A 69,612-nucleotide genomic window follows, 5' to 3' on the forward strand; every position below is an offset into this window, starting at 1 on the left:
GAACTTGGCAAGTCACATCAGCTTGATTTCCTATCTGTAAAGATGGTGATAATAATAGCACCTTCCTTATAGGGTTGTGATGAGGATCAGGTGATACATGTTAGGTGTCTGGAATAGCACCTGACATAGTAAACACTTCATAAACATTAGCTATTATCATTGTTATTGTTATTATGAGCCTGGCACTGTGCCAGGTGCAGAGGCACTGGCTCTAAAATGCTCCTCTCACATGGATCCCTGCATGTTTCAGCCTCTCACCTGCTGTCCTAGTCTTCCTGCCTCCAGCCCCTCAGCTAGGCCTCTGGTCCTGGGGACCCTGCTTGGACTCATGGAAGCTCAGGGGAGTAAGAAGGGGCAGAGCTTATGCGAGGAGCTGGAGCCTGTGGCTGGGCTCTTGGGTTTGAGCGCCAGGCCAGTGTATGACTTGCTGTGCAACCTGGGTGATCTCTTGCCCCTCTCTGAGCTGAGGGCGGCGGGTCAACTGGACTCTACCACCCTTCCATCCAAGGCCTGAGTCTAGAGCCTGTGGCCAGGTGAGGGATGTGGATTCAGGGGAGCTGGCATTAGAGGACGCGCCTCTCATGTCTGCTGAGGCTGGAGTGGACACTCTGCTGTCCACAGCGAAGATGTGCCCACGCAGACAGGTGTGCTGTGTCTGAGCTTGCAACCTCAGGGGCTGCGGGAGTCCCCAGAGTCACTGTGCAGCCACTGAGAGCAACGGGCAAGAGCACAGGGCCCAGCAGCTCCTCACGCCCTGCTCTATACTCACCATCCGTGTGACTCTGGATACGGAATTTACTTTTCCATGCCTCAGTTTCCCCACCTGTAGACAGCACTCACACACCTGCCCCACAGGGAGTGTTAGGTAACAGATTTGGCCTGTCACTAGCAGATGATCAGAAAGTGGCAGCTGCCATTATAGTTATGGGTCCTGATCCTCCCTGCCTCCACCTTGCCGCGGGCGCCCCAGCAGGGTAGGTGTTCCAGGTCTCAGGCCCACATGGGGCCGGTGCAGGTCCCCTGGCTGGGTTGGGAGTCCTCCTCCTTGGGAGGGAGACTTGAATTGAAGAGCCCCTGCCAACCCCTCCCTCCAGGCTTGGCAATAGGAAGACAACGCTGGCCAAAAATATTTGTGTGGGTGGTGGAAAGTTAACTTTTCCGCCTCTCTCTTCTTTCCTGGAAACCGTGGCCACCGTCAAATACAGCAAAACAGAAGCAGGGATGGAGCGTGGTGAGGCCCCTACGGGGCGTCAGAGGGAGCCCTGCCCCCCACACCCACTCCTGCCTCCTGCAATCTGTCCCTGTGGTGGTGTGGGTGGCAGGGTTGGGGCTCTGAGTGCTCAGAATCATGGCTGCCTGCCATGCCAGGGCCAGACAGAACTCCCCCCAACATCCTTTGTCTCCATCCCAGTATTGTGCCTTTGGGCAAACTGACTCCAAAGTGCAGAAGACACCTCCCAAGGTCACACAGCCAATTAGGGCTTTTCAGAATTCTACTGGTTCTTCATGAGCTTTTAAGATTCTAATGGCAGAAATCTGGCCGCAGCTGGTGAGTGAGAAAGAATTTGGAGAGGAAGGAGGCCTGGGGCTGTCTCTTCTATGTCTCTGTGCCGCCAACACGTCAAGGCATCACAGCTGGGGTCAGAGCCTGGCCCTGTCCCTTTGCAACTTAGGCCAGAAGTCATTTTGCCTACATGAGCCTCAATTTCCTCACCTGTAAGGTGGCATGATAACAACAGTACCTGTCTCGGGGTTGCTGTGAGGCTTTACTTCGATAACCTACATGAATAACCCAGCACGGAATAGGTGTTCGATCTTGTGAGTGCTCATTCTTCTCTAGGCAGAAGGTTGGCTTCTTTGCGCTGATTTCTCTGTCACCGAGGCTACAGTAACAGGTGCCAGTTATCTTTCTGATCCGGATACTTGTTTGCCTTCCCCTGGTTGGCATTGATTTTCCCCAGAGCCTGGTAATGCGCTTATCTTTCCTCTTGCCTACCAGACTCTTCCTGGCATAGCTCCCATCAGAGGCTGAGGCCTTGACCCAGCCGGCAGGGGTGGGGGCGGGGATGCCTGGGGATGGAGGCGTGGCCTCCAGGTCAAGTACCACAGCAGCTGAGGCCAGTCCAGGCCCTGAGGTCACCACTGTCCACAGAGGTTCACAATTCTCAAGATTCTTACATGGAGCAGTCAGGGCGTGCATGTGTGTGAGTTCTTCTCTCCCTATTTGCAATAGCGTGAGATTCAGAATGTTCACACTTGCCAGGGTTCACACAGCTAAGACCTGGTGGAATAAAGATCTGGTAAACAAGATCTGCAAATTCCAAAGTTTCCTCCCATTGGCCCTGTCTTCAGCTCTACCTGCCCATCTTGGGACATCTTGTCCACCTCCTGTGCCTCTGAAAATGATTTGCACACCATTGTTTCCAACCTGGGACTCTCCTCCACTCTCCAGGCCCCCATGTGGAGTTGACTGTGTTTATGCTCCCCTGGAAATCTCAAATTGAATTCATCTCCCTGCTCCCCTGAACACTTGACCCCCTGCTTCTTTCCATTTATTCCTGATTTCTATTGATGAAAATCGGAAAACCGCACTGTCACTGGAGCTGCATCCTAGACTCCTCCCCCTTCCTCCACACCCACTCTCCATCTGCCTCCCAGCCCAGCCAGTTCTTCCACCCAAGTTTCTCTCCCATCCATTCCCTCCTGACATCCCTATAGGAAGCCTCCCTCCTCTCTCTCCTGGATTATTACCATAGTCAACATTTCTAAATTATCATGCTCCCCACATAATTATTAAGACTTCATGAACCAGAGTATCGTAACTTCTTTATCCCTACTGTGCACCCCATACTTTTTATAGTGACTGAAATGTGATAGGAGCTCAAGAAATTTTGTGAAATGAAAAGATAGCCAACATATATTAAGTTGCATCTCAGAAACTGTGCTAAGTCCTCTGCATGCATTTTTCTCACTTAATTTTCAATGCTACACTACACTGGAGACATGATAGTTCCCATTTTACAGATGGGAAAGCTGAGGCTCAGAGAGGTCATATGACTAGCTGCCCATCATGTCAGTGGCAGATCTGGGATTCTAGCTGAGAGCCTGTCATGCAGGCACATCGCTGTACCATCTCACTTGGCGTCCAGCCTTCTCAGGGGTCCTTGTCCCCAGTCTTGCGCCCTCTGCTCCACCGTTCCTGTGATTCTTGTGGTGTGTGTACCTTTGGTGGCATGTGAGAGAATTCTTTCTAGGGGGTGCCCAGATAAGCATTTTTAAATAACTACCCATTTATTCAATGTGTATTGGGGAAAACGACTTAGCACAACATACTTGTGGTTTTTCTGTGATTATTGCTTAAGTCCAAAGTAATAGAAGTTATTTAAAGTGGATTTACAGAAAAATATTAAGCAAATAAAGTGTCAAATGGCATTAAGTATATGGCAAAACCTGGGGACATTGAGTGACTGAAGTTTGGGACTTTCCCATGGACATGTATGGGACCTGGACCCCAAGCCCCAGCCAGTTCTCGGGGCGACCCTAAGGTGAATGGCTAGGTCTCGGAAATTCAGCCCAGAACAACCAGTGAACTGTCTCATATGCTATTTCTTTTCTCTCTGAGCAGACAGATCATCTTGAAGAGGGGACCTCACTGACCAGAGGTGGGTTAGGAAGGAGGACTTGGGGGCCCACCCAGTCCAGGAAGGCCCGCTGTTGGACCTTGCCCAGCTCTGTGAGTCACCTGAGGAAGTCAGGCCGCAAAGAACCAGAGGAGGCCCGGACAAGAGAAGAGGCCAGGACTCACTCCCAGGCGCCCGCTTCTCTGCACCCCTGAGCAGAGGCAGCACCATGCTGGGCCCCCACCTCCCACCCCCACCCCTGGGACCCAGCGAAGGCAGGCCTACCCCCTGCGCTTTCCGGATCCCTGATGGGAGCTACAGGTGTCTGGCCTTGGAAGCAGAGGAAAGCGGTGGTGAGGAGGGCCTGCAGGGAGAGGCGGGGTCCACGGACATGGAGGAGGACAGGATGGCCAGCAGGAGTGAGGACAACTCCGCCTGCAGAGCCACCCAAGGGGATCCAGGGTTGCCCAAAGCCCTGGGCATCCAGCCACCCAGCTGCTCCGGGGAGGCACGAAGGGGACGCCAGCATGATGACAGGGCCGGCCAGGACTGGGACTTTGTGAAGGCCCGGCAGGTGACGACAGCCAGCCCCAGCTTCACTTCTGGACCCAGGATTCCTCAGAAACCAGGTAAGCTCATGTCCCTTTTCCCCTGGACGTCCAGAGTCACTGGGGACCCCGCAGGTCCTTAACTCACTGGCTCCTGACCATATTTTCCCGATGCACAGTCCCATGGCCACGTTGAGACTGACAGCTGTGGACATACAGGGCGGCTGTGAGCTACGTGCAACCCCCGCTACACCGCATCTCAGTCTACTGTCGTTCTGCCAAAGAGGGCATGTGAAAAGGCAGTGAGCGAAAGCTGTGTTATCCTGCCTCGTTGAAAACAAGTCCATCTCTCACTTTTGTCTGCCCTTTAATCATTGGTGTGAACAAATGACTGTGGAGTGTGAACAGCTGATGGGGCAGGACTGCCTCGCTGGACGTATTGAGCGCCAGCTACTTGAGGGTGCTGGGGACACAGCACTGGACCACGCAGGTGCAGTTGCTGCCTTTCTGGAGCTTAGGGGGTAGAGACTGAAGACTCACCTACTCTGACTTCCTAATTTTATAGGTGGGAAACTGGGACCCAGAGTGAGGAAGTTAAGGACCAGGTCACCCAGCCTGTTGGTAACTGAGCTGGACCCACATTCCTCACCCAGGCCTTGGTTTTTCACCTGTTAGAGATAATAGAGTTAGGACCCGTTTCACAGGGGCTACAGCGAGGACCCAACCACAGTGGCTAGGGGAGAGCTCCGTGTGAGCGGCCTGAAGGAAGGAAGGAAGGAAGAAAGGAAGTAGGGAAGGAAGGAAGGAAGGATGATAATAGGTGGCAGGAGTCGGAGAAGCAGGGCTGGTCAGGGAAATCACACTGAATCACCTCCACCGCCGGGCCCATGGAAATCCTGAAGTGGGTCCAGATGGGGAGGACGTGAGCCAGGCCATGCTCACTCGGGCCTGGGAGGGCTCGTGCGTCAGAAAACTGAAGGAACACTTCACTTCTCTGCAGCCGTTGCTGACGCCCTGGCTGGCATCTCACCAGCCATCCTGCCCACTCTTTTTTCTGAAATAATTCTTTCCAGGCTCTGATCTCCCCCCATGCCCGCCCCCACCACCTCCCACACTTGGGTCACACCGGGAGCTGGGCAAAAGCAAGGAGGGGCCTTCAATGCATCTGGGGCAGGAAGGAGGAGGGCCCCAGCAGGGCCCACCAGCCTTGAACTTGCAGGTGGGCCCTCACACCAGAGTCATCCCAAATTCAGTTTCCCCAGAGCCTGAAAGCCCAGGACTTGCTTCCTTCCCTCTCACAGACCATGGCTGGGAGCCAGGAGACGTAGGGAGCTGGTTCTGAAACTGATATCAACTAGCCAAACCCCAGAAAATCCCTTCTCCTTCGTGAGTTTCAGTTCCTTCATCTGTGAAAAGAAAATAAAAATATGAACCCTATCTATCCCATAAGGCTATTGTGATATGGGAGTGATCTTAGATGGGGCAATGTTTTGAAAGTTTTAGTGATCCAGAAAAGCATGTGAAGATGTTAATGACCATTAAAGTGCTCATCATCAGCTCAAGAATACAATAGCTATCATTTGTTAAGCCCGCATGTGCCAAGCCCACTGTGCTAAGAACTTTATACATGTCATTTCATTTAATCTCATAATGACCCCCATTAGGGACATACTATTATTATCTCCTATATACAGATGAGAAGACTGAGGATCAGAGAATGTGAGTGATTTGCCCAAGACTCATGGCTAGCAAGCTGCTAAGCTATGATTCAGCCACAGCTTTTTTGGAATAAGAGGCTTTGGCTTTAGCCACCACTTTATTCTGGGTTTATAAGGGAAGTGTGGTCTGCCGGCACCTGGAGTGAAAGAGACCGTGGATGGAGTGGGGAAAAGAAGGGACTATGTGGCGCTAGGTCATTTCTTAGTATCTTATTCTCATTCTCTCACTACAACCTCTCAAGGCAGAGATTCTCCCCATTGTACAGATGATGCAACTGAGGCTCAGAGATTGATGTCCCTTGTCCAAGGTCACACAGTTAGTGCTGGAGCTGAGGCTATGATCATGTTTTTCTTGCCTCACAGTCTGGTTCATTCCTCTCTTAACCATCCAGCCAGGTGGTTATTCAGTTCTGTCCTGAACATTTCTAGGGACAGAGGAGACAGAAGTGACCTCAGGAGGATGAACTGGGTAGGGAAGACTTCTCAGAGGTAGAAGCAGGAAGGAAGCTGGGCTTTACAGGAAAACAGAAATCGGGTGCTCTTGGGTCAGAGCCCACACTAGTCTTTCTGCTCCCTTGGGAAAGGGAGTGGCCAGAGTCCCTTCTCTCTGCCTGGAGATCCGGAGAGAAGAGGCTTACGGAGCTGCCAGGTTATTAGCGGATTAGGGCTTCCTTTTAAAGCTTCCTCCTATTACCGCCAGAGGATTATAAGCATCTTCAGACAATTACACCCGTCCTTCCACAATTATGAGTGCCTCTTTTCAGTGCTCCCTGGCAGCTTTAAGTATGGGTCATGACATCTTCTGCCTTGGACACCCACCACTTGGGTAGGTGGGTACCAGGGCCATTTCTCTAAAGCTTGAGTACCAGCTGAGCAGGGCAGAATGGGGTTCTTGGTAGGCTGGATAGTCAGGCGGTGCAGAGAGATGAGGTGGGCAGCAGCTCAAGTTCTCTGCCATCAGCAGCTGTCAACTTGGGAGAATATATATGGGGAGGAAAATGTCAGGTAGGGCTCATAATCAGGCTTCAGCCAGCATTACTTAGTCTATAGCTCACCAAGAGAGCCCCATGCTACAGCTGCCCTCTCTGCAAAGTCTCAGTGGGTCACACTGGGAGGGCTCATTGAGATTACTGTGTGGATAATCTTGTGGAGACTCGGAAGCCTAGAGATGGCAGGTAACTTGTCCAACATCACACAGTAAATTGGTGGCAAAGCTAAAGCTGCCACCCAGCTTAGCTGCCAGGCTCTGTGCTAAATGCCTTGTTTGGGTTACTTCATTTCATTCCCTAAATAACCCCAGGAAGTTCATACTTTTCTTATCTCTGTTTCACAGATGAGGAAACTAAGGCAAACCGAGTTTCAGTGACTTGTCAAAGTCTCAGGCCTGTGGGTGGAGGACCTGAGATTTCAACCCCAGAGGTCTGGCCCATGCTTTCTACCACCCTCTGTACTGCCTTGTCTCCATGGAGATGAGGCAGCAGGCTGTGTTCTTCCACCCACCTGGGGCTGGGAAAAGGTTGTTCAGGCTCTGGGGGATGGTGGGGAATTCTGTGAAGTCACCTTCCCTTCCCCTTGGACATACTCAGGGAGACCTAGCTCCTTCGTTCAGTTGTGACTGTGGAAAAGCTGGCTTTCTTCTTCTTCAGGCCTCTTGTTATTGAGGGCTTGGGGTATCTGGAAGATACTATCTAAGCCTCTGGGGTGGGGATGAGGGTGTGAATCTGGGTTGTCAGATGAGTCTTGCCCCTGGCCATAGCTATCTAGTTCAGGGAGAGGAATCTGTGCCCAAGATAAGAGCTGACGGTGGTCCCTGGGCCAAGGACATGGCCCCTGCTCCTCAGCCCTGTGGGAGAAAAGGCAGTCAGAGAAGCAGGGTGCCATCCACTTTTCCTCCCACTCCCCCACACTATAGTGACCATAATAGAAGGGTGACAGTGTAGGAGCAAGGCTCACAGGTTCATGTATATCTCACGTGTGCATGCACACACATGCACACCCCCATAAACATGCACAGAAACACATGATGCATGCATGTGGTTTGTGCAAACATCTGTGCATGTACACACATGTGCATGCCCTCGGACACTCATGCATCCAACCATGCATGAGGTATACATCACACACACCCTCCCACAGAGTGTCCTGACCCATGCATACCTAACTTTCACATGCATCAGATCTGCATACATAGCTACAGTCCACCTGAAACATACAAGCACACAGATTCCCTCCCTTAAATACAGGTTAAAAGCATGCTCTTTTCTCCATTTTTGCATGCTCACACACCTACACTTTGAAATCTCTCTTGCATATGCACACTTTTCTTTTACAGGCATATCCCCTCTTGCACGCCCACTGTGACACACCTACGTTCAGACCGAACTTTCTGTCCTCCTTCCTTTTCCCATCTCTTTCTCTTTCATACCCGCCCACATAGTAATCCTAGCCTTTCTCTCTTTCTCTCTCTCTCTCACCCACACAGTTTGTTTCCTGGTTTCCCACAGGCTAGGCTGTAGCCATTTTCTTAGCACATGCACGCACAGGGCAGGCAATACTCACCCTGATGCCAATTCCCAAGACCCGCTCTGTGCCTCCCAGCCCCTCCCGGGGCAGCCCCAGCACAAGAGCATCTACAGTGTCAGAGGGATTCTTAGTGACCCATGAGGCAGAGCATTGGGGGTAGGGAGGGGCTTGTCCCCTCTGTCACCTGACATCCTGCACTCTGAGCCTGCCCACTGGGGATAGGGGGTATCCCCAAAGCAGGTCACCTGCAGCTCTAGGTTTGGGTTCACATTAGCACATTTCTGACTTCCTTTAGCAGAAATTCAAACACAGAAAGAACCTTGACACAAAAGGCAGATGAAAGTGGAACCACCCTGGTTGAAAGGGTGGGGTACTTGGAACCCAGGGAAACTTCGGTGAAAACCCAGGCCAGCATTTTTTCAAGTGTAGTGTTGTTTCAAAATTGTAGGGAGTGTGAAGGGTGCTTGTTATCGGTCCTGTTTCCAAGCCCACCAAGCCTCCCCTATACTGGGAGGGGGCACCAGAAAATGGGAATCTCGACTTTCAACAGCATCCCGTTTGGTTCTGATGCACACTGACTGCCACCTGCCTCGGGCTCTGCTGAGCTCAGTCTGAATGGGGTTTAGTTCAATGAAAAGATGGGGAACTGCAGGCTGAGAGACACACAGCTTCGCTGCCCTTGTTGCTACTGGCCCACCCGTGACGTCAGGGCATGGCCCCAGGCTGCAGGGAGGTGACCACCCAACTTTGTCCCCATCTGCCTAAGTTCTACCAAGGTCCACTGTTATTCTAGTTAATGGGGCCAGAGAGGGTTCTGCACCTGAGGCTGAGACAGTGGGAGGTGGCGCTAGTTATGGGGAAAGAATCACAAAGATAGATTTCAAAGCGGGGAGGTGTGGGGTAGTGACGAGGATAGAGAAAAGAGGTGGCGATGAGACAGATGGGGAGACATGAAGAAACTGAGTGGAAGAGAAAGCAGAAGGATTTAGGGACCCACCTAGAGATATAAAAATGAGGAGGAAACAGCGAGGCAGACAACCAGGCAGCAGAGAGTGAGGCAAAGGAGGAGGAAAGAAGGAGAGAGGGGGTACCCTAAAAGGAGACCGGAGGCCGACCCGTGGGGGGCGGGAGAGCAAGGGGAGTCGCACCTCGGAGGGCTGGGCTGGGCTGGGCGGGGCATCCGCGAGGGGCGGCGCTAGGGCCCCGAAGAGCGGCCGGCGGGAGCAAGGCTTGTCGCCCGCCCAGCCCAGCCCTCCCGGCTCCTGGTCCCCGAGCAGCCCGCTAGGCGGTGGAGGTGGCTGCTGCGGCAGCGGCGCTGGCGCGGAGGGGGGACCGGTGCCGGCGGGAGTGGCGGGGGTCTCGGGGCGGGGCGCCCGGGCGGACGCGGCCAGGTGAGCAGAGGTGGTGGCGCCGGTGAGCTCGGGGACCTCGCGCGGCGGCTAGAGGTGAGTTAGGGGCGCCGGCTGGGCAGGGGTGCGGACGCCGATCGCTCCTCGACCCTCCCCACCTGTGCTGTTCCCGGCACCGCCAGGATGGAGGTGGCACCTCTTGGCTCCGGTCCCCGCATGCAGGGTGACCTTGGCCAAGTTGCTGCTACACTCTGGGCCTCAGTTTCCTCATCTGTATGGTGGGGTGGAGGGCGGGCAGGAGAAATCTTGAGGCTCGGGAGTGGCTCAGGAGCGGGAGGTCTCCCCGATGCCGGGAAGCTACTCCTCAGGGTTGCGTGGGCGCTCCTGAGCCCCAACCCGCAAGCCGATTTCGGACCAGGGCAGCCCCGGGCTAAGTGGTGGGCAGCAGCCCGAGGTCTGCGCCCCCCAAGTCGGCTCAGGGAAAGATAGGGCCAGCTGGACTCGGGAAAACGGCGGGGTGGACTCTGCCCGGGGTTGACCAACATGGGCGCCCGTGGGGCAGCGGGACAGCGCGTGCTGAGCCCGCGGCCCCCCTTCCCGCGGGCGGGGCGGCCGGCGCGGGGTTCAGGCTGTGCCGGCGAGGCACGCAGGACACAGAACCGTCCAACAGCGGGGACCGCTGGCCCAAGCCCCACCTGGGGAAAGCGAGGCCAGTCCTGAGCTTCTAGGGGAGAAGGGGAACTGTCCTAGGGCTTCACATCTTTACTCTTTCCCACTTGCCAGGTGAACACGGAGGTGACATGACTGGAGGGTGGGGCTCCTTTCTAACCACCACACTGTGGAATCAGGGGACCCCATTCAGGGCCCTGACAAGACACCCCCCACTCCCCTGCCCCTGACCATGTCTGAGTTGTCTACAAGGGACAGAGCAAGCAGGGAAGCAGCACCTGCCCACTCCCCACCCTATCCGGAGTGGCAGGTGGCACTGGAATAAACCAACTTGCTGTGTGATCTTGGGGCAAGACCCCTGCCCTCTCTGGCTCCTGGTGAGAAGGTGGGGAAGGGACTCCCAAAGGGGACAACTGCGTTGGAGACAACAGTGTTCGCAGTGGCTGTAGGAGATGTCAGAGTGTGTCCCGCCCCTGTCATGTTGCAAGGTGTGGAATGAGACAGGGTGCTGATCGGAGGTATTAGGGTATGCTGGAGTAAGGGACTGGGATCTTTGCGGGTGCCAGCCTGCCTGTCACCAGCCCAGGCCTGGCCCCCATCTTGTGCTGGGGCAGAGCCACAAACAAACCGATGACCTCTTCTTCCCACTACTTACCACAGACCTCAGGCAGCGGAAGGGGATGCCTCAAGGGGGTTGAAAATGCCCTGCTGCGTGCAGGCAGTCCCCTACCTCTGTCTTCATATGAAATCTCGGGTTGGTGCCTCCTCTGGTCCTCAGTGTCCCCATTGTACAATGAGGGGGATGGACTAGGATCCCTCTAGTTTGATGTTCAGAGAACGTCCCAAAAGCAAAGTGTTTGCTGCTGTGCCGCCCTGGATCTCTCACCATTTTTCAGGCTGGCCCCCACTTTGCAGACCATGGGCCAGCTCCCCCCACCTCCCAGACTAGTGCCTAATTAAGCTGTGGTTGGAATCAGCATCCACATGGTTAATATAGGCCTTTAACTCCTCCTCCCACCCCCACCCCTTGTTAGCTGTTGCCCTTCCCCTAAGGTAAAAAAAAGAAAAAGAAAAAGACCCTGTGGCAGTCAGGGGCCTGGTTCCCAACTGATCCTGAGCCTCTCCAGTCAACATTTGACCTAATCTCCCCATTTTAGAGTTGGGGAGACTGAGGCAGGAGAGGGGAAGAGATTTGTACAGGGTGTTTCTGTGAGTAGAAGGCCACAGCACTGTCTTTCCTTGAGACAGCTATTTCTTGATAAATGGGAGGGGGCGCATATAGCAGAAGAGCCTTCTCTCTATCTCCTCTTCACCACCCCCACCACCCCGTATCGTACCTGCTCCATGGTTACTGGCTCCATGGTTGACATGTGCACCCCCCACCTCCCCAAGCCCACTTTACAGCTCTGGGAAGTAGCTGGGCGGGAGTCAGCATGCTCTCTCCACCTGCCAGTGCTATCACCTCCAGGCCTAGGGGCCTGGCCTGGGAGGCACCTTTTCCTTCAGAGCAGCTCCCAGGCTTCCAGACATGAGCTCATCAGAGTTGCTGATGCCAGGAAGGGAGGGGCTGAGGGGGAAGCAGGCAGGGCCGTCCAGATTGGGGCATGTGGGCCCCTGGGGAAGTGGAGGGGTGCTGTTGTGAAGGACTTGCAGGCTCTGGCCCCCATTGTAGTGTGGCAGCCAGGACAAATAAGCCATCAGAGGGTCAAATGGGATGGGGATGGGGGCAGGCAGCAATGCAAAGACCTAGGTGCTGGGCCAACCTCTGCCACTTGCCAGCTGTATGACCTTGGGCAAATCCCTTGCTCTCTATGGGCCTCAGTGTCCCTAACTAGCAATGGGGTGGGTAACACTTTAGGAATTGGGATTACAGTCAGGTCCCTGCCCTCAAGGAGTTGCATTTTAATGGAGGAGATAGTCAAGAAAAAGGAAAGCAGAGAGATTGGCAAGGTAATTTCAGATAGATAAAAGTGGCCTGAAAAACAGTGGAGAGGGGCTGCTCTGTTTGTGGTTAGGAAAGGACTCTCTGGAAGTGACGCTGGAGCAGAGGACTGAATGTTTTTTGAAGGTGTGGTCAGGGCTGGCTCATGGAGGAGGCATGACCAGAACTGAGATCTAGAAGAGTGGGACAGATTTGGTTGGGAGGAAGGTGTTTGAGAGGATGGTAAAAGGTCTAAACTAGGAACTGGAGGTAAACAGTGGGGGACTTTGGCTGTGGTTGTGATGATGCCTTCATCCCTTAGTGCTTCAGACAGCAGACCCAAAGGAGTCTGGGGCCCATGGTCAGGTCAGGTGGGTGGCTGGGCTCTGCTGGGTTAGTCCAGTGTGTATGTGAGCTCAGAGCTCTTTTTGACTTGTCCCTGGACACTGGGGCTCAATCCCCACCCAGTGTGGCCAGAGGAAGAGTCAATGCCTCCCGGCCCTGTAATTCCAGAGGCTCACAAAAGCCCTCTCTCTCCAGTATGAAATCTTTACCAACTGGCCACTGCCTGAAATTCCATCATCCTCACTTCATCTTTTCCATTTGGTGAGGCAGTATTATATAGTACTGTGTGGCCCTACACTACCTTGCCCTGTCCCTCAGGTCTGCTACAGATGGACCAGATTCAATCTTTTCCTGGGCTACCTGCTTCCTGCGAGGCTAAGACACAGATGCTGTGGTTGGAGCCCTGGGTTCTCCTCCTGGCTATCTGGGAGATCTTGAGCACTTATATAACCTCTCTAGGTTTCTGTTTTCTCATCTGTAAGATAGAAACAATAATAGACCTTATCTTGTACTGTTGTTCTGAAAATTAAATGAGATAATAAATGCTAAAAAAACACCTATTACTCATTAAATAGTATTATCATGTTTTGATCTCTGTTAAAATAGCAAGCCCTTGAGGTTATGGACACTCATTCACTCAAGGCTCATGTCCCGGTATAAATTACTTGTTGATGTTTGGCCAGGAACAGGATTTGAGGGTGGGAGGATGGGCACAGCACAGTGGAAAAGGTCCTGGCCTGCACTTCAGGAATGGACACTTGAACCTCAAGTCTCAGCTAACTGGCTGGTGGTCTTGGACAAATTATTTGCTTCCTCTGAGACTCAAGCCTCTGTTCTGAGCTGCTATGAAATGGGTTAAGAAGGATATGTGGGGGTCATGGGTGTGAAAGAGCTTGACAGACTCCAAAAATTTGGGGTCAGCAGGAGCGGCTGAGCCCACTGACAGGAGAGCGGGCTGACCTGAGATTGGCTTTTATCCTCCAGAATAACATCTCCTGGAGACTAAGAATGTTCAAAAGATAAGAGTTGGTGTTCTGGAAAAATAGTTAATGTTCATGGTTATTTACTATGTACCAGGGGAGTTCAAATTTCTTTACATATCAACATGAAGTAAATACTATTATTCTCAGCATTTTGTGGATGGGAAACTGAGGCACAGAGAGGTCAAGTGAGCTTCCCAAGGTCACACAGCTGGTAAGTGGACAGATTCAAACCCAGGCAGTCTGGCCCAAAGCCCATATGCTACTACTGCACAACATAGGCTCTCCTGCTTTAGAGAGAGTGCCAGAGGCTCAGAGGAGCCAAGCCACCTGCTTAAGAACACACAGCGCTCCTCTTTGATCCTCATCATCTCTGTCCCTCAGGTTCTAGAAGAAGCCTTGCTGGGTTTGGGGTCTGGGGCTCTGAGGTTGGCCCTTGAGCCAGTTCAGCCTCTTTTCTTCCCCTTCCCTTGTCCCCTGGGAGTAGGTCAGGGAGGATCAACTGTGCCCTGGGAGTGTTGTGGGTGTGGAAGGTTCTGCCAGGGCCTGACGAATGGGTGTCATTAGTATTGTGGGGCTGGAGTGGATCCCAAGAGCCTGAGTTGTTATGAACTCCCATGGAGTCTGCCATGCGTCTCATCACTGTATGTACGGATGGGGGAAACTGAAGTCAGAAAATCCAGGGACAGGCCCAAGGTCACAAATAGGATGTGCCCTTTGCCCCTGTCCTGCCCCTGGGCTGCTTAGTACTGTGGACACTACGGGGACCCTACCACCCATCCCCAAGGTAGCTCTGGTCTCAGCCAAGACACAATTTCTGCTATGGGGCCCTTTGGGAGGGCACTTGGAGTTGGGGGATGGGAAGGGTGCTGATTAAAAAATAGAATGTCACGCGCATCAGGAGCAAGCCTGCTACCACCCAGCCGGTGCCAATTGGCTCCCCCATGCCCAGCTGCCAGGTCCCACTCAGGACTCCCGCCGGAGGCCCCGCCTACCCCACCCTGGCTCTGGGCCTGAGGCTGAATGCTCCCAGCCACCTTCTCTCCCTTCTCCACCCCTTCCCAGCCTCCAGGCAGATGGCACCCTCACTGAGCCTGGGTGGGCCTGAAGCTCAGCTGTTGGCTTTAAGCTGGGTGGGCGGAGGGGAGGCGTCTGGCATCACCACACACTGGTGTGGCTGAATGAGACCCTTTCCCTCTCTGAGCCTCAAACAAGGACAGAGTGGTGCTACCGGTTAAAGTCCTTTAGAGCTTTGAGAGGCTTCCTCAGAGTCCACCTCTCATGTAGACCTGACCAACAATGCAGGAGACCCCATTCAGAGATGACTTGTGACTGAAAGGCCACTCAGCTGGAGTGGAGCAGAGCAGAGGGCTACCTACCCAGGTAATCTTGCAGATCCCAGTCCCGGACTTCTCCAGGGTAAGCGACGTCACTTGGAAGCAGGGAGGTGAAAGCTTTGCAGTAGTCATGTGAGCAGTGTTTTTATTCATTTATTCCCTCATTCAGTCAACAAATATTTCTCGAGCCCCAGCTATGGCGTGGGGACAGACACAGCAGGGAAATGACAACCAAAGTCCCTGCCCTATGGGGGCTGCTTACCATCCAGCAGAGCAGACTGATGCTAAACAAATAATGATGGAATTACAAATCTGATGAGAATTTGGAGGAGAGGCAGAGCATGCTGTGGCACAGGAATGTGACCTCCGAGGGCAGACAAGCCCTCCCCAGGCCTGTAAACAGCCTCGAAGGATGAGAAGCATGGTCACAGAGGGACACCAGAGAGCTGAGGAGAGAAAGGCATCGAGGCGAGAGCAGCAGCCAGTACAAAGGCCCTGAGGCGAGAGGTGCTTGGCCCTGTCTGAGCACTTGAAGGTGGGCCAGCGTGCTTGGAGGGTGGAGGACCCTGAGGGGAGCTGCAGCGTGGGAGAGGGGGTGTCCTGCAGGACCTGGAACCTGAGAAGGGATTTGAGGCCAGGCCTAGGAAGGAGGAGCTGTTCCTACAGCTGGTTTGGGAAGCCGGTCTTGCCTCCTTTCTTTTCTTCTTTCCCTCGAATGTCCATCCTGATGGTGCCACCAATGGGCCCCTCTGCCCTCCCCTAGACATGTCACCACCTCACCAATGACTGAATGCAGAGTCCTCAGGTCTTCTTGCCCTCTCTATCTATCTTATTTGCGTTTTAATGCCCCCTCTTCCACCCTGCCTTCCAGGAGGGTTTCGGTCCATCAGTCCTCAAAGGCAAGCTGGTGAGGGCATGCCCCTGCCCAGGAGCCTGTCATCACTCAGGCTGAGTGCCTCCTGTGGACCCGGGAGGTTCAGCTTCTGGCTGAATAAAGACCTGCCCCTGGACCGACTCCCATTGCCGATAATTGCTGCCTGTCCCTTATTCCACTTCAGAAACCCTCATTCAACCCCAAAGCCCTGCTGGGACCAAGCCATTGGAGAAATCAGAAGGCCTGTGTTCTGAGCCCAGCTCCACTCTATGCTCTTGGCACATCCCTTTTCCTCTCCCGGCCTCAGTTTCTCCTCCTGTTTTGTAGAGAAGTGCTCTAGTTTTTCTATATTCAATGTATGGCCCATGGAGGCAATATCAGCATCACCCAGAAACTTCTTAGAAATGCAGACTCTTGGGCCCTACCCTAGACTTCTTGAATCAGAATGAGCAATTCAAGAACATCCCTGAGTAATTACTATGTCCATTACAATATGAGAGGCACTGTTCTAGATCAGTCATTTTTAAACTGAGAAAAAAATTAATATTAAAACTTTAGAATCTTCTCCCTCTAGAGTTTTACATATGAAACACATAAGAGAGGAAGCACCTACTCTGTATTTACTCATCACATGACGAGGGAGCGGGAAGGGAGTGGAGGGGTAGGTTAGAGGATTGTGTTTTATTCGAATGGGAATCAGAAGGGAGGAAGGAAAATGAAACAGCTCTGGTGGAAGAAGCGGGGTGCCCCATCTTCTCAGGCCTCTCCCTCACCCCTGAGAGCTCCTGACCAGGAGCCCTGTCGAGCCTTTCAGCGCTGATCTCCAGAGCCCTCTGCTGCTTCATAGGTTTGGAAAGACGTGCTGGGAGGGAGGGTGCTTGACGGTCCACAGCCTAGCGACGTCTTTCCCTGCTTGTCCCCATCTTGAGGTCCTGCTCGCTTCCCCGTGGAATCCCTGAAAGGGTAGCTGGTGCTATTCTTAGCATGACAGAGTGGCAAGAAGAGAACATGCTGGTGCATTATTTATGCCTCTGAGTCAACAGGATTACATTCAGGGCTCCGGGAATATGACCCTCCCTTCGTCCCTGTCTTGGCAGATAGCAGGCACTTCCCAGGAACCAAAACCCATCCCTTCCCGCCCTGACCATCCCTGCTCAGTGCCTCCAGCCCCCCAAGCTGGGAAATGGGTCATAAAATACAAGGGTAAGCTAGGACTAGCAGAGAGTTGCTTTGGCAATATCAATTCTTCATTCATCAGCTTGTTTTTATTGAGCATGTATTGCATGTAGTAGATGACTGACTGAAGCAGAATTCTTGCCTTCCAGGAGCTCATACCTTAGCCTGCGAGTTAGTAGTGGGCATGTGCCAGGCCTGATGCCTCACAATCCCCTGCAGGGTGGGAATTAGGAGACTCTTTTACAGAAGAGGAAACTGAGGCTCAGCATATACAAGGCTTGCTAAAGGTCATCATAGCTAATGATCAGCTCAGCTGGGACTTGAACTCAGGTTGACTAGAACAGAAGGACCATTTCAGATCAAATGGCAGATGGAATGTTAGGGCTTTGGAAATCCCCTGCTGTGCACAATGAGGAAGCCCTTTTAGGACTGAAAGGACATTCACTGGCTGAGGTTGTTCCCTTCTCTATGAACCTTGAGTTAGTGAAGATGTCATGCATGTCCAGGGTTTTTGTAAACCTGGAGTAAAAGGACCGTACACTGTGGGCGGGAAGGCAGAATCGCATGGGAGTAGGTGACAAGGCCCGAGGTGGCACATCTCGCGAGGCTGAGTCAAAGACCTGAGTTCTGAGACCCCCTTGGCCTTTCTGGCTTCAGTTTTCTGGTCTCTTAAGTAGTGTGACAATCCGTGCTCTGCTTCTGTCTCTGACAGATGTGACAAGGCTCAGAAAATAACATAGAAAGGTTGTGCACATTCTCGGGACGGTATTCAATTAGTATATATATATATATATATATATATATATGTGTGTGTATATATATGTGTATATAAATATATTTTAAGTGTATTTTTTGTTAACATTATGCATTTTCTATATGCTAATCTGCTTGTAAACACATTTATAAAGTCATGAGCTTGAAAGCCTTCAAAGGAGGCTGTTCACATGCATATTCTGTGATCCTGGGTCTGGGGCAGAGCCCAGGAATCTGCATGTTGGACATACTCCCCTGTGGATTCCAGAGCACTGCACGGTTTTGATCTGAGCTGGATCGGGGACAGAACTTGCCTGAGGCCTCACAATGGGTTGGAGATTAAAATCCAGGCCTACAGCTCCCAGTGCAGCCCTTTCTTCCTGCTCTTCAGCGCCTGGAGCATCCCAAAGAGATGAATCCAGGGGTGGAGAGGACTGCATTGAGCAATGATGCCGGTAGCAGCTGATAACCCTTATCATGCTCTGTTAAACATTTTACATGGCTTCTCCATTTAGTTGCAGTAGTGGTAGGAAAGGGGACATTCTCCACAGTCACAGGATTCCCTGGGACATTTGAACCTCGGGTTACAGATTTTATTGTACCCCTGGAAAAGAGAAATCATGACTGAGGTGCAGAGATGCTGAAGAATTGAATTCGAAACCACACCATGGAGCACTTAACCATTCCCTAGTAACACGTGCCCTCCAGGCAGGGGTTGCCCGATAACTCACTTACCTGGAGACAGGGCAGTCTGGCCGGAGACACCTCTGTCCACCTACAAGGTGTATACTTGCTGCACGTGCATCCATGCCAGTCTGCCAGCTGAGTACCTGTGCGTGTCCATGTGCATACCTGTGGGTGCTCAGCATGCACACCTTTGTGTGTGGGTTATGGCCTCCCTCTGTGCATGTATGCACTCTGCTACATCTAGTGCAGGGTGAAGCGGGCAGCACCTCTGTGCGTGGGTGTGTGTGCAGGGGAAGGTGTGCTGCTGCCAGCTAGGCTCTCACCAGCATTGAGAGGTTATAGAGAATTTGTATGTGTTGCAGGATGTGTGTGTGTGTGTGTGTGTGTGTGTACAAATGATGGCAATGCAGGGGGTTCCCTGAGATCCCAAAGGGCAGAGGTAGAAAGGCCATGAGAGGACCTATTTTCCTCATTGGTGTCCCACCTCCATATTACATGCACCATCCTCAAACCTGCCAGGTTCGAGCCTCCCTCAGGACCTTAGCACTAGCTGTGCCCTCTGCCTGGTGTCTTTCCCTAGACACGCACACGCTTCATTCACTCCCTCAGAGGTGACTTCTCAGGGATGCCTCCTTGGATTATCACACGTACCTTTTCATACCACTCCTCCATTTTTCTCCCATCCCTGCTTCATTTTTCTCTATAGCATTTACCACCTGACTTGCTTGTCTAGTTGCTCACACATTCAACTTGCCCCCCTACTAGAATGCAGGCAGGGATTGTTGTCTGATTTTCTTCGTGGCTGTGAACAGTGACTGGTCCTTGGCTGGTGTGCAATAAATACTGGCTGAATGAATGAGTCCATGCACCTCCTAACTCACTTATTTTCTTTAGGTTGTCTACCCTTTGTTATTAAAATATCCACTTTTACCTCTTCCTGAGCAGTAATATACCTTTCATAGGATTGGTGTGTTTATGATGCTCCTTTCCCAATATATTTGTGAAATTTACATAACTATTAAGGTTTTGATGACCAGGGTACCACCTAAATCCTTTTGCTTCCAAGAGAGGTGTGGGGGCACCATACTCTAGGAACCACTGGTCCAGGCCAGTCCCTTCTTAGAACACATGAACAAGCCTAAGCCCAAAGGGGGTCAGGAATCAGTCCAATGTCTCACCCAATCTGTGGCAGGACGCACACTGGGACCAAATCTCCTGACCTGCAGTCTTCTTTCGCAGTTTGAGGGACAAGGGGAAGGCGGGGTTGGATGATTCAGCCTCTCCGGTGGCACAGACTTCTCCTGCTGGAGGAGAGCCAGGCATGCCTGGTAATTAGCAAATAGCGTGGGGGGCACGGCAGGGTCAGCAGCTGCTGGCACACCCAGGCCCTCTGTGCCCTCCCGGCTGCAGGGCTGTGTACCCAGCGATGGCAGCCAACCTCGGCTGTACCTTCCCTCCCCAGAGTCTTAGACCTGGGCACTCGCATCGGGTAAGAGACAGACCTGGGATTCAAACCCTGTTCTCTGCTACAGCAGACTGACTAGACGTTGATGCTGCGGACCCCTTGCAGAGAGGATTCTGGGGGCGGTGAGGGTAGTTGGGGTGGGCCTGATTGGGCTGAGCCAGAGAGAGACCGGACCCAGAGAGGGCTGGAGAAGGGACAGAGACAGACAGAGCCCTAGCCTAGTAGAGTTAAACAGAGATGTGTTTGTGCAAAAGGCTGAAGTTAAATCCCCCTCAGGTGTGCACAGTGCTATATACTATAGAAATCACTTCTGCATCTTATTTGCTCAGCAGTGGCTCTGCCAAGCAGATATCATCCCATTTTACCGATGAGGAAGTTGGGACTCAGAGAGGGGGAGAGATTTGCTCAAGGTTGCACAGGATGCCTTGGAAACAGTCTGCACCCCTGGTTGGATTTGGTAAAGGATGGCTGTCTGGGGGAAGGCAGACTGGCTAAATGAACTTGGAAGTGAGAAGCAGGAGCAATGACCACACACCACTCAGTGGGCAAATAACCTTGGTGACTCACAAAACCTTACTGAGCCCGTTTCCTCATCTGTACAGTGGACCTAACAGTAGTCTCTGTTCACAGATTGTGAAATAAAACAAAATAATATTATAAAATAATGATGATACTGAAACTAAATGCTGGGAATGTAAGACACAAGCTGAGTAATAAAAGTGAAGTACATCTGACCTCTGACAAGTTTGCCTACCAAGGCCACCTGTCATGACCGAGGGTTGGATTGCCAGGCCTTCCCTGGAAGATGCCAGGGAGCCTGAAACCCCTAGAAAGTGAGCACAGCCTGGAGGAGCCTGGAGAGGTGGTGGGGGCGGAGCTGTCTGTCCCAGAGCCGCAGGGGTGAGGACATCCCCAGGCAGGGCAGAGGATGCAGCCTCAGCCCCGACAGGCTCCCTCCAGTGTTTGCCCTGCACTGTGCACTCTGACTCCAGCATGCCTGGGACGTCATTACCATTCCTCCCCCGTTTTTTCTCCCCAGTTATTTATTTTTCTATGGGGAAGGAATGTGGGGAATTTACCACAGGGCGCTGGCCTTCGCTTTCGGCTGCTGGGCGGCTCTTCTATAAGAGGGAAGCAGCCGAGACAGATGGCTGAGGCTGGGGAGGCTCCCGGCTGAACCTGTGGCCCCGCAGTGGAGCGGTTATGTAACCCTCCCGGAGGCTCAAGGCAGACAGCACAGTGCTCCTGGTCTCTGGGCTCAAGCCTGGCAATGTAAGAGAGTCCCTGGAACTCTATGGGGACCAACCCACTCACCCTCAGCTTCTGGGAAAGCCCACCAGGTGTGTCCCTCTGATAGGTGCTATTCTGTTCACCTGGTTTTGATTTGGGGTGTGGGTAGCGGGGTAGAGTGGAGTAGGGGATTGCCTTGAGCATCCAGCCTCTGCTGGGCTGTCCCATTATTTAGAATGCCTCCACATCTCTCTCCCCTCCCTCCCTCCCTCCCTCCTTCCTTCTTTTCCTTTCTTCCTTCCTTCTTTCCCTCCTTCCTTCCCTCCTTCCTTCCTTTCTTTTTCCCTTTCTTTTGTCCTTTCTTCCTTTCTTTCAATAGTTTATTTTCCATTGTATTTGTTCCATTACAAATTACCCCCTTATACCCTCTTCCACCTCCACCCCCCTTTCTGTAATCACCACACTGTTGTTGGTGCCCCTGAGTTCTTTTCTTTTCTTGCTCCATTCCTCCACCCACCAACAGCCTCCCACCCTGGAGCTATCTGCCTCCTCTCTATCTATGAGTCTATCTATGTTTTGCTTGTTAGTTCAGTTTATTCATTAGATTCCACATATTAGTAAAATCATGTGGTATTTGTCTTCCCTGACGGGCTTATTTCACTTAGCAAAATGTTCTACAGGTCCATCCATGCTGTCACTAAGGGTAAAATTTTCTTCTTTTTTATGGCCAAGTAGTATTCCATTGTGTGAATGTATCATAGTTGCTTTATCCACTCATCTACTGATGGACGCCTGGGCTGCTTCCAAACTTTGGTGATTGTAAGTAATGCTACAATGAACCTAGGGGTGCTTATGTTCTTTTGAATTAGTGTTTTGGATTTCTTCCACATCTCCATCTTTCAAGACCTAGGGCATATAGCACCCTCTAGGAATACTTCACAGATTTCCTCATCCTAATTCATCTCCCCTGAGGCTCTGTATTCTCCCAGTACTTAATGGAATACTCTCCCTCTTAGGTCTAACACTGTGATTTAAGGTTTCAGCTCCCTTTTCACCCACAGACTTGTGGCTCCCTCCTCCTCCCCCCACCCCTGTTCCCTACAAACAACCCTCTAGATTGCTGATGTAAAATCTAGACAGATCTGGGGTCCAGATGATCTAGAATTCACCTCCCTGGATGAAAGGGGATCTAGACCATGGGAGTGCTCATCCTTCAGTCATTTATTTAGTCAACACTTATGAAACCCCCACTGGGTGATGGCCTCAACTGAATCTGGGGCATTTAGAGAAGATGGGGACCAGCTGCCGTCCCAGGCTGCCAGAGGGCAGAGAGGAAGAGCTACTTCTTTGTAGAGGGCCCAGACTGTGCCACACCCTGGGCTGGGGGCTGGGGACCCAGAAATGGCCTAGGCCCAACCCTGCCCTTGGCAGAGGCCAGTTTAAGGGAAATCATCACTGCCCCACCCTGGTTTGCCACCTTTTTGTTGCCTGGATTAAGTGTTTCCTCTGGAAGGGAAGGTGTGGCAGCCTGTGTTCCCAAAGCTTCCAGGGCTGGAATGATAGAAGCTGAGGCAGCAGGGGGACGCTTAAGGGGCAGGCTTAGGGGGGCTGGACTGGGAGGTGGGAGCCCCGGTCTGAGCTTGGCTTTCAGTGAACCTGCCCTTTCCAATTTGCTATGTACCTGGGGCTGAGCCTGCCTCTGCATCACCATTTCCAAGTCCCTGAAAATACAGTTGTAGATTAATATTTAGGCCAGTAGAGAAGCCTGGAGGAGGGAGGTGGTAGCTCCTGGCCCTGGCAGAGGTGGACTCCACATCAGGGACCTGGTCAGCCAACAGTGAGCAGTGCTTGTGGCCTAGGGGAAGAGCTGCCAGCCAAGGCCCCAACCAACCTGGGAACTCTTAGGTGCCCCCCAACCCACCCATCCTGCTCTGCCTAATCTCAGCCCACTGTCAGCAGGGCAATACCAGGAGTTGGGCCAGGCCTGGCTTCCTTCCCCTCCAGCCGGGGTTTCTGAGCTTTCTCAACCTATTGTCTCGGCTATGGAGTCTTCCTGCTCTGAAGCCCCTAGGCCAGGTTGAGCAGGGGAGGAGCACTGATCTAGAGTCTGAATGGATTGATAAGGGCTTCCTGGAGGAAGTGGCAGTGGAGCTGGGACAGTGGGTGGGGAAATGAGTGTGCTTTGTGGGCAGAGCTCTTCAGGAGGAGGTGCCCCAGCTTGGGATCAGTCAGATTCACAGCTCCATCTCCACTCTGCCTGCTGCTTACTGGCTGTGGGACCTGGGGTGAGTTCTCTGATTCTCTGGATCTCATTTTCCTCATCTGTCAAATGAAGGTAAGAGAGCCTCCCTTATGAGTTGCTGTGAGGAATCAATGAGAAAATACACACTAAAACCCTTAGCTTGGCAGCGTCTGGTGCTCCTTACATTTGGCTGTTGTCATCCTCATTAACTTAATTCTTATTCTGTGAGCACCACAGAAGGTGTAGGGGGCAAGGGAGGAACACAGTGGCAGACCCTGCCCCCGAGGTTCCTGGAGGAAAATTAAATTCCATCCCGGATTGCTACAAAGCAAGACATTGGGAGGTGGCAGCCTGGCCCACGGGATAGGCACTGGACTTGACCTTCAGCCACCATGGGTTGGAATCCCAGCTCTGCCTCTGACCAGCTGTGCCACCTTGAGCAAGTCACTTTACCTCTGAGCCATTTCTTCTCTAGCACAGAGATGAGGGTCCTGCTGACCTCATGCCTTGTTGTAAATGAGGCAAGGGCCTGTGGCATGTGGTGAGCACAGCCTGAGGGTAGCTCTCAGTAAAGTGAATAATGTGCAAAGAGATGAGGTAATTGGATGTGACAGATAAAACCTTGGTGGGTCCGGGGAGGCTTTTTGGAAGGTCGGTGGCATTCAAGTTTGGTGGGTGGGCTGGGTCATGTAGGAAGGATGTGAGACAGAGACGGGTTCCAGGGGAGGTGTCTGCGCAACCCCACAGCAGAGGCAGCGGCATACAGTGCAGGTGTGGGAGCCACAGCCATGGGACTCCCTCTGGCCTTTGCTGAGTGAACTGGAAGCAGAGTAGCAAGCAAGCAAGCTCTTGGGCGGCCCTGACGTCAGGGCCTCTGAATGCCACCGTCAGGGCTTGCTGCTTGATCCTCCCCATCCTGGGCAGGCAGGAGAAAGGCACGAGGATGAATCTGGCCGAGTGGGGCGGGTAGATTGGCGGGGGAAGAGGCTGGGGGCGGAGAGGCCATTTAAAAGCCTGTTGCAAAACCAGCTTTCCTGATAAAGAGCTGGGCTGAGTCATCTGTGGAGGAGAGAAGTCACATCCAGCTCCTCCGCGTTGCTGTCGATGTAGGATTTTCCTCTCTGTCAGTGAAACGATTGGCTGCCTTTCCCAGAGGCTTTGAGAACCAAGGCCGGCTCAGCACCCAAGGGGAAACTGGGCTTCAGGGAAGACCCAGCCAGAGTGAGTAAGATGAGCACTCAGAGGTGCCTGTGTGGTTTGGAGGGTGTGTGTGGCTTAGGGTCTATAGCATCCCTCTCTGATCTCAGTTCCCCTCTGGGCATCAAGGGAGAGACCTATGGGGACTTCTGCTGGCCTCGTTAATGGCTTGGCTGGAACTAGGCCTGGGACTCCCCACTCTTGTTTGCATGCATCCTTCATGTCCTGGCAGTCCTTCCCACCCTAGTCTGAATTATTCTCCTCCTCAGAGGAGGTCTGGCAGTCTGCCGGGACTCAGTCAGGTTGCACTCAGCAGGACTTTGGCATGGATGGAGAACTCTCCAGAGAACGGAGGCTGTGTCATTTCCTCCTTTCAGCAGGGAGGATATGGGGCAGGGGCTGGCGAGGTAGCCAGACCATTACTCAGGCCAAGTTCATCTTCCTGCCCCCAGCTGAGCCAGAGGTTGTGCAGCGGCCAGCCATTGGTTTCTTCCTGACCCCACCAGGGGGGCAGTTTACCCAGCCTGTTTACCTGTCCCGTTGCCAAGGCTCCAAAGCAGCCAGAGTGGGCTGCCTCCAGCCAGTCTCTATTCCTACCTCTGGCTCCCTGTCCCACTCCACCCTACCAGGGCCTGGATACTCCCATTGATGGCAGCCATGTGAAGAAACATTTCCTTGCATTCTCTCCCTGTCCTGACCTTCTGCTCTGGCCTCCCTTCTCCTACCCCACCTCCCTCCTTCGGATCCTTCGTCCAGACAGGCCTGATAGGGGGCAGAACAGGCAGCTGCCTGCAGCGCTGATGGGGTAGGGGGAAGGGCACATCCCTGCCTGAACACAGGTCCTACTCAGGTCTCCTGATTCCCAGCACATGTTCTTTCCACCCCACTAGTCTTTTATGTCCTAGCAGTCACTTCTGCCTTAGTACGAATGAGTTTATCAGCTCTTCTCCTGAGACGAAGGGAGAGAAAGCATGAGTTGTTCTAGGCAGCTGAATGTGCAGGGGAGAGGGCACTGCTGGGCGCTGGTCACGAGATGAGGTAACGGAGGGTTCTGAAGACCATCGTCCAGAAGCACTAGAGCCTCTATCCGTGCCCCTCTCTCCAGAGTCAGGGTCTGGAAGGCCAAGTGGTTAGGAAATGACACTCAGCAGCCAGGCTTTGAGTTTTGAATCCCAGCTCTGCTACTTGCAAGTTATATGATCCTGGGCAGGTCTCTCTGAGAGGAATAACAGTATTATCTCTGGGAATCGTTGGGAGGATTGAAAAAGATGATGAGTATCAAGTGCATAGTGAGGGCTCAAGAATGACAGCAGCCATTGCAACCTCATTCTGAGGCGGTACTCAGGACTTCCTGTCCCTCTCCCCCTCTTCGGGATTGACCCCTGGTGGGCCCTGGTCTCCTGCACTCCCTCCCTGCCTCAGGCAGCTCTTCCTTATACCTGCCCCCACCCCTTCCTCTCCTGAAGGCCTGTCTTCAGAGCTCCTGATTCATTGTCTAGGCTGGGTCTTTCAAGGGCCAGCACCCCAACCTGGCCCTGCAGAGCCTCAGAGAAGAGGGGTATTGTGACTTGCACATGTACAGGCTGTAGCCAGACAGGTTGGGGGCTCAGCAAGGTGCCTGTCCCCTGTAGCCCTGGGCCACCTCCTGCCTTTCTGACACCAGGGAGCACAATCTTGGACCAACTGGCTGGGACATTGCTAAGGGTGGCAGTTCCCTAGCTGAGGAATTTTGGGTGGAACTGTCTCCCCCAGTGCAGGGCACTGGTGTGCCTGTAGCTGGCCCAGCCCCCCTCCCTCAGCTCTGTTCATGCAGGATGACAAAAATCATCTAGATTGCTAGCTGGGTCTGGTTCAAGCCTCCTGCTGAATTCCTTTTCCATGGAGTCACTGCGGGCTAGGGTAGAGGGCATGGGAGCTTCTTCAGAGGCAGGCTCTCTCACCTCCTGGCTTTTTCTGCCATGTTCTTGTTGTCCCAGAACAGCAGTGTGGGGGAGGCTCCAAGCCTAGCTGGGGGTCAGCAGACCAGGTCCTGGCCCCATGGCCTTCTCTGCAACCCTTTCCTTCTCTGAGCCTCCCAGGCGAGCTTATCCCTGAGGGCCTACATGCTCTGCCAGTTGAGAATTTTCTAAACACATGGCCTTTAGAACCAGCATGGGGATAGGATTGAAACAGAGAAGTGAGTGGGGGAAAGCCATAAAAGTGCCGGGCCATTCGGACGGAGTTCTGGATTACGAGCCTCGCATTGTGGGACCCTGCTAGCCAGAAAGTCTGGTGCTCTCTGGAATCATGCAGAGCCAGGCGTGAGCCAGTTCCACTCCTTTCTGGCTCTGTGACCTTGGGCAGCTGACTTTACCTCTCTGATCCTTGGTTTTCTCTTCACTGAAAAGTGGATAATAACAGTTTGTGCTTTGTAGACTTGTCATGGAAATTAAACCACATGCCTAGGTGCACAGTAAGAGCTCAGTAGTGTCAGCTACATGGCTGCGATTGTGTCCTAAGAAACGGGTGGGACCAGGGATGGTAATCCTGACCGTGCCACATGGGGGTGGGCTCTGCGTCTGGGAATCTCTGCATGGTCATCATGTTGGAAAGAGGAGGTTTTTTCTCTGCGTGGTATTTGGGGGCAGATGTTAATGTAAGGGACAATTTTACAGCTGAGGAATCTTCATGAGTGGGAAGCACCTCTTCAGGGCAGTGAGCTCCCTGTCAACTGAGTGTGTAAACAGCTGCTTGTACCCTCAGAGGCATGATTTTAAGGACACAGGAATTGGACCTGGTGACAGCCACGTCTGAGTCCCTGAGGTTCTGTAATTCGGGGCAATAATGCCTGTCGCCCACCTCCAGAATTCTGGAATGCCCTGCTATGTGACCTTAAGAGATACACCTCTTCTCTCAGGGCCCTGATCTGTGCTAGGAGAACGTCTGACCCCTTCCAGGGAGGAGAACTGGGGCTCACCAGTACCACTTCACCCCAGGACAGCACAAGCCCTCTGCCCTGGGGGCCTGGACTGATGACAGTGACCACCACCCCACCCCCTCACCGCCCCCAGCATTCATGGCCTCTTTGTAGCCTTCCAGCACTTTCTTAACCTTCTCAGTTAAGGAAACTGGCTTTAAGAGGTGCAGGAACCTGCCAAGGTCACCGAGCTGGCAAGTGGCAGAGCCTGCATCCTGGCCATGACGCCTGGTTTCTGAGCAGAGCAGAGGAGAGGACACCACAGGAACTGAGCAACCTCCCTCCCCACCTCCCCCCAGGGGCAGCCCGGCCAAAGCCCCAAGCCGGTCACCTTTTATGGAGGGGGTGATCCAAGCAGGAGAGGAGCCCTGCCAGGAGGCAGCAGGTGTCAGGGGCTCATGGCTATGTGCTCTCACTGTGCTGGGCGGGTGGGCACAGGTGTGCGGAAGTGGGGGAGGCAGGTCCTGATGGGAGGAGGAAAGAAGGAGGTTGGGGCCAGACAGCCTATGGCTGCTGGGCCTGGTCCCAATGAAACTGCTGCCTGCAGCCTTTCTGCTCTGTGTGGCCTCCCTGCTGACCCCAGTGGGAGCTCTACCCTGCACCACACCCTGCACCTCAGTTTCCTCATCTATAGAATGGGGGTGGTGATGGTGAAATTGCTCCTCTCTAAGGGCCCTTCCAGCTCTGAGAGTCTATGAATTCTGAGCCTCACTGGCAGGATGCCTAGAAAGACTGTCCCTGGATACTCACTCAGCATGTCATGGCCGGTGCTAATGAGGGGAAGGGAGGAGGAAGGGCAAGGTCAGATTCCTCTAGAACTAATTAGCTTCCCACAGTGGGAGCAGGGGCAGAGGAGGAATTTTCTCAGCCACTGAATGAGCTGCTAACCCTGACCGCAGCCCGTCCCATCCACCTGTTCATCAGTCCATTTGTTCGTGCATCCGTTTGTTTAGTCTGTTCAATAGCATAAAATGAGCACCAACTGTGTGCCAGCTGGGCCTGGGGGTATACAGAGAAGTAGTTGCCTACAGTGAACTTGCAGATTAATAGGGGTATGACCCCAGTCTGACCCCTGATCTCAGGCCCCAGCCTCCAAGCCCCAGACTGAACCCCCAGACACTACCAACTGTGTTCCCCGTACATCCCAAATGGCCCTTAAAACAAGTATGGGCTGTGGACACAAAGGGAACTGGTTCTGGCTCCAGCTTCGCCACCCTTTGCTGCGTGCCTTTGGGTGAGCCGCTAACAAGTCTCTGGACCTCATTTTCTGCTTCTGTAGAACAGGGGAGAGTAATGTTTGTCTCCTACTGTTCTTGTGAGAATAAAATGAAGTAATGCAATGTTCTAGTATGGTTGCTACTGAAATTAGCCCAATTTGTTACTTTTATAATGTTAAAATATGAGTATTTAAATAAGAATGGGAAGAAACTATACAAGGACATAGAAGAAACTAATGACAGTTGTAACCTGATCTGTGCTGTGGGGCCCTCAGGGCTGGAGGGACATTTTTCACTGTTTTTTTTTTTTTTTTTTTTTGTCTTTGAACACTATACTTTTTTATGTTTTTAAATTTTTTTAGATCATGTGAATGTACTGCCTATTCTTAAAAGAGAGGTGGTAGTGTTCATGTTATCAAATGACTATACTATGAGTTAGAAGGTGTAAAGTGTACTAAAAAAGGGGCCTAGAAAATGTCCTGGGGGTTCATTCATGCATTCAGTCATGCTCATTGGTGCCCACTTTATGCCAGGCTCTGCTATAGGAGTCAGAGTTAGAGTGCTGAACAAGTCAAGCAAGGCCATTGCCCCCTTAGGGCTTATGTTCTAGGTGGGCACACAGATCATAAATAAGGAAATAGATAAATAAGATAATTCTGAATTGTGTTGAGTATTATGAAGGAAATAAAATAAATAGATGTGTTAGGAAAGGGGAGGGTTGATCACAGAGGAAGGCCCCTCCAGAGCAGTGACATTCAAGCAAATCCTGAATAGCAAGAGGGAACCAACCTGGAATGCCACCTGGGAAAGATCAGTCCAAGCAGAAGAAACAGCAAGTGCAAAGGCTCTGGTGCAGGAACAAACTTGGCATTTTTCAAAAGACAGGAAGAAAGCCAGCAGGGCAGAACCTGATGAGAGAGGAGAAGGCAGATGCGTCAGGGATGGAGTGGGGCCTGAACTACTAGGATGAGGTGTTCTTCCTGAGTTTGGTCATGTGCTGTGTCAGCAACCTGTAGGCTCCAAATGAGGGGCCAGTTGATCCCGAAACAGTGATCAGGGAAGGTTTTACACAGGTGGTGCCATTTGAATTGGGCCGTGATGGCTGGGTCAAGGATCTTCACGAAGAGAGGGGATTCTAGGAAACAGTTGAGTAAAGATCAAACACCGGAGGAAAAGATCATCTGTAGGAGGGTCACGGGTGACCGTCTGTCTGTCTGTCTGTATACCCCTGTGACTCTGCATTCCCATTTGCTAACCGGGCCTCTGTCCCTCCCTGCAGCGTTGGGCAGGAGCACTAGCCTCACCGAGAAGGATCTGAAAGAAGCCAAGGCACGGAGCCAGCAGATCGCAGCCCAGCTGACCACCCCTCCCAGCTCCAACTCCCGAGGCGTCCAGCTCTTCAACAGGCGCCGGCAGAGGGTGAACGAGTTCACCTTAGAGAGCCACGGCCGGAGGGAACAGAAGCCCAACCAGGAGTCCCTCGGAGTGCCCCCTGCCAGCCCCACACGCCATGCCCCAGGACTCAGCCTGAGTCCCACATCACGCCCCAAGCCAGGCCCTCCAAGGAATCCCAACGGCCAGAACCCTGACATAGGGATCCCTGGTCACAGCATGGAGGAGTGCTCAGAGGAAGCCAGCTTGTTGCATCACCTGGAGAAGGTGGCCAGTGAGGAGGAAGAGGTACCACTGGTGGTTTATTTGAAGGAGAACGCAGCCCTGCTGACGGCCAATGGGCTCCACCTGTCCCAGAACCGAGAAACCCAGAAGAGTCCACCAACACCGCCTCCAGCTGAGGTCCATAGCCCAGCTGTCGATGTCAACCAGAACCTGGCCTCACCCAATGCCACACTCAGCACGCCAGTTTCTAACAGCAACCATAGCCTGCAAGCCACAGATGTCAATCAGAACCCACCAGCCACTGTCACCCCTCAGAGCCTGCCACTTTCTAGCACCCAACAGAATTCTTCAGAAGCACAATTCCCACCAAACGGCGCAGTGGCAGATTCCAAGCCCAGCACCCTGTGTGCTGCTGGGCAGCCTCAGGACCTGGCTGCGGAGGTGAGAGCCAGCACACTCCTCATTGATAAGGTGTCAGCTCCATCGGCCACCAACACCTTCCCCAGAGAAGCCACTCCCATCTCCAGCTCTGGGCCCCCAGCCCCGGATTTCCCGTCCAGCTCCCTGCTCACTGATGTCCAGCCCAGTGCCCCAGCGGTGTCAGCAGCAGTGTCAGCAGAACAAGAGACGTCTGGGCAGGCAGCTGCCACCACACCCACCAAGTTGTACAGCGAGGTCCACCTCACGCTGGCCAAGCCCCACTCTGTGGTCAATAGGACGGCCAGACCCTTTGGGATTCAGACACCAGGGAGCACCAGCCAAATGGAGCAGAGCCCCATGGTGGAGAGACGACATCTCGCGGGGAAGGCCCCAGCTCCCCAGTCGTCCAGCATGGCTGACAGGAGCCCTCGGCCACAGAGACACATAATGGCTCACAGCCCCATGGTGGAGAGGAGGCCCATGGCACAGCGAAGCCCCGCCTTGGAGAGGCGCCCATTGGGGAACTTCATCCCGCCCCCCACTTATGCTGAGACCTTGTCCACGGCTCCCCCGGCTTCCCGGGTTAGGTCTCCCCCCTCTTACTCCGCCCTGTACCCCAGCTCCAACGCCCAGCCTTCCCATCTGAAGGGCCAGGCGGTTCCTGCCAGCAAGACAGGGATTTTGGAGGAGTCTATGGCCCGAAGGGGCAGCCGGAAATCCATGTTCACCTTTGTGGAGAAGCCTAAGGTGACTCCAAATCCAGACCTGCTGGATCTGGTGCAGACGGCTGATGAGAAGCGGAGGCAGAGGGACCATGGGGAGGCCGGCGGGGAGGAGGAGCCCTTTGCACTGGGGGCTGAGGCCTCCAACTTCCAGCAGGAGCCAGCACCCAGGGACAGGGACAGCCCCACCGGGGCCGAGAATGTGCTCCCCGAGTGGGCCTCATGCCTCAAGTCCCCTCGCATCCAGGCCAAGCCGAAGCCCAAACCCAACCAGAACCTGTCCGAGGCCTCCGGGAAAGGGGCTGAGCTCTATGCCCGCCGCCAGTCCCGCATGGAGAAGTATGTCATCGAGTCTTCAGGCCACGCGGAACTGGCCCGCTGCCCTTCCCCCACGATGTCCCTGCCTTCATCCTGGAAGTACTCTGGCAGTCTCCGGGTGGCATCCCGAAGCCCAGCTCGGACCCCACCTGCCTCCCTCTACCATGGCTACCTGCCTGAGAATGGGGTCCTGCGCCCAGAACCCACCAAGCAGCCGCAGCCGCCATACCAGCTGCGGCCCTCCCTCTTTGTCCTGTCTCCCATCAAGGAACCTACCAAGACCTCGCCAAGAGCCGCCTCGCCGGCCAAGCCAAGCTCCCTGGACCTGGTGCCCAGCCTGCCCAAGGCGACCCTCCCTCGGTCACCTGCCCTGCCTCGGCCCTCCCGCTCCTCACCAGGCCTCTACACAGCCGCTGGCCAGGACGGCCTCCAGCCCACTGCCGTGAGCCCTACCTACAGCAGTGATATCTCCCCCGTGTCTCCCTCCAGGGCCTGGTCCCCCCGAGCCAAGCAGGCGCCCAGGCCCTCCTTCTCCACCCGGAATGTCGGGATCGAGGCTCAGGTGTGGAAGCCTTCCTTCTGCTTCAAGTAACAGATGCTGTGGGGATCCCACTGCCTGTCAAGGCCCACTCTCTGGGGACAGGATGGAAAGCAGATGTGACAGGAAGTGGCCCAGGGCTGAGAGTCAGGAGCATGGGGACTCAGGGCTCAATGGCTGACGCTGCTATCAGCTAGCTTTGTGACGTTGGGCAAGTCACCTCCCCTGAGTTGCAGCTACCTGTTCCCTGCCACGAGGGTGGTTGGACCAGAGGGATATGCAGTCTGCTACTGGGTGGGAGGAGGGTCATGGAGAGAGAACTCCTGAGGCAGTCCCTACGGAGGCTGGGGGCTTTCTCTGGCCTTTGTGAGCTAATGGGATGCCAGCGTCTTGCTGGGGAACGGCCTAGAAGGGGGCCTAACAGGGGCTGCTGGAGCCAACAGAACCTTCCAGTGCCTGTGGAACAGCCAGCCAAGGGGCTGCCTCCTCTGCTGCCCCAGTGGGCCACCTCACGTGGCCCCAGCTCCTGGCACTTTTCTGCCTGTCACTGGATTCTCACCTCCACGGATCTGTCTCTTCCACCTCTGCCTTCTGGACGCCGCTTCCTCTCCACTGCTTCAGACGGCTTTGCCTTGGCCTCCACATTTTCTTCTGCTGGATGAAGACTCAGCTTGTCACCTCTGTCTGATGCTTTTCTTCTTGCCCTTCTACTCAGCTGCCTCCCTGCCTTCTCCAAACATCTGGCTCCACTTTAGGGACAGCTAAAGCAGTTCATCCCAACCTTGGCCTGGTTCCACCAGGCTTGCCCTCACTGTTCTGGGTTAGGGGAGGTCCCAAGGGGGCCCTGAGAGACAGAGAGCCCTGTAGAAGGATGTGCAAATGTGGGTGCATAGCAAGGAGATAGGCCCCTGACGATGTATCCATTGGCTGTTTTCTCTTCAACCTTAGCCAAGATCTGCCCAACCAAAAACAGCCATCTCCATGCAGTGGAAAGGAGAGAGGCGGCAAGAGGAGGGCTCTGGTCCCATCTCAGCCTCTCATTTGCTGTGTGACTTTGGCCAAGTCACTTTCTCTTTCTGGGCCTGTTTTCTCATTTACACAATGGGGGCCCTACCGGCTGTGACAATATGTGAGGATTGAGGGTAGGCTGGTGATTTTGGAGAAAGGTCTTGTAAGTGATGACAGTCCCCTGGGAAGAGAGAGGAAGGAAAGGGGCAGATGCCATAGGACAGATGGAGATTAGGTGTCTGCAAGGGTGTTCTGGGGAGGGTGTGGCTGGAGGAGCCAGGGGATCAGAAGCCTCAGCTGGAATGGCGCAGGTGCAGGATGGTCTGAGGACAGGGAGTGTGGCAAGGGCTGGGGCAGGAGCACAGCCACTCAGTGAGATGGGACAGAGGAAACCTTAAGGTTTTAAGGAAAAGGCCGGAAGGTAAGAGATTGACTCCATGTATATCTTTGGATCTCAGTTTCCCATTCATAGTCCAGTGAGGGTGTTGAGCCAGGTAGCTGAGAGCCTCACCACCTCTGACAGCTTTGATGTGTTGCAGCCCCCCCAAAACCAGGCCTTGTGGGGGTTGAGAGAATACAGACGCAAGAGGCAGAATTCAGATGGAAGCTTCCTAAGGCTAGGGCCTGAGCACCACCCACTTTCCCTTTCCCAGCCCTATTTCTGGGCTCCCCAGTGGGGAGAGGGGTGGTGGAGGCGGTGCCCATGCTGGGCTGAGCCTGCAGTTTTCCTGAGCTCTGGGCTTATCTCCATGGGAACAGGGGGTGCCTTCCCAGTGAGTTCATTCTGCCCAGAATGCAGGGGCATGTATGTGGGAGTCATGAGGGAGCTCAGCAACTTCATGCCAGTCCCCTCCTGGGACAAAGCGAAGTCCCTGCCCCTAGACCCCTGCTCTCTTCAACTCCCAAGGGCCAGTGTGGAAGAGCCCACCTTCCATTCTGCAGCGCCTGCGGCCAGGCTGGCCGAGCTCTTCCCCAACTTTGTTTTCTCTCCTGTTCTCAATACACTATGCCTCAAATCTGTCTTGCTTCTTTCTTTCTTCCGTGCTTGCTGGCTGGTGGTCAGGGCTGTCTTCCTCCTCCCTGATTCTGGCCTGGGAAGTGGGGCGGGATGACTCAGTTACTGTGTGAACACGTGGCATGTCTCCCATACTGCCTGCATCTGCTGTGTGTCTGGATCACCCATGGGTGCAGATGTGTGCTGGCTTGGAAGTGAGGTGCCCTCTCTCTTCTCTGGAAACCAGAGTCCCATAGAAAACACGTTCTTCTGTTTTCTCCTTCTTTCAGAGTTTGGCCAAAAAGGCCATAGAGCATGAGGAAAACCCACAGCCTCTTACGGTTCAGGTTTGTTGAGTTCTTTGAAAGTGGAATTTAAATGCCTTTAGCCAGAGCACACACTCTCGGGTTCCCTGAGGTCCCCTCCTCCACTCCCTGCTATCTACATCAGGCCATTTCCCACATTCATCACCGCCTGCCTCCAGAAAACACTGAGTTTCTGCCCCTGGTGGAGAGGAAACTACCATCAAAACTCAGAACTATATTCTAGTCCCAGATCTGTACCTGACTTCTTGTGTGGCCTTAGATGACCCCATCCCACCTGTGGGCCTGAGTTTCCCTTTCATGCAATGAAAGGACTACAGAAGGCAGTCTGGGAGCTAGTCTATCTGGTCTCTAACAGTTCTTGTCTTATTCTGCTCTCCTCATGCCTTCACCCCACACACATGCCCTGCTTTGGGGCTGGGGCTGGGTTACGTGAGTGCACTTTCTGAATTTTCACCCATGTGTATTTCAAAGGAGTTCTGGTGTATACTGGTGCATTGAGATCTTTGCCTGAAAATGAACAGCTCTGATTTCCCACAGCATTTTTGGACTGTGCACCCTCCCCTTGCTGTCAATGCTGCAACCCCCACCCCCATCCCAACACACACACAGAGTCAGTATGCAGCCATGGCAGTTCCGATGAGGTCAGGCTTGGCCCACCTCCAAATGATGAGGAGCGGCTCACCACTGCCCTCAACATTGCAATCCAGGCTTGAGAGGCCAATCCTGTTACTTTTCCCACCTGCTGTCCCTAGCCTTCCCCTCGTGGCCGCCAAAGGCAGAGACAACCAACCCTTAGAGATTTCAGTTAACACAGCTCCCCCTGCCTTGGCCTTCTCTTCTGGCTGAAGAGCCCAGGTTGCTCTGCCTCAATGCGTGTTGATGGGCTTTGATCATGAACTCTTGGCCCTGCTTCCCTCAGCTGGGCTAACCACAAGCTTCCTGGGATGTCGCACAGACAGAGCAACTCCTGGTGTCTCTGACTCATGTATACCCAACTCTGACCTTGGGAGGAAAAGGGGGGGATCCGATGCCAAGCTTTAACTTTCCTACACGATTGTGGTGGTGGGTCACTGCAGCATTACCATCCCATGAAAAGCTGCTCCTGTACAACATTTCTCTTCAGGTTAATGGGCTCAAATTCTAAGTCTGTACTCATCTAGTAGCTGCTACCTTGGAGAAAACATGCTTTGTCTATTGCTTCCTTTTGATTGGAGATCCTAGATTTTGATTGAATGAGAGGCTGAATGGCTTGGCTGTGGCTAATTACTGATTGGATTAGAGAATGGATGTTATGAATGGTTCTAGATTTTGATTGGGTAGGAAGCACTGAATGGACTGGCTAGTTCTGGACTCTGAGGGATGACTGGTGGTAAATTTGGATTGGACTGAAGGCTGAGTGGACTGGTTTCTTGCTGCAATCTGATTGGATGAACAGTTGGATGGTTTAGCAGATACATGCTAGGCATGGATCCCCACTCCCTGCACTTTCATACCAGTTCAAACTGTTTAAGTGTGATGTATCCTTCAAGCAGTAAATAGTCATTCACACACATTTCCTGGTGGGCAGAACATACAGGATAGTCATTTACACCTCTGAACTTCATCTTCATCATGGTAAAATGGGAGCGATAATGCCAGCTACCTCACCAGTCTGTTATGAGGATCTGATGAGAGGCCAAGTATGAAACTGAACCTTGCAGATTCGAAAGCCCCTAAGTAGGTAGGCAACAAATACAATAGTGTAGAGCAGAGCAGTGCTTTATTACCTCAAAGACGTCCACACTCCCCACCCCATGCCAGCAAGAAGTCCAGTGAGGGGAATGTGCTGCCTATGGAGGAATGACCCAACTTTCTTTTGTGTTTCCATCTGTCAGTGTGAACTTCCTCCCCATTCGGGCATCTAAAGAGAAATTAGGAGGCGACCATGGCAACATGGCAATGGGGTTGGAGCTGCAAGGGCCTTTGTCTAAGTCTAACCTTGATAATAATGATCAATACTTTTGTTTAAACATTTTTTAAATTTTATTTATTGATTGGAGAGAGAGGAAGGGAGAGACAGAGAGAAACATCAATTTGTTGTTCTCCTTATTTATGCATTTATTGTTGCTTCTTGTATGTGCCCTGGCTGGCTATCAAACCGCAACCTTGGCATATTGGATGACGCTCTAACCAACTGAACTACCCTGCCAGGGCTAAAATTTTTGAATAGATAATACATCCATGTGGTTGAAATACCTAAACTTACATAAAAAGTAATACATTACCAGCCTTATTCCCACTCCTGTGGCTGTATACCTTGCCCGGTTTACCCCATTTCCTAAGGAACCATTTTGGTTAGTTTCATGTGAATCCTTCTGGTATTTCTTTATGGTAACTGACATCTAGTGAGCACTTTCTTCCAGGGAATCTTCTAATACATGTAATAGTCTTTTACATTAGTTATCTCATTTACTTCTCACAACAGCCCTCTACGGTACGTGCTGATATTAGACCCCATTTTACAGAGGAGGAAAATGAAGTCCAGAGGTTTCCAGTTGCTTCTGCTGTTGAAGCAACTTGCCCAAGTTCATTCAGAAAGTACAGGGGTCTCACCAGTCACCTGCCTCCCTGTTAAGCGCAGGGGCAGGCAGCATGGGCTTTTTCAAGCATCTGAGCAGAGAGTGGGGGCACCTACGCTTTATTGCAGGCACTACCCGACTTTGGTTGCTAGCTTCCCTGACTACAGCGGACAAATCCAACTCGATCCCTTCCGAAATCCCGGTATGGAGGACCCCAGCACTAATGCTTGCCCCCACCGTCTCTGCTCTCTCCACAGGACCGCCGCGAAAGCCTGCCCACCTCTCCACCCCGGACGCCAGGCACGTCCCGGCCACCGAGCAGCCTGGACGGCTGGGTGAGCCCGCGGCCGTGGGAGCCCAGCCGCGCGAGCAGCATGAGCAGCCCCCCGCCGCTGCCGCCGCCGCCACCCATGTCTCCTTCGTGGAGCGAACGCTCGGTATCCCCGCAACGACCTGAGACCGAAGTGCGGCCTCCCAGCCGCCAGCTGCAGGCTCTCCTGGCGCGAAACATAATCAACGCGGCCCGGCGCAAGAGTGCCTCCCCGCGGCCAGCGGGCGGCGAGAGCCTGCGGCCCTTCTCGCCGCCCAGGGCGCCGCCGCCGCCGCCGCCGCCGCCGCTGCGCATGCGCTCGCCGCAGCTTGCCCGCCCCGGCCCGGGAGCCACCCCCGGGGCCACCTTCGCCCCGATCCCGCGGAGCCCGCTGCTGGCGGGGCCCTCGCCCTGCGCCAGCCCCCGCAGCCCGCTGCCGGCACCGTCCAGGCCCTTCCCCTATCGCCGCTCGCCCACGGACTCCGACGTGTCCCTCGACTCCGAGGACTCCGGGGCGAAGTCGCCCGGCATCCTCGGCTACAATATCTGTCCCCGCGGGTGGAACGGGAGCCTGAGGCTCAAGCGTGGCAGCCTCCCCACCGAGGCCTCCTGCACCACCTAAAGCTTCCCCCGCCCCAACCCGTCTCTCACCCCGAGAGGGCTGAGCTGGAAAGAAGAGTCATCCAGCGTGGGATAGTTCAGCACCATGTCCCCGAGGGGTCTGGCCTGTTTGGACAATCTTAGAAAAAAGGGGTCAGGGAGGAGAGCTCTGGGCTTGAGGGTGGGGGGCTGATAAGAGCCCTAACTCGATCATTCAGTCATTGTGTGAACCTGGGCAAGACCCTTCCTCTGTCTCATCCTCAACTTTCCCATCTGTTTAATGGGGCTTTGGCCAAAGCAATCTCCAAACCTCTAAGTGCCCCGTGCCATCAATCACACGCGCGCGTGCCTTGGAAAAAGGCAGCGTGTTGTGTACATGGACTTCTGGACTTGCTGCATCCCAGGGTTCCATATTCCTCCCTCCCTTTCTGGCTCTGCTCTTTCGAGTCTGGCAAATGAGAAGTGCGTTCAAAAGATCCTAGGCCTAAGTTCCCTGTCCAGGGCCTGGCTTGACCATCCGCCTCCCTGGCTCCAAGTCCTAGGCAGTAGCAGCTGTTTTCCATCCCTACCCAGACAAGCTCTATTTTTACCATGGTGACCTTTAGAGAGGTCTCCCAGGCTAGCTCAAGGTGCCCGGCTCCTCTGGAAAGAAAAGGCAGGAAGATTCCTCCTCCAAGATCCCTCTTTTGCTTTTCTCCACCCCAGCTCTGACTGCTCAGGGCATCTTATCTGCAACCAGAGAAGAGCGCTGTAAGGCAATGGTTTCTCACAGGCCCAGGACTTGGGCCTCCAGGAATGCTCTAGGTGCCTCCAACCCATCTACCCCTCTGGGCCCTTTCATGGTAGCCCTTTCAGAGTGATGTGGAGTTTTCTGCTAGCCTGTGGCTTTACCTCATGGCCCTGAGTTTGAGGTTGCCTGTATGAAGAGAGGGAGGCAAAGAGTTCCTTGTTATGGGAGGTATGCAAGCAGTGGCCAGGATGCATAAAGGAGATTCTAGTAGAAAATGGTTTGGCTCAGTTGACCTCTGAGCCCTCTTCCAGGGCTGAAATGCATTCCACGGTATTAGGAAGGGAGGGGGTCGTGGTTCAACAGTTTCCAGAGTTGGCTGGTGGCGCCCTCTAGAGGTTCAGAATATCTGCCTGAATGAGGATATTAAGTGCAGGGTTGCAGGTGGGGACGGTAATTGGAATTGGCTAAGGATCAAAGATGTGTAGGTGAAAGGATACCAGGATGTAGCTAAAGATGAAAGAGAGTGTGATTTGGGGTTATGGGTAGACTTACCCTAACCCAAAATTATCTGTTAGACCTGGAACCCTTAAGTGAGGCTAGGAGAAGCTGGGGGTCAGGATGTGGGTGGAGTGCTTTGGAATAAAGAAGGGATCCCAGAGGGTACCTAGGATCTAAGGATTGGGAACAAAGGCCCTGATGGTGGGAAGATGAGAGGGTGCTCTGGCTTGGTCAATGATGAGTGACCACATTTACCAAAGTCCTCACCTGCTTCAGGGTCCCTTGTAGTATGGAAGACAGGCTCAGGCCTGTTTCAAAGAAGAGACACTGTTAGGCCACTGGCTAATACAGTGGCATAGAATATCTACTTCTACCTGCATATCCACAAAGAACCAGCAGGAGGCAGCCTTAGAAAGCTGCAGTTCTGTTTGGCTCTTTCCTCGTTCACTGCCTTCTCCCCCAGTCCTCTCCTCCAGCCTATTCGAGATTGTCTGTGTCCTGTCTCTTGCCTCCTATAGAATTGAGCTGTGGCCCTAAATAAATGCTTCCTGCATCCTTCTGCCTCCTGGATCAATTTCTGCTGTGTCTAAAGCTCTTCCCTTCTCCCAACCATGGGACTCTGGGTGGATAAGAATGTTTAACACACATGGGATGGGACTTGGAAAGTAGTAACCATGAGGAGAGAAAGGGAACAATGGGAAAACTCCAGGCGATAGAAGAAGTCACTGAGTTGAAGTCCTGGTCCTATTGTCTACTAGTTGGGTGATGCTGGGTAAGCCCACTCCTTCTCTAGGCCTCAGCTTCCCTATCTGTGCAATGAGTGAGCTGGGCTAGCTGATATGTCAGGTTGGTATTGCCCAGGCCCTGACCACAAGGCACTGTCACAGGAGTGTGCAGGGCCAAGCTAGGGCCCAGTCCTCTGGGGCTGCTTCCTCATGGCCAGTCAGGGCTCCAGGCAGGAGGAGGAGATCATTTCCAAGTTTAGGCAATCCTAGTGGGCTCAGGACTCAGACCATCGGAGTGTTCCTCTCCTGATGGGGGCATCCTTTGCCCCGAGAAGGGGATTGTGACCTCACTCCCAGGTAAGGCCAAGCCTGCCCTGGGAACATTCCTCATCTTCCTGTCCAGAAGCTCAGGCCCTGCAGAGGCTGAGCAGAGGAACCGGAGTGGCAGGAAGCCAGGCTCAGGCGGTCCACAGCAGAGTCCAGGCTTCTTCCTAAGAAGATGTCAGAAATATGCCCTTGGACAGTGCCCCATCACACAGCTACAGATGCTCCCTGCCCTGGACCTAGGGCATCCCTGCTGGTCCCACCTTTCCATGGGAGTGGTTGGAACACCTCTCAATCTTTCATCTTTAGCTGGAACCTCTCCTGAACACAGCGCCCCCTGCCTCCTGATGATCTTAGTTCCCAGAAAACTCAAATGAAGTTCATCTCAAACTGAATTCAGTATCTCCCCCACCCCCACCCCCAAATCCGCTCCTCTCATGTTACCTTCCTTAGTCACCTAAGTCAGACACAGGACTGACCTTTCCTCACCTCCTGCATTCAGTCTCTCACCAGGACCTGGGGATTCCCCAAATACCCACCAAGTCCCTCTCCTTCTCCAGATCCCCTCTGACACTGCCCCATCCAGCCACCCCCATCCCTCCCCTGACCACAGTGAAAACCTGCCTCCAGCCTTTGCTCTCCCCCGCATTTTCCACATGGCAGCCAGAGGCATCTTTGGAAAAATGCCAGTCTGACCACTCCATTTCACCATTTTAACTCTTCAACGGCTCTTTATAAAGCACACTTGCCTTTTGAATTTTTGAAAAGCTTGCTATGATCTGACCCCTGCCCACCTGTCTGGCCTCATCTCTCAGCACTGCCCGCACCCCCCCACCCCCGCCTTCACCAGTTCTGATTCAACTTGCCAACCCCCTACCATCCTTATATGTGATGCGGCCTCTGCCTGCAATTTCTGTGCCCTCTCTCTGCCCAGGGAACTCCCACTCAGCCTTCAAGGTCCAGTTCAAATGTCTCCTCCTCTGGGAAGCCTTCCCCATCCCCAGGCCAAGCTGGATGCTCCTGAGCATTTCCCATGATGCATCTCAGAGGCTTATTTACAGGGCCTGGCTGAACACCTTTAGCATAGAGTCCTGCTTTATTTATTTTCAGTCCATAGAGGCTCAGAGAATATAAGAAGGTGAAGGAAGGAGGGAAAGAAGAAGGAAGAAGTGAAGGCAGGAAAGGAAGAATAAATCAGTCAAACAAAGATATTGAAGGGCAATTCATCCACCCATCCATCCATCCATCCAACCAACAAGTATCTATGGTGATCCTATCAGGCCCTGTTCTAGGCACTAAGGATACAATTAGCAAGCCCAAGTGACTGGGGACTGACTCTCAGCATTTCCAGGTGACTTTGGCATGTGCATACAAACATGTGTGTGGACATGTGCATACAAACCCTTCTGTCAGCAAAGGCCTGCTGCTGAGGCACCTGTCCTCCCTGGGGCCTGGTGCTTTTAGCATCTGTCCCTGGATCCTGTTGCAGCCCGAAATAAGGCTGTGAGCCACAATAAGGCAGGAACGATTCTCGCCAGCTGAGGCCAGAGCTGACTGCAGGGCACACTCTGCTCACTGGCCGCCTGACCGCTGTACGAACACTGACCATTCAACGTTCAGCTTCCCGACAGAGGTGTTAATCTTGAGGGTCTTACACTCTCTGCCCACTGTGGTCCCATCTCTCAGGTACCAGAATCCTAGGGGAACTTGAGGAGCTGTGGGGAGTGGGCGGAGGACGAGCCAAGTCGCAGAGCTCCTTTCTGTCCAAGCAGAGGAAAGGCCCTGCAGAGGGTCTGGGGCGTGTGAGCAGTCATGGAGACCTGAATCCTGAGTTGGGGAGGGAGGGATTCTAAGCCCTAGGTTACTCTAGGTTAAATGGGGTAGGGGTGGCTAGGATTCAAGGTGGGAATAGATCATGGCTCTGCTTAGGGCTCCAAGATCTTTAGGTAGTAGAGGGAAGCAGGGTTGCCCTCTGGAAAATGAGGGGCCCTTCCAAGCATCTGTGAATTTCTGTGTGTGTGTGTGGGGGGGGGGGTTATCAAGAAACAGATCTTCGGACCCCAGAGTCCTCGGTGGTCACAGTTGGAACATTCTCAATCATCTCATGACCTTCATCACAAACTCATGCAGATAGGCTCACATTTGCAGCCAGTTTTAGGGGGCTTGTGGATGTCCTTGAAGCCCATCCATGGGTCCCCATGATCTAGTCCAATCCCTCTATGTTACCGTGGGGGGAACTGAGTCACAGAGCTGGAAAGTCACTTGCTCTTGATTGCAGAGGGAGTCAGGGTCACTGGTTAAATGGTAGGTCACCCAGCTCAGAGCCCACTGACCTAAGCTGGGAATGGGAGTGGGGGTACAGATGGAGGCAGATTGTTTTTCTAAAGGCAAAAATATGAAAAAAAAAAAAAAAACCTGGAAGCAAAGCAGAGGGGCACAGGGGTACGTACTCTGTCAGGGGGTTCATAGGCTTTGTCTTCTCTTTTGGGGGCAAGCTAGGGGACCTGGACTTGGGGACTTCAGAGGCTTAGGGGGACTGTGGACTTCGTTTTTATTTGTAAATTTCCTGGAAAGTACCATGAGATACAAATAGGGAGATGGAGGAGGAGAAAGAGAGGGGTAAGAAAGAAGAGAGCACCATGGGATACTAGACTTATTGGGGTGATCGCTTCATAAGTTATATTAATGTCTAATCACTACATAATATTGTATGTCAACTATAATTTAAAAATAAAAAATATCATTAAAATAAAAGAGAGCATCATGAAAGTTAGCTCCAAGTAGAAGAAGGGGGTGATGGTCTTCTCAGCTTCCTTGGAGCAGCCTGTGCCCTCAAGCCTTAGGGCCAAGTACTAGGGACAGCAGGGGAGGGCCAACCTGGCAGACCCCAGTGTCACCCCAGCCCACCCACCTATATACTCCTTTTCCCCTTGATGTAAACGTCCACCTCTTTCAGCTGCTTATCAGAGCTCATTGAGTCAGCAGAAGAAAACAGTTGGAGACCCCCACCTTTCCCACCCATGTCCCAGAGACCATTAACCCCTGAAAAGAGAGTGCTTCACTAGTGCATGGAAGATTCAGCATCTTCCCCTTACTCCCTGGACCCCAGCCTTCTCTTCAGTACAGAGAGGCCCCAAAGGCCCTTCCAGCTCAGACAGCCCTTGCCTAAGACTTTGGGGTGGGCTGGAGTTGGATGGGCCAGGGACTTGGGGGAAGTCTGGGAGGGCAATGGAGATGACCTAGCCCACTTGTGGATCATCTCATCTATAGGATGATCCCCACGGAGCAGAAGGAGTCAGTGACGGCTGCCATGGGGGACCAAGCTGGACCAGGTAAGGTGGACTCAGCCTTTGGCATTCCTCAGACCCCAATCTTCCTGGGTCCCAGATTGCAGCCACTCAGGCCTGCTGGCCCCAGGCCTACAAAAACAGTTGTGAGTTCCAGGTCAGCCCTGAGGGAGTGCCTGGGAAATCTGCTGCCTGGACCCTAGAGCAGTCCTTATCTCGGTCTGACATGGAGTTCTGCAGGCTCTTATCCCAGACCCAGCCTTAACTATAGCCCCATGCTCTCCACATGCTTGTCCTTGCTTATTGAACCTGTATGTCTCACAGAGCCCCTGTGGCAAAAGACAGGGGGTGGGGGAGAATGGGGCAGGGTAGCAAGAGCAGGCTACCCAATTGGACTCAAACCACTTCACTTAAAAGCCAACTCATCCAATGAATAAATCATCTAAAATACATGTTTATCAACTTTATAAGACCTCTTCCAGAGCTCTTGGCATAATTTTGGAGTCTGCTTATTCGGCCTACTTTGAAGCATTTCAAGTATTTTAAAAACAAATTCAACTAAGTCAGGCCTCTCAAACTTTCATGTGAATCATAGTGGCGTGGCATTGGTTAAAATGCTGATCCCCAGCGTCTGCCGCAGGGGTTCTGATTCAGTGGCCCGGGGGAAAGAGCCAGCACCCAGGTAATTCTGACACAGGGGGGACAGTAAGCTGAGCTTTGGGGACAGCGAGGGAGGGCCAGCCTAAGAGCACTGCTAGGACTGGCCTCCTAAGAAGTACTTAAGCATGTTGTATGACTTTATATGGGAGTCATCCTCTCAACCTGTTTTGTATGTTCTTGCCTCCTTTTGTTGAAGTCAAGTTTCTTTTTTTCCTGTTTTTTTTTTTTTTTTAAGATTTTATTTATTTTTAGAGAGAGGGAAAGGGAAGCAGAAAGAGAGGGAGAGAAACTTCAATGTGTGGTTGCTTCTCATGTACCCCCAACTAGGGACCTGGTGTGCAACCCAGGCACGTGCCTTGATTGAGAATCGAACTGGTGACCTTTTGGTTTGCAGGCCTGCACTCAATCTACTGAGCCACACCAGCCAGGGCTCTTTTTTTTCTTTATTCCATGATTTCCTGTGCTGAAATACACAAACTTTGTGAAGTGTTGATGCTCTAACTAGAAGAATCAGGTCATACAGTTCATCTTCTTGTGTCTAAGTAATTAATTAGACCCCCCAATGTTGACACACATCATTTATGCCAGACTGGAAATATGTAAATTGTTGACTCTTGCTAGGGTAATAATTAAAGATAGTTTTGAAACTAAAGAAAAGGAGAAAGAGAAAAACTCATCATTTTGCTACCAAAGGACACCCACAGTAGAATAATAATAATAAAAACACCATTACTGTTATGTATTTATATATAGTCTTCTATATTTTTAAGTGTGCGATACATTTTCTTGTTAAAGAAAACAAACAGTGCAAATCCAGCCCTCCTCTTCCTTTCTATGTCCCATAAATCATCACTGCTAACACCAGGCATATCTCCTTGCAGACTTTTCAATGCGTGTATGAGCATATATTTATTTTTTGAAACATATAACTGGGGCCTTAGAATGCAAATTCTTCAGAAACTTACTTTCCTCACTTTTGAGCTACAATGGGTTTCTTTCTGCCCTCAACATGTAGAAGGTGCTCTGATTTTGCTGAAAGAAAGAAAACACCTTCACCTCCTTTTTTGAAAGGCCATGTAGGAGTCCGGTGAATGGAATGAGTCACGGCCCCTGAATGGCCTCAGGGCTGCCCGCTGACCAGTCCAGCTCTCTGACCCACTCTCCCTCTCACACTGCTTTTGCACTTCGGCAGCCTCTTTCCTCAAGCCTCCAGTGTCTCCTCCACCATCTTCATTCTCAGCTAATGACCTTGCTTCTCATTTCACTGAGGAGAGTGACCAAAAGAGAGTGCGTGCACACCGCCCCCTCCACGTCTGTCCCCTTGCTTGCCTCTGTGTTCACATCCTCTGCTGTCCTTCCTGACGCAGTAGATGAACTCTCCTTACCCCCGTCTGGAGCCAGCCCTTCTAGCTGGGCACCAGATGCCCTTCCCCTCCCTTTCTCCGGCTCAAGGACACCTCTCTCTCTATTGCACTCTTAAGTTTTCCCATCAGTTAACAAACATGCTGTTGTTCCTCCCTCTTTAATAACAAACAAACAAACAGATAACCCTCTGGATTCCACACCTGCCTTCAGCCATGGCCACTTAGAGCCCAGCTCCTCAAAGCAGTTGTCTCTACTTGCTTCCCCTCCTCTCTCTCTCTCTTTTTAAATATCTTTATCAAACACACATAAAAGGACAGAGTGCAAATCCCCATGACCCTGCTTTTATTCCTGGAACCCAATGCAAGTCCAAAATCGCAAGTCATTTCGTGCTCCGAATACTTCCGAATGCATCAAAAATCATAAAAAGGACATTTCCTTACATGCCACAAAGATATTAGCGCTGGGAACAAAATTAGCAATATCGATTGAATACTATCTAATAACCAGCCCCGTAGTCAACTCTCTCCAGTTTTTTACTTTGTTATAATGAGGATCCAAGCAAAGGCCATTGTTTTTATTTGGTTGCTATGTCTCTTAAATCTCCTTTAATCTAAAACAACCCTCACTTATTCTTCCCATGTCATTCACTCCTTTGAAGAAGCCAGGCCAGTTGCCCTGTAGAAGGTTCCACATCCTAGATTTGGCTCATTGCTTCCCCGTGGTGTGGCCAAGCTGTTCCTCCATCCATTTTCTCTTGATCCCTTTCCAATAAGCCTTTTACACCCAAATACTCCCCAGCAACTGCTTCTGTGAAGATCACCAATAGTAACCGCACGTTCCTAAATATCACGATCAATTTAGCCCTCGTCTTACTTGACACATCAGCAGCTTTGACTCCGCTGATCACCTCATCTCCCCTGAGGTGCTTTCATCTTTTGGTTTCCGGGACACCACCCTCTAGATTTCCTTCTGCCTCACTGGGTGCTCTTTCTCGACCTCCAGGTCTGGTTTCTCATTTCCTCAGTCCAAATGTTGGAGGCCCCAGGATCTAAACCGGCTGTAGTCCTAACTATAAGAAAAGAAACAAATATGATGTTCTTCACTGAAAACAATTTAATAAATACCGTTGATAAGCTCACGAGACCCCAATCTCTGTCTCAGGTCAGTCTTCTCCCATGAACACAAGACTCCACTTGGATGTATACTCAATTTTGAAGAAAATTAGGGGACTTTAAATACTGAGTAGGCATCATAGAAAACAAAAATCTGTTCACTTGGAAAGGTGGAGATCTTTTATTGATTAAAGAAATTACAAAGCATGTAGGCTGTGATTTCAATTTGGTTAAAAACTCATATATGAATATATAGTCTTTGAAAAAGATATCAAAGGATATATAATACTAAGATGTTAATAGTGGCAACCTCTGAGTGGTATAAAATTGTATTTTTCTGTCTCTTATATCTGTATTTTCTGACTTTCTTCAGTGCACATATATAATGCTTTATAATAACAAAAGACTATTTTAAGGTTAAAAGAATATATGTAAAGCTGAATGCCTGCCTCTCTCCTCACCTTCTCCAGACCTTCCCCATCTTGGGGAGCGGCCACTCCATCCTTCCAGTGGCTCAGGCCAGAAAGCCTGCATCATCCTCCACTCCTTTCTCTCATCCCCTTACCCATGGCTTACCCTTAAAAGATACCTAGAACCTGACCATTTCACACCACCGCCACCACTGTGGGCAGAGAGCTGCACAGGAAATCCATGGAATAAAGAAACACCAGTGGCCAGAGAACACATGAAACGATGCTCAATTTCACCAGGTGCCAAACACATGCAGATCACACTCCGAGGTGTCGTTTCTGCCCACCGGTGGGCAGAGTCCAATGAATGATGATGCCCAGTGTTGCCAGTGTGGGGAGAAGCTGGGATTCTCATACATAGGGGACAGTGCTATGAGGAGGTCCCTTCAGAGGAGGCTCGGAGCAACTTGAGTGTTAGGTAGTAGGAACTCCCTCTGGCCTCTCCCCACAGTCCCTTTGCTGGACCTGGGCAAGAAGCTGAGCATACCCCAGGACTTAATGATGGAGGAGCTATCACTGCGGAACAACCGAGGATCCCTCCTCTTCCAGAAGAGGCAGCGCCGCGTGCAGAAATTCACCTTTGAGTTGGCGGCCAGCCAGCGGCCGGTAAGACTCCATTGCACTCACAGGGAAACTGAGGCCCAGAGAAAGTCAGTGGTTTGCCTAAAGCCAAACAGCGAGCCAAGTGAAGACCTCTGGCCCCTGGGGAGTTCCTCAAGCTCCAGCTAGGTAAGGCTGTGATGCTCCCATCCAACTGAGCTCCCGCCTTGCTGTGTGTTCCCAGGAAACTGTTACCTCTCTCTGGATACAAAACATGAAGTGGAGTGGGCAGGGGGAGCTGCAGAAGAAAGGGGCCCTGGATCCTGCAAATAGCGTTGAAGAATAGTAATGTGATCTGGGCTGAATTTGCAGCAAGCAAGATCTTGATCAGACTTGATCTAAGAGGGAAATCACTGAATTCCTTTTTCCCTTCTTGCCACTGGAAGAAGGAAAAGGCTGCGCACCAGTCGGCTGGGAGAGAGAGGAGGCAGTGGATGGCTTATCCTCAGGCTTCAAAAAGGCAGCAGGCAGGTTCAGGAACTTCTAATGCACTCAGGGGCTTTTCATCCCTGCTCCACCTGATTTCTGGAGGAGACAGGAGCCACTGAGAGGGAGTTCTATAGCAGAATAATAAAGACGACAAAACATCTACCTTTGCTATATGCCTTATAAGACACTGCTAGCTAATCACTTTACATGTTATCAGCTCCTACTGCTCAAAAAGTGATTATCATCATCATCATCATCATCATCTCCATTTTACAGAGAAGGAAACTGAGGGTCAGAGAGGTTATCTGCCCAGAGTTAATATTATAAAAAAAATTCACATATATAGAGTATCATTCTGTCCCTGGCACTGGGTTTAGGGCTCTGCACTATTAACTCATACCCCGCCCCTAAACCTGAGATGTGGGTGGTAGGATCATGTGCCCCGCTTTTTGCGGTGGACTGTGATCCCCAGCCCCTTGCTGGGCTGAGCCTCCCTGCGGTTTATTTGCTCCCCCTGCCCCACAAATGGTGGCTGGAAGTGCCAAAGGGAAGGTGACAGGAACGGAGGAGCAGGGGAAGGTGAGCCAAGAAGGAGACCCCCAGCAGGGGAACCTGGGCATGGGGACTGGCGACTCCAAGGCCACTATTCGCAGCCTCTGAGCGCCCACCCTGTGCGCAGGTTGCCAACGGTCCGGAGGAGCAGAACTACCGCTCAGAGCTCCACATCTTCCCGACCTCGCCTGGGGACCCCGAGGACACCCAGGCCTCAGCTTCCCGGGTGGAGCGCGCCCCCAGCCCCAGCGCCCTGGCACCAGGTGAGTGGCCTCCAGGGTTCCGGACCAGAATCGATGAGGGGAGGAGGGACCGGAACGTGGGAGTGCTCCACGGTGGGGGCAGGAAAACAGCCCAGAGAGCGGCTAGTTCACCCTCTTCCCTTCCTAAACACACATCGGCCCACGGACCTAACACAAGACCAGAGAGGAGCAGCAAAGCGCCCCACGTGGCACAGCGAGCTCGAGTCCCAGCCAAAACTGGAATCTGTGACCCGACTCGCAATTCTCCTGCTCCTCTCCTTGTTTCCAGGAATGGGGAAGGGGGATCTGGCCTTTGCTGGATCAACTTTTGGCGCCACATACCCCGACTCCCTTTCCCAGCTTCAATCTTCCCTCCCCCAAACACACCCGGGGGGTGGACCAAGGGAGTGGGGTCCGAGAAAGAAAAGAAGCCACCCACGCGCCCTGCTCCACCTCTAGGTTATGCTGAGCCACTCAAGAGCATCCCGCCAGAGAAGTTCAACCACACAGTCATCCCCAAGGGCTACCACTGCCCCTGGCAGGAGTTTGTCAGCTACCGGGACTACCAGAGCGAAGGCCGAAGTCACACCCTCAGCCCTGCGGATTATCGCAATTTCAACAAGTAAGGCAGGGTGCACAGTTTCCAGAGACAGCAGGAGGGAGCGCAGGTGCCAGCCACAGCCATGGCAGTAACTGCCCTTCCTGAGCACTTGCCACAGGCCAGGTGGTAACATTTACTGAGCTCTTGCTAGAACTTACTAGAGTTATTGCCTCAGTACATAGTAGGTACTCAGTAAATGTGCAGGTAATGTGCCACACATCCTGGTGTGTGGCACACAATAGGGTGGGGCAGGTGCTACAGTTTATTCTGCCTATGAAGAGACACACTCAGGCATATCAGCAACCTGCCCAAAGTTCCAAAGCAAGGAAGCAGGGCAGGGCTGGGGTCCAAGTCTGGACTGTCTGACTCCAGAGCCTGGTTTCTGGTCCTCCATCACTGCTGTGTGTCTCCTGTTTCATGCACACTGAGGGACACATCCCTCCCCTGATGGGAGCTCCAGATCTCACCATTCCTAGATAGCTCGGCCTTTTCCTCATTGTCATCAATGATCTGGAAAGTGGCACTGAGGCTGTACCAAAGCGGGGAGTGAGGGCCACAGAAGAGTGGTTTGTACCGTTTAGAGCATGGGGCCTCAATGCGGGCTTAAATTCAGACTCCTCACCTGGCTGTGTGACCTTGGGGATGTGACTTAACCTCTCTGAGCCTCCATTTCCTCATCTGTAAAATGAGACTATTTACAGTACCTACTTCATCAGATTGTTGTGAGGAGGGCATGAGAAGCCATAGGCAAAGTTTCTGGCAAGTAATACGCTCTCAATAAACAATAGCTACTATTATTATGTACAGGTCAAAGTGACAGTTGAAAAAGCTAATGGGGAATAAAGGGATATATTTAACGTTCTACCCTCATGGCCCCAAAACAAATCATAGGAGTCAAGACAGAAGCTTGGCACTGGAGGACAGCCTTGGGCTGTGGGATGGATTTCAATTGCAATTGGCTTCCTCCGTCTGATGCTATTTCTGAAAAATGCTCCTCACTGCAGTAAGCGTAAAAGTGGAGGGTCCTTGGAGAGGAGGCCATGGTCCAGCTCTCCCATCACCTGCTCAGACCACATGTGCAGACTGTGTCTGTCTGACAAAAACTGGTGGGTGGCACCAGGGTCTGGCTGGACCTGGGGACCAGACCCTCTGAGGAAGGGCTGGCAGATCTGAGACTGCTGGGGCAGGAGGTGACTATACTCAGAGCCAGGTAGGACCCTGACGGAAAGAATGATACCCAAGAGGCACTGTGGGAGCCATGAGCCACTGGTGGCTGTTCTGGGGCTCCCTGCCAGCCAGGGCTGTGCTCTCTCACCTCCAGAGGCCTTCAGATGCTGCCGGCCCAGCTATTTAAAACGCTCAGCAGACATTCAGTCCTGACAGCCAGCTTCCAGGCTGGCCAGCTCAGGTTGCAGCCCCATCTGTCTGATACCTCATATGACAGACTGAGGCACATTCTCACCAGCAGAAGGGGGGTCTTAGGGAGCCCTGAACCCAGACCCTTCAGGGGCAGAAGGCCCAACTGAGGAAGAGAAGGAGGAACAGCAGTGTTGGTGGCCAAGCTGTGCTCAGGAGCTAGGGTTCTGGGCTTCCAGTCAAGGGCCCAACTGTGAGGCTTAAAAACTTCCCGGCCTGTCCCCATGGGGCCTGGCTGTTGCTGCCACAGCTGGGGTGGTCCAGGCAGAAACCTTGTCCTGGCTGGAACCCAGGTTCTGGTCCAAGGTTTGCTTTTCTACCCCAGGGACAAGCATTCTCCTCTTCCTGTTGGTCCCAAGCTGTGGGGAAAACACATGAGCAATGCTTTTTATTTCTCTTAAAATTAAAAAATAATTTTAAAGTCACATACTCACATTCTCTTAAAACAAACACACGAACTATGCAACTACGAATAAAAGTGGGGTTCCTTTGTTCCCAGTCCTCAATCCCAGTTCCCTTCCCAAAGGTAACACTGTTGTCAGATTGGCATGTAGGTTTCAAGACCATTTTCTACAGGCAGCTGCATACCTTTAGGGCAGTGATTTTCAACCATTTTCATCTCATGACACACATAAATTAATTTCTAAAATTCTGCAGCATACCAAAAAATATATATTTTTTGCTGATCTGATAAAAAAAAAAAAGGTATAGTTTTGAATCATTAACACCGGACAGCTGTTGTTGTGTTGGCTGCTGTCATTTTTTTATTTGACAATCTAAGGGAACGTCAGTGCCTCTGACTAAATAGTCAGGTATTGCATGTTTGTAAAACTTCTCGAGCACACCACGGCACACCCGTTGAAAATCACTGCTATAGTGGGTATCACATTGTTTTGTGTGTGTGTGTGTGTGTTTTAATATTTTGCATCTCTTTTTGTAATTTGCTTGCTTTTTTCACTTAACATTATATGTTTTAAATCTATCCTATTTGATATATATATATATAGATCTTTCCATTCCTTTTAAACTGCTGTATAATATTCCCTCGTGTGACTGTACTACATTTACCATGTTCATTCCTCTGCCAATGGACAAGGAATGGGTTGTTTCTGACTTGTCGCTAATCCCTGCTCATGTCTGCTTCCTTGTGTATACGTGCACATGCCTCCCAAAGCCACTTGCTTACAGGTGGAGTTTCTGGTTGACAGAATCTGCATATTTTCAGGTTGAAAAGATCCCCCTAAATCGTCCTCCTGGGGAGCCCAGCCAGTGTGCCCTCCCAACAGCAGCATATGAGTGAAACTGCCCCGTTGTCAAATTAGTTCTTTTTGCCAGCCTAATAGGTTAGCAACACAGTTCTGCTGTAATCTGCACTTCCCTGATTCTCAACTCTTTCTAATACTCCCTTTTCACTCCAGTTTGTGGCATATCGTTCTAAGGGGAGATGACAAGACAAGAGAAAAAACCTATTCCAACTCTACTGCCTTCTGGAGGTTACTTATGGGAGACCGAGAGTGTTGCTTAGGACAAGCCAATTCTAACTCTGAAAATGTCACTCCTATTTCTAAGTAATAAGCCATCCAAATAAAGGCAGGGTTGGAGAAACCTGTTATGGTACAAGTTTGCTAGACAGAAGGGGAAACTGAGGCTTGGAGAGAGGCAGGGAGGGGCCGCACCCGGTTACCCCCATGTCAGCGTGCTGCCATCCCTTTGCTCTCCCAGCCCACCCCTCCTGCTGCTCTTCTTCCCCCAGGACCCCCATGCCCTTTGGAGGACCCCTGGCAGGGGACACCATGTCCAGGGCAGGCACGCCCTTCCTCCCGGAGCTCACAAGTGGCTTGGAACTCCTCCGCCTCAGACCCAGCTTCAACAGGGTGGCCCAGGGCTGGGTCCGTCACCTTCCGGAGTCCGAGGATCTGTAGCCCCAGCCTGAACCTTCAACACCCTGGTCTCAGAGTTTGGAGAACACCAGGAACCAAGATTTGTGGACAGCACTTCACAGTTTATGAAGGGCCTTCGCACCCAAAGCCTATTGCAAATGGCCTCGTAGGTCACAATGCTCAGTAGTCCTCAAATGTGCGGTTTAGAAAGTTGTTCCTTTTACTGAGATGCAGCTGGTCTTTATTCATGTTCTACTATGTGCTAGACACCGTGACAGCCCCAGGCAGAGGGGCGCAGACCCTGCCCTAGGAAAAGGCAGTAGGAAAGATGAATCTGTAAAGCAGTAAATTATCTTACTTTCCCCTAGAGCATGCTGACTGACACCCGAGGAACACTGTGTAGTGAGGCAGAGGAGGGGTCTCTAACCCTGAGTGTGAGCTTCCTAGCTGATTTAAGCAGGACCTCAGAGCAGGAGGAAGAGTCCATCAGGGCAAAAGGGTGTGATGTGGGGATGGGGGTTTCCTGGACAGTGAACCATTATGAGCTGCAGTGGAGCAGACTTGTCAGAGGCGCAGGATGTCCTGGGGAAGGGAGAGGGCTCGGTGAGAGGAGTCGGTGAGTCCTTAGAAGACCAGGTTGGGGGGGGTGGGGCTGCACTAAGAAAATGCAGGATGTTCTTAAGCTGGGGAGTGACGGGTCTCGATGGTTGCTGTGTGGGCATCGATTGGAGAGGAGTAAGGCAGGAAACCAGGGAGCCTTCAAGGAACAAGGCCTGACTAGGGAGGTGGCCACAGAGATGAAAGAGGGGGTACTTCTCTGGGCACCTTGCAGAACAGGCGCAAAGAGGGCCACTTAGAAAGAGTCCTTCTTCCCACCTCCCTCCGCTCGCCATTCTGAGCAGGCTCTGGGGAGATCTGGTCCTGGTTTCCACTAGGAGCAGCTCATTAGGAAGAGGAGAGAAAGGAATGTGACGGTGAGGATGAGGATGATGATGATGGCTGCTTTTTAGTGGGTGCCTCAGTGCTTGGACTGGTAGGAGGGTCTCTGAATATCCAATTTCTGATTTTCAGTACAATCCTAAAGAAAAGTATTGTCCCATTTCACAGATGTGGATACCCAGGCTCAAAAGGGGAAAGGGGCTTGTCCAGGGACAGAGCCAGAATGGAAACTGTCCTAGTCCAGCGGCTGTCTCTTCTACCTGCACAGGGTGGCCGAGCCATGCCCACTCACTCCAGAATCACCTCACGACAATGCCCTGCCTTTGGGAGTCAGACTGGATGGGACGGTTCTCATCGCCGCTGCCCGCCAGGTCTCACCCTTGGGCCTCTGCAGGGGGCTGTTTCGAACATAGTAATGGACTCACACACAGTAAGCACTAGATCGTTTTCAGACTCACGCAGCTACTGCTCTTCACAGGAAAAGGTGTTCAGGCAGTGATGCAGCCTGAGAAGCGGGCTGCTAGGGTGTGGCTGGAGGTCAGTAAAGCTGAAGCGGAAGGGACGCCGCTGATCACTGCCGATGAATTACCTTTGCACATGCATTGCCTCTCCCCCTCTCCTCTCTCCGCCGCTTCCCTGACCCCTCTCTTGGGGAGATGAGGAGGTCAGGAATCCATCTGGTTCCCAGAGCACATGGGACAGTGCGTACATTTTCCTTTTGCTCTGGATGCTCCCTGTGCCCCCACAGACTCAGGGGCCCATAGCCTGACTCATGGAATTGCTTGCAGTCGACCTGTTGTCTGAATTTAGGTACTGCCGTTTAAAGTCGTGTTTCCATAAGCTGAAAACCAACCTTAAAGTGTCTGAAACGTACGAGAGAGGGTTAGGACGGCCTTGCATTGGCTCTGCCGTGCTGGGGCGGGGCGTGATGGCAGCCAGCTGGGCACAGCAGAGGAGAGCCTGGTGCGGCACCTGCCACACCTCAAAGCAAAGCCTCATTCCTTTCTTCTTCTAACAATGACTCACTGATTTTTTTTTTTTAGAAAAAAAAAGAATTCTTATTGGAAGAATATATAAGTGAACAAAAGGAAGAAGTAAAACGTGAAAGTATCTGCCTGCATAGCTCCTCCCATGCAACACAGACCCCCCCCCCCACACACACACACACCGCACCGTCCTGCGCTCTGCCCCATTCCCGCATATCAGAGGTGACCATTGGTAACAGCTCGGTCCTTCTAGAGTTCTAGGATTATTTGAATAGATAAATACATTATGTGTATAGTTGCTTAAGTACAAAGCTATATCTGTTTTCATGGGATCATACTATATGTATTATTCTGTATTTTGCTTCTTTGGTCAACAATAGTAAAATTTGGATTCTGAAAAAGCAGGTCATTAACCTTTTATGTAATTTAGGGGCCCAATACATTCTTCATATAAAACTCTATACTTTTTCCTGTTTTGTTCTTTATGTCAATGAAGTCATATAGCGATATGGAAATGAAAGGGACCGAGAAGAGCCCACACCCTGGGAACCCGACATCAGGCATAGCAGCCACAAACACAAATGAGCTGCAGTTATGTGCAACAGTACAGAGGCGCCTCAGACACTGAGGGGCAGGCAGAGGAAGGCAGACCCCAGGGACGTGTTTCCTGGTGCAAGGACATGTTTAATGGCTGGGGGAACGAGAGGTGTGTGGCTGTGTGGGGACAAGAAATGCTTCTGAGAAAGCCGGCAGGTTTTTCTTTCTGGAGCTGGGTAATTGTTACACAGACGTTCACCTTAAAATATTCAATTTAGTTGTGAATTTGTGTTTCATGTACTTTTTCTGTACATATGTCCCATTTCACCAAAATAATCCCTCCTTTAAAAAAATGTTAATAGATTAATGGCATATTAGATGTACATGAAGAGAGAATTAGTGAGTTAAAAATGACATTAGGTATACCTGAAGAATTTGTGAACTCAAAGTGCCCACAATGCATCACAGAGAAGCAAAGAAATGGAAGACATGAAAAGTTCGAAGACATGGAAAATAAAATAAAAATGCCCAACACTACTAATAGGAGTTCCAGAAGGAGTTTTAAAATGACTGGGGGTTCCCCCGACTTGGTAAAAGACAGAAATTCACATAATCTTCACCCTATCGTGAGAAGAATAAATTAAATCCATACTTCAGAAACACTGTACTAAAATCCCAGAGCTCCAAAGTCACAGAGAAATGTCCAAGGCACCCAGATAAAAAAGTCAGATCACCTACAAAAGAACAACACTTAGAATAACAGCAATAATGAAAAACTATATCTTCGAGAAGTGGGAGCAAAATAATTTTCAAATAAATATTAAAAGTTTCCCACTCACCCCTGCAAGAGCTACAAAAGTACATGTTCTGGAAAGGATCCAGAAGGAAAGAACAGAATCTAAGAATCATGAGCAAAGGAATCAATTCCATAGACAGCAGAAAGGATGAAAAAGAAGCAAAAGCACATAAAGTGGTCTAAATACATTCAACTGTATCAGTTATCACAATAAATAGAGATGGATAGGATTCACCAGTTTAAAGACAGAGATTCACAGATGGGATAAAAAGCAATTCCAGCTCCATGCTTTCCATAAGCAGCATTCCTAAAAATATAACAGAAGCAAAATAAAGAAATGAGAAAGGATAAGCCAGTCAAATACCATCCCAAAGAAATGTGTTCTATCCTCATGCACTGTTAGTGGGATTATAAGTCAGTACAAACACTATGGTAAAAAGTATGGAGGTTCCTTAAAAAATCAAAAACAGAACTACCATATGACCTAGCAATTCCACTTCTGGGTATATATCTGAAGAAATCCAAAACACTAATTCAGAAAGATATATGCACCCTTATGTTCACTATAGCATTATTCATAATAGTCAAGATATGGAAGCAACCTAAGTGTCCATCACTAGACAAATTATTAAAGAGGTGGTACATATATACAACAGAATATTATTCAGCCATAAAAAAGAATGAAATCTTTCCATTGGTGACAGACAGTATGGGTGGACCATCCTAAAAGGTATCATGCTAAGTGAAATAAGTCAGACAAAGACAAAAACCATCATTTCACGTATGTATGGAATCTTAAAAACAAGGTAAATGAAAAAACAAAAGAGAAATGAACTTATAGATACAGAGAAAAACTACTGGTCACCAGATGGGAGGGGAGTTGCAGGGATGGGAAAAAAGGTGAAAGGGATTTAGAAGTACAAATTTCCAGTTATAGAAATAGTCATGGGGACATGAAATACTGCACAGATGATATAGCCAATAATATTGTAATAACTATGTATAGTGCTGGGTGGGTACTAGACTTACTGGGGTGATCACTTCATAAGGTATATAGATGTCTAATCACTCTGTTGTACACCTGAAACTAATATACAGCAACTATAATTGAAAAATAAAGTTTTTAAAAAGAAATGTGTTCTAGTCATATTAATAGCTGACAAAGTTAGACTTACTGACAAAAAGCATTACTGGGTAGGATACTTACATAATGATAAACCCATGATCACAGTGAAATATTTAACAGAGTTTTTTCAATTTTTGATCAGTTACCAAACAAATAGTAAGCATATAGGAAATTTGAACAATAAAATGAAAATTAGAATTCTGCACCATCAAATTAGAGAATACTCATTATTTTCAAGTACCTATGAAACATTTTTTTAAAAAAACACATATTAAAAACTTTTATGGAGCAAAGGCCACTGTCCATAGAGCGATAAGGCAACTCACAGAACAGAGTATAACTCAAAGGATAAAGTAAACATCCATGAATCCCATGATACAAATAAATGACTCAATAAAGGGGGAAAAGGAGACAAATCTTCCTTCTTTAGAGACTTCCAGATAATGTAAGTAGATTAGATACTCCATCCCTTCAGGAGATGGAGTCTCATGCTCCTCCTACTGATTATAGACTGGGCCTGTTGACTTGCAAAGACTCAAGCAGAGGAAGGAAAAGTAGTGCCTGTACAAAAAAAACAAAGACAGACACCACCTCAACCAAGTGATGAAGCCAGAGACCCGGGGGTGAGGGTCACTTTACACTCCCCTTTCACCTCCATTATTTTGGCTCACAATGTCTCACTGCAATTTGGCTTCCAAAAACCTGTCACATCGCACTCTGTCCCATGGGCAGTCATTGCCTTACTTCAGTCGTCAGGATGCTATTCCTTCCGAGCCTCCTCCACAAGGGAGCAGCTCAAAATGCTTCAGGTAGGAGGGTAGTGAGAAGGGTTAGGAGCTGAGGCACTATGGCAACTAGATGGAAGTAACACGGCCAAGGTCACATAGCTGGGAGGTGCTGAAGTGAGGATTTGAACTCAAGTCATCCGGCTCCAGAGCCTGTTTAAACCATTACTCAATATAAACAAAAGTGAGGTTTTAGTTATTTTTGTGATCAGATATAACTATACGTTATTAGAGTAACACTAGTTACTTTAACACATTGACTGCCACACTAGAAAAAAAAAGTTTTCCCTGGAGCCGCAATGTTTTATTATGAAAATCGAATAAAAAAATTGAAAACAAAATATTTCTTTGTGACTTGATGAAAAAGGAATGGGAAAAGTAACAGTTCATAAAGGAAGTGTCTCCATTTACATGTCAGATTTAGTGAAATTTAAAGGTTAAAATAAATAGAAAATAAATTCATTTGATCCACGTTTTTAAATTGCCAGTATTAATAACGCCATTAGTAAGATTTTCACAAACCATCTGCAGGGTTTTATCCATGAGGCCACTCTTCAAGTAATATGTATGTTATAGCATGGTAGTATGAGTTGCCTGTGCACCATGAGGCACCCAAGGTAAAGTGACGTGTGAGTTGTGTACATTTCACAAGGCTCCGGGCTTAAAACTAGGGTGAGTTAAATATAACTCACATGGCAGTTAATGTGTTAACAGAAAAAATTCCCAGGTCTCGATAGCTTACTATATGACAAAATCGTTATCACAGTGCTCTCCTTAAGGCAGTGACAGGAGGAACCTGGTTCCTCCCCACCTTCTGAGACCGCCCTGCACACTTAGCCAGCAGATGGGAGAAAAGCTCATAGGATTGGGCGAGACATTTTTACAGACCAGGTCTTGGAATGGCAAAGGTATCCGCAGCTCTGTGCCCTAGAAGGGAAGGAAATGCAGTCTGGTAAGCACCTACAAGTCTTTGCCAAATAGGTATCTCATTGCTCATAACCCTGATTTACTCAAGACTGGGCATCTGTTCCACTCTTCAATTTATCCTGCTTATGCTTTTCAAAAAATATGACAGGGCCAAAAATTTAGAATCTCTTCGTTCTCAAAAAGGCAAGAATATACAATTAGGTAGTCATACATTTACATGTGTTTGTGTAATTATTCAAATTTGGCAATCATTCAAACACTACATGCTTCACATTATTCACAAACTGGCTAAAAACCTTTTAATGCTCAAAAGTAGACCAAAAAAAAAAAAAAAAAACCCTACCCAAACTGTTGTCAAAATATTAGAACGCACCTTATATTACTGAAATAAAATAAAATTTTCAGTTTCTAGATTTTGAAATTTTTTTTTTTTTAAGGGAAGATGAAACTCTTTAGAGGAATACAAAATTCTCCAGTGAAGCTACAAAAAGGTGTTTGTTATATGTGGTATGTCCATCCCATACATATATGTATTTTAGAAAACAGTGACAAGGAACTGGCTGTGTAGATAACTTTTGCCTGTTTCCTTTTAAAATGACTTGTATATGAGAATGATTTTTTTAAAGCTACCAGTTATCAGCCGCCACATGGCAGGCTGTGGGCCTTTTTACCACCATAGTGGACAGATAAAAATCATATCCAAAGCAGAAATTTACATTTATATATAACTTGTTTCTAACTTCCACTGACCTTGAGTTCAGCTACCAAAGGATGAAGAAAACAGAAATCTCGAAATATGACTATGACATTTGGAAAACTGACCCATTTTAATTTTTTAAAAACAAAAAAACATAACACAACATCAAATTATTTTTACCATCTACAATTCAGTTACGTCCAAACATTCTAAGACCAAGCAGCGTCCCCTGCCCAGGAGCGGGGAATTAAAACGAGACAGACGAAGGTGAGTGCTGACAATCCAAGTTCCAGCTGCAGGTCACAGGCCTTCCATTCAAACGCACTCCGATGCTTTTCGTTTCACAGTTTGTTGAAGTGTTTTACAGGAAGTTCTTTAAAATAGAGTCATCCCAGGCACAAGGTTTCTTCAATGATACACAGCTTCATGACACTCTGTTTCCATCCAATTGATAGGAATAAAGGAATTTATGTTTGTCCTTTTTGGTAGTGTAAAGCAGTGAGACCACCAGCCAGCTGCCTTCAGCAGTTGGGAGAGGTGAGAGACCTGGGCTGTGCTGGCTGCTGGTTTCCACTCGTCTTTCTGAGGGTGTGACTTCAGAAGTGTTAAATCACACTCATGCCACTACAATGATTAGTACTAGTCATCTTTTTTAGACCATAAAAAGGAAAATACCCAATGGACATAAAAATGGTCAAAAGGTTTTTACCGCAGGTCAATTTTCTTTCTCTCCCCCCAAAAATAATACAAAATGAACTTATAGTTGGGATGGTAACTCCATTGGACATTCCAATTCACCCTGTCACTTGTTCCCCCTAGAAGTAAGGGGAACAGGCATTAAGTTTTGTTAGCAATATTAGAATAGTAACCAGATGTGTTAATGGCAGCTTATTTGAGGTCCACCAATCAAATCATGGCTATCTTCTCTGCCCACATCTGAACACATTTAGCTACCATGGAAACTACAAAGGAAGGAAAAATGTATTTATTCCAAGATTCGTTTCCTGGGATTTTAAAGCGCCCTGTCTTTTGCGGAGCCCCAGGGCGGCGATAATGTGCTAGGGGCTGCTGTGTTTCCCGGCATGAGCTCCCATTCTCTGCGGGTCCTGAGAAGGATAGTGGATTGGTCCTGGAGCCCTCATGAAAGGAGGCGGCGGTCCCATTGGGTGGAACATGTGTGGCCCAAAACCTGCAAATGGGAGTGAACAAACCTGTTAGGCTGGCAGTTTTCCTGACAACCTTTCAAACCTATGAGTCTTTCTAATGTCAACACCACTTACATAAACCAAATGACAAGGGACTTCAGAAAATGTGAGTTTATAGGACTTACTTAGGAATGTCTCCCTGTTTACTTCCTTGGTTTGAGAAAGCCTTCCTTTCAGTCCAGGACTCAAGGTATGTGCTAGTATGTCACCCAAGCCCCTGCTGGGCATCAAACACACCAATCCTACCAGAGCAGGATCCAATCCGGATTTGGGAGGTGAGGAGGAAACCAGACTGCCCCCGACTTAATGGAATCAAATGACAGAAGACAATGTCATCCTTAACCTCAATGACTTATACCAGAATGGAAGATGTTCAGAAACCAGGCCTTTCTTCAAAAAGCATGGGAACTGCCACAGGAGCACTGGCTACCTGGGACTGACTGACACCGCTGACACCATCACTGAGAATTTCTAAAGCAGCACTATACGAAGTGCCTGCCGGTCCCTGACCCGGTTATTACTGGCCACCAACAAGGGAAAGACTGAGCCAAATGTAACTAATCACACCACCAAGCACACTGTTTAGTTCACCTATAGTTTTTTGTAACAAGACGTTCATAATGAAGTTACATTCTGACACAAGCTCCCTATCTTGTTGCAAACAGGTGACCAATGTCCACAGCCCATGCCTCAAGCAATGGTGCTCTAGGGCATCAGGATTATGTTAGAACAGTAAACTGCCATTCTGAGTCTACATATATTCAGCTCTTTAGAAAACTGGCAACTTTCCCCTCCTCGGCAGGCCTGGAAAAAAACGAAATACCAGGAATCCTAACAAATCAGATTTATGTGAAGACTTCCATGGGGCAAACTCAAAGGATTTAAACTGTTAGGATGATGAGATGTGAAGACAAAACTTTCCCAAGGATATTTCTGGGCTAAATCAGACCTCTCTACTAAGGATGATGGACGTTACCTGGGGGTGGGGGCGGAGCGATGCCCGGGGGTGGAGGCAGGGCAATGTTCACCACAGCAGGAGGGCCACTAGGGGGTAGGTTGAAATAGTTGGCAGAGGCTTCTTCTTCTGCTGCAGGAGGAGGAGGAAGAGCTGGAGTAGAGAAAATAGCCAACAGTTAGAGGGGAAGACAATTGTACAACGCTCTTTCTAGCATTTTATTTTTTTAAAAGACTTTATTTATTCATTTTTAGAGAAAGCAGAAGGGAGGGAAAAAGAGGGAGAGAAACATCAGTGTGAGAGAGAAACATCGATCTGTTGCCTCTCATACACACCCTGACCAGGGACGAAACCCATAACCCAAACATGAGCCCTGACCGGGCATCGAACCAGTGACCCTTGGCTTTGCAGAACAATACCCCAACAACTGAGCCACACCACACCAGTCAGGGCTCCACCGCCTCTAAATCTGCAGTTCCTCCTGGGAGAGAGAACTTTCACAGAAGCCGGAGATCTGAGTCTCTTCTAACATCTGAGGAACATCAGAGAAGTCTGAGCATCCGAAGCTAGCAAGTCACTGGGCAGGCCAAGTCTGCACTCACCCCCCGGCAGGCCTGGAACAGGCTCTAGCTTGATTCCAGACTCTGTGGTTCCATCCTTCTCTTTTTCTTTTCCTCTGGCTGCTTGGGACCTGGGACACAGACACATGACATCAGCATTTCTGTCCATTCTCTTACACCTCTGCTTCTCATGCACCCAATACGGAGTTCCTTCCTTCCTTGCCTCCTCTTCAGCAGATACTCTTTGCACTTAAATGCCCCAGTGCAGAGTAGGCAAGAGCAAAGGTTTTGAAGCCAGAAAGACCTGGGTTCAAAATCTCTAAGAGCTGCTGTAAGGACTAGAGGAGGCCACCTGTGTATGTGTTCAGTGCCCGGGAGGCACTCGGTAAGGGTTGCTGCTGCTGTTAGTGATCTTCCCCTTCCCTGTTCCCAAGTGGGAAACATGCTCCCCCTTTGAACTTTCCCGGCATTTCACCACTTTCAACCTAAATTTACTCTTCTTCTCCACTGGAAAGTCAGCCTCTAGAGGGCAGAATCTGCATCTAATTCATTTAGCAAACTCTCAAATCCACTTTCAGACACTAGCATTATACCTGGCCAAAATGGCTGGTCACAAAATACACGAACCTTCAGAGATTACTACACCAAAACACTGAATAAATTCCAAAAGCAGGATGATCCCAATATCCACAGGACTGAATGTAGAGAATTAAAAATTCTATTTGGTCTATTCACCAAAAGCTTACCAGCCCCAGGTAATGAACAGTTATCCTCAAAATCTCAAATAATTTAAAAAATAGCCTATTCTCACCTTCCCCATTTCACATTGAGTCTACGGCCATTGACAATCAGCTTATTGAAGGACTTCTCTGCAGCCACTTCTGCAGCCTGCCTTGTGGCAAACTGGATGAAAGCGCACTGCTGTCTCTGCACAACAGTGATCGTCCGGATCTCTCCAAACTGGTAGAAATGATTTCTGAAGGCAAACAGGCAGAGAAAAAGGAGTTAAAACACACAGACACTCCCAGAAGGCTGACAGATCACTAACTTCCACTGACTCACCGCAAGGAGCAGGACCCCATGGATCTGCCCAACTACCTGCGGGTAATTCCCCCAATACTTATTGAGGGAACTATATACTGACAGGGAAAGAAAATAATGAACAAATAAAGGTTAGAACATCTCAGGGTTTTTCCCATAGAGAAAAGGGGGCCCCAGTAAGTTCCCTAAGGACCCTAAAACCTAGATAAGGGGCTGGCAAACTAGAGCCCCCATGGCCCATGTACCAAGAGTGTTTAAAAAAAATTAAAGGTTAAGAAAAAGAGGAGAAGGGAAGAAGCCTGCCACCCCTGGGGATCATCTAGCTCACTCAGACAGGGTTTAATGGAGACAGGCTACCAAGAGCAGGAGATACTTCCACTCTGCCCAGATGTCTCATCTAGCTGACCAAGATACATGCCAAGAATCATACAAAGTTACCAAATGCCAATCTCTTTTAAAAGGCCAACAATTTAAACAATGTGAGTTATAATTGAAAAGCTCTCCCTCTCCTACATAATTAAGCATACTTGGATGTGTGCCCTATTTTAAAAAACTCTCATCGGCTATTAGGCCAAACAGAATCTCATGTAATTATTACCATATGCACGCACGGAATAAGTACTACTGATGAACGTTTCTACTTTGGCATCATAAAGAACAATTTTATAAAAATTCTGGTCAGCATGATATTTACTGAATCGTCGTCGTCGGCAGCCGTCCGTCTCGAGAGACGATGGTGTAGCTTCTTAAGAGTCCATCTGCACCGCCGAAAATGGTTGTGCAGTCCGACTCGGGAGTGACATGGTATCTGTCTCCTCCCGTGTTGAATCAAGTGCGATGACGCTGAAGCTACAGAGCCTGGGCAGGGTAATATGGAGGGTCTGCTGTTGCCCATGCAGCAGACCCCCCCTCTCTTCGCAGCTGAAGGGTCCAAGGGAAAGATGGAGTCAATACAGTTTGGCTTCAGGTGCGCCGCAGGAGTTGCCGGTGTTGACTACAACGTCAAACCGCCTTAGGGACTCCGACTCCGGATTTTCTGTCGGGGTTTACTCCCTTAGCCTTTCCCCTGAAGAGGTATGCCGCAAGGCAGCGGAGGTTTTTTGGAGTCAGAGTTTTCCTTCTCTGTATTTACTGAATATAGGCCAGCTAAAGAAAAATTATTTTGTAAAGTAAAGGACTCTCTTGCTTGCCTGCTTTTGCCCCCCAAAATTATTCCAGAGCAGTTAAAAGCAAAAAGAGCTCATAAAATTATATCCGCAGACCTTAGATCTGTCTCAGTAATGGTATCGCCAAGGCCACCAACGTATAGTGTGGTGATAGTCTTGTCCTCTGGCGGGTCCAGACGAGGCATCGTTGAAGCCCGCTTTAGAAGCTTATCTGCCACAGGGTCATTGATTCCGTAATATCGATCTTTAATGTTCTGATCAGCAAGGGGGTCATCTGGATCTGTAGGCTTCTCATGTCTATGGTTCAAGAAAGAACGATGCATAAAGGTGAAACAAAGGAAAAAACTGAGAGGTGTCACCCAACAGTAGCTACGCAAGTCCCACATACACACCCTAAAATGCTTCTCAACTAAAACCCTGGTCATACCAAAACATAATTATCAAAACAGAGCTAATATCAAGTGACTTAGCATAGTCCAAGGACTTCCCGCCTCCAAAAAGCTACTGAAATGGCCATCTGGGGTGGCAGTTTCCTCAGACAGAAATGCCTTTGGCACAATGCACCCCAAAACAAAGGGTAACCAAAACAGTGTTATCCCTCTCTAGGCCAACAGTTCTTAACATATTTGAGGTCTTGTATTCCATGGAGAGTCTGATTAAAGCTATGACCCAGCCCTGGAAAATGGAATAATTTTTTGGCAGGGGTGGGGTTAATCAACCCCAAGTGAAGTGCTCCTAATCCAGATGCTTGGCACTTTCAACTCAAACATACTCTCACATACCTTAACTGACCACTACTCATTGCGATCCAGGGCAGTGATACCATAAGCGAAGACTTATATCTCAGGGAGAAACTCTCAGGGTCAACCTCTATATTATACAGCATAGCAATCTAGCTTCCCAAGGCTCAGTTACAAGGGAAAGTTCCATTATATGTAAAAACTACAATTTAATCCAGCTTTTCTAAATTTAAGTCTTACAGTATGAGATATGCCATACTAGTTTTATACATTTTTAGACTTTAAAGCAGAAAGTTAAGTTAGCAGCTCCCACTTCTTAGGAGACTAATCACCTGAAAGCAAATACTGAAAATGTACTTGAGCTCTTACCTGTATGGACACTCCTCTCCTCTCTTACATTCTCCTTTCACCCAGAAGGAGCAAATGTGAGGTCGGTTCCTTTTGTAGTAGGGTGTGGTCCGGGCCAGTTTGAGCAGCATGTCACTGGTGGATGTGGCCTTCCCCAGCATGCCAACTGGCCGTGTTCCATCAGAATTAGAAATCTACACAGGGGAGCAAATTCAAAAGATAAATTATATAAACCGTGGCAACCCACTAGGGCTCTTTTATCCAATATAAGACACATCAAGACAGTGGCAACATACCTCCCTCTCCATATTCTGTGTGTAGTACTCTTTGTTGACATCTGACTTTGGCATGTCATCCTTAAAAGACAACCCTGCATCACGAACCTGGATGGGCAGGCCTGGCACAAAGGGAAGGAGGAAAAAAACTCAGGAATGTCTTTAAATACTACTGAATACACACACAGAATGCAATATCATCCTTTCCTTCTCCACTTTCCTATTTGGTACCAAAGGCTTCACTATATTTCTACTCAAAATCTTTAGCACCATCAGGCAAATATTGCTACAGAGCATTCTAAGAAACTGTCCTAATTCCTGAGCTGTCACAATTTTGAAACAAAGGTTTTAGAAAATCTTTTAGATGAACAAACTTTGGGGTCAGACTTGACCTGTAAACTAATAATGTATCTAGCTTTTATTATAACACCATTTATTTAAAATAAATGTAAAAAGTGGTGAATTTTTAGGTTCGTGCTCCAGATCCTCTGGACAGTCACTGTCCAGTGCAGGACATTGTATTCTAGAAACAGACTGCCTTAGGGAACATATAAATAACATGAAACCAGGACTTGGAGAAGCCAAGTAACTTTCTGAACTTAACATTTACAAACTCATATTTTCCTCTTCCCTTATATTGTATAGTAGAAACCCTTTGAAAAAGTATTTTCTCATAAATAAGCCACAGTTTAAAAAAAAAAAGCAGTTACTCTAAAACAGTGGCAGTATATCAGTTCTAACAATATAGGGAGACAAAAACCTAAAGCACAATTAGCCTATGAGCTTCTGCTAGGGGTTGTGGGAAAAAGCTCTAGAACTAGAAAGAAGCCCAAGGCAAAGAAATTACCTACAACAGGAAAAATGCCTTTACCTCACGATGCCTACAGGGATGTACATGAAGAACATTTAGACCAATTCTAATTAATTCCCAACTTTTCCTTAAGTTCCTACTGTGGTTCAGGAGGACTCTAGGATGGCCTAGTATGGTTCTCCTCTCAAAAGCAGAGCACAGCAGACCGTCCAAAGTGGGGTCAAAACCAGAGGCAGGGTAGACATGGGAGATAAACAAATTGGTTGGTTGTCTAGTGCACTTGCATTCTTTCAGATCTACAGGACAGAGCAAACATACCATACTCTAGATCCAAGAGGCAAGTCTGACAGACATTCTTCAATTTACTGCAGGTTTGGCACACTTCAGTCTTCTTGAAACGCATGCGAACCCCGGGGCACCAGCGAAACACTGTGAATGGCCTGGCACAGATCTTTAACACAAAATAAGAACCACAGAGAGTGAAATGGGCCTGACCTGGACAATCAATCCAGGAGACTTAATAGCAATGGGGGATTCAAAGAAAGGATCTCCTAATTCAGGGTTTAAAGGGGACCTTCATAATCATCTAGTCTAAATGCCATCTGATATTTCAATCATATTTACAACACCGTGACCCAGTAGTAAAAAACTCCCATAGTACAGAAACGAAATACTCAAAAGTAAAAGTCCTCTCTACCTCAGAGGTAACCACCATTAATCTGACCCTTTATCTTTTGTGGGGGGAGTGTCATATACTCCTTTGAGAATCTCATGACAGCTATGACCTTCCTCCTCAGCTAAAATTCTCCTGGGTATAGTCAATCAACACTTGGTACACAACCTGAGGCTGCTCAAAGCCCAGCCACAGACACCAGGTTAAGAATCCGTATGTTAAAGGGCTCATTTCTTACCTCGCATACTAAATAGTTATCAGTCAATGAGTATATAAATAATACATGAAAGCTGTGTAGCACTGAGTTTTACTGGAGGACCTCAAAGCTCAGCAAGTTGAAGGTTAATTTGATAGAAAAAAGGAAAATAAAATGAATTAATTACTCTTTAACAGACATACTTACTTTACATTCTTTCCCATACTTTTCTTTGGTCTGAAATAGAAATAAATAAATAAATAAATAACAGAAGAGAACTGAAGTTCAAGGAAAAAAAAGAGCAGATGTCTTCTTCCCCAAATATAACCCAAGAATTGTGTCTGGAGATCCCTGGCATTTTAAAGGGGGAAGGGAGAAAACATTCTGGGGTGGTGCAGGGTAGATATGCAAATCACCTATTATTAGTTACAATCTCCTAAGAATCTTATGGACCTAACGTCAGACAAGTGTGTGGATCAGATAAGTGTACCTTTCCACAGCCACAGCTCTCAGGTTCACCACTGTCTCCCAAGTTCTCACCCAAGAACTCAAATTCCTAACAGTCTCCACAGTCCCTGAATCAGAAAGGATGTTGCCATGACCAGCCCATTCTACAGCTCAGTTAGAAGGTAATTGCCATAGACTGTGCTGATATCCTTTCTGCATAGAGTACGTGTTCCCTTCCCATAAGCTATTCAACATTTTGAACATATCAATGTATCAACACCTGAGACTGATCACAATAATACAGGCCTAATCTAATCACTGAAAGTTAACGGTCACTAATTTTACCCTTATTTATAACAACAGGGGCCGCCTTACGTTAAAGAGACAAAGTGCAGTGGCCATAAGGTATTTGGTAAAGAGTCAGGAAACCTAGTTCTAGTCCTGGTTCTCCAACACATGGAGGTCCCTGGAGTGAGAATATCTGAATTTACATCCCAGCTCCACTCATTACTTGCTGTATGAAAAGACATATATTCAGTTTCTAGTTAATAGATGTCCCAAACAAATGCTCAACAAATCCGAGTTCTTACTACGACTCCTACATCACAGGACTGTCGCTGAGCTCCTCAGTGAGAGAGTAAGCAAATTATCATAGGCTTTGGGTTAGTGAAGAAGCATCTTCACTTGTGTCTGGCTCCGAGGAGCACTTCACGGACAGCGTCCCAGTACCACCACATTGACAATACGAATAATTCCCGTTTCACACACAATCACTTACCATTCGGATATACGGGTTTTCTCCAAGACACGTCTGGCACAGAATGGGGAAGTCCTGGGGAAGTTGGGAAATGTGCTTGAGAGCCAGGCTCCGAGGACCCTGCGATCTCAGCCACACTCACGGGTAACGGGAGTGGGGAAGGGGGCGAGGAGCGAGGTGCGGAGTAGGGCAAGGACTCGACGTCCCGCACGGCCTGGTCGCGGGAGGAGACACCAGCACGAAAAGGGCGCAGGGGGACGCCACGGAAAAGGGGGCTGAACTCGGACCCTGGCTAAGCCTCCTCCCTCCAGCCCAGCTAGGCCACGGCGCGGGCTCCTCCCCAGTGTCTCCTTGGCCGGCCGCGCTGCAGCCATGGCTGCTCCCGCCCGCAGGAGGCCCGGCCTCGCCGCCTCTCTCCGTCCCCCTCCGGCGGGCACACTCACCGCATCCTCCCAGTTCTGCCTGTTGTAGGTGTTGGAACCCAGAGAAGTCGCCATCTTGAGCGCGTCCGGAGGCAGCGGAAGCTTCCGAGTAGG

General features: G+C 50.2%; 3 protein-coding genes across 5 annotated transcripts in view; 2 read left to right on the forward strand and 1 right to left on the reverse strand.

Moving 5' to 3' along the window:
* Positions 1-3,849: 3,849 nt before the first annotated feature.
* On the forward strand, positions 3,850-40,001 carry SYNPO (synaptopodin). 3 transcript variants are annotated; one of them, XM_090288422.1, is made up of 3 exons: positions 3,850-4,249; positions 30,087-32,446; positions 37,566-40,001. In XM_090288422.1, the coding sequence occupies exons 1-3, from the start codon at positions 3,850-3,852 to the stop codon at positions 38,238-38,240; spliced, it is 3,435 nt and encodes a 1,144-aa protein (XP_090144548.1). In that variant the 3' UTR covers positions 38,241-40,001. The 3 variants fall into 3 exon arrangements, 2 of the variants coding, with proteins under 2 accessions (XP_090144548.1, XP_090144549.1); XM_090288423.1 differs by lacking the exon at positions 3,850-4,249 and adding an exon at positions 24,493-24,658; XR_016513324.1 differs by lacking the exons at positions 3,850-4,249; positions 37,566-40,001 and adding an exon at positions 9,638-9,854 and having other exon boundaries at positions 30,087-30,151.
* A 1,646-nt stretch (positions 40,002-41,647) lies between these two features.
* MYOZ3 (myozenin 3) lies at positions 41,648-53,756 on the forward strand. Its single transcript, XM_090288424.1, has 6 exons — positions 41,648-42,181; positions 43,766-43,827; positions 47,841-47,995; positions 49,098-49,233; positions 49,672-49,834; positions 52,983-53,756. The coding sequence occupies exons 2-6, from the start codon at positions 43,767-43,769 to the stop codon at positions 53,149-53,151; spliced, it is 684 nt and encodes a 227-aa protein (XP_090144550.1). The 5' UTR covers positions 41,648-42,181; position 43,766; the 3' UTR covers positions 53,152-53,756.
* Positions 53,757-59,991: 6,235 nt separating this feature from the next.
* Positions 59,992-69,612, reverse strand: part of RBM22 (RNA binding motif protein 22) — a 9,695-nt gene continuing 74 nt past the window's right edge. Inside the window, exons 1-11 of the mRNA XM_090288425.1 lie at positions 69,520-69,612; positions 69,098-69,151; positions 68,080-68,109; positions 67,322-67,454; positions 66,214-66,314; positions 65,939-66,111; positions 64,926-65,126; positions 63,434-63,598; positions 62,665-62,753; positions 62,084-62,215; positions 59,992-61,091 (exon numbers count right to left, since the gene is read on the reverse strand). The exon at positions 69,520-69,612 is cut by the window's right edge and continues 74 nt beyond it. Coding sequence (XP_090144551.1) covers positions 60,961-61,091; positions 62,084-62,215; positions 62,665-62,753; positions 63,434-63,598; positions 64,926-65,126; positions 65,939-66,111; positions 66,214-66,314; positions 67,322-67,454; positions 68,080-68,109; positions 69,098-69,151; positions 69,520-69,573 — 1,263 coding nt within the window. The 5' untranslated portion in view covers positions 69,574-69,612 and the 3' untranslated portion in view covers positions 59,992-60,960. The remainder of the gene's footprint in view (positions 61,092-62,083; positions 62,216-62,664; positions 62,754-63,433; positions 63,599-64,925; positions 65,127-65,938; positions 66,112-66,213; positions 66,315-67,321; positions 67,455-68,079; positions 68,110-69,097; positions 69,152-69,519) is intronic.

The sequence above is a fragment of the Furipterus horrens genome, unplaced genomic scaffold (genome assembly GCF_987537825.1).
Source record: "Furipterus horrens unplaced genomic scaffold, mFurHor1.1.pri manual_scaffold_10, whole genome shotgun sequence".
Classification (NCBI taxonomy): Eukaryota; Metazoa; Chordata; class Mammalia; order Chiroptera; family Furipteridae; genus Furipterus; species Furipterus horrens.

Bases quoted from the DNA above. Each gene is read 5' to 3' on its own strand.
- SYNPO (XM_090288422.1), top strand. From the start codon at position 3,850: ATGCTGGGCCCCCACCTCCCACCCCCACCCCTGGGACCCAGCGAAGGC. The intron at 4,250-30,086 runs GTAAGCTCATGT...CCCTCCCTGCAG, and splicing joins CAGGATTCCTCAGAAACCAG to CGTTGGGCAGGAGCACTAGC. The intron at 32,447-37,565 runs GTGTGGAAGCCT...CTCTCTCCACAG, and splicing joins ATGTCGGGATCGAGGCTCAG to GACCGCCGCGAAAGCCTGCC.
- MYOZ3 (XM_090288424.1), top strand. From the start codon at position 43,767: ATGATCCCCACGGAGCAGAAGGAGTCAGTGACGGCTGCCATGGGGGAC. The intron at 43,828-47,840 runs GTAAGGTGGACT...CTCTCCCCACAG, and splicing joins GGGGGACCAAGCTGGACCAG to TCCCTTTGCTGGACCTGGGC. The intron at 49,234-49,671 runs GTGAGTGGCCTC...CTCCACCTCTAG, and splicing joins CCCCAGCGCCCTGGCACCAG to GTTATGCTGAGCCACTCAAG.